This window comes from Dreissena polymorpha, chromosome 2 (genome assembly GCF_020536995.1).
Source record: "Dreissena polymorpha isolate Duluth1 chromosome 2, UMN_Dpol_1.0, whole genome shotgun sequence".
Classification (NCBI taxonomy): domain Eukaryota; kingdom Metazoa; phylum Mollusca; class Bivalvia; order Myida; family Dreissenidae; genus Dreissena; species Dreissena polymorpha.
This window is the reverse complement of record NC_068356.1, coordinates 74,809,186-74,881,274: the sequence shown is the minus strand read 5'-3', so window position 1 is coordinate 74,881,274 and position 72,089 is coordinate 74,809,186. Positions and strand designations below refer to the sequence as shown.

The window sequence follows — 72,089 nt, the reverse complement described above, 5'->3', positions numbered from 1 at the left end:
ACATAAAGTATATTAAGTATTTAACGTCATGCTAATCATACATTTTCTTGGCATAGTGTAACCATTATTTGTGTAAAATACTCAGTTTTTGAAAATTACGATAAACATGCTATGTTCGAGCCTCTCCGCCTTCCACTAAGACTTAAATTTGTCATGCTAAATCCATGTAACGACTCCCATAGACCAGGACTGTCAACCTCAATTTAGTATATTTTAAGTGAAGGCTGACACTCTGTTGATATATACGTCCGGACAGCTTCTTTATTGCTGCTGTCACAGGGCTCTATGACACACCTATCAATTTTACACACAACCGGATGATCGAGTGTAAGCAGCGTGGTTAACAGGCTGCGAAGCAATGTGGAAGTGCAACAGGCTGCGAAGCAATGTGGAAGTGCATTTGACATTGGTAAGTTTTATGTTTTTTATCGCAATACGATCTCGAAGTGCGTCAGAAGTTTTCGTGGAGAATATATTCTTCAATGGGAACCGGATCAGAATTACCGATGGGTCAGAACTGGATAAATCTGTAAATTTTAAAATGCTATGATTCAATTTACAAATCAAAATAAAAAGGTCAATTGCAATATAAAACGCAATACGCTTTTACCACATTATTTATTAAACTGGAGTAGGTTTTACCTAAGTTAAGTGTGCTAACAGAAAATTTATCTCATCGAAGAATTCAAGTTACTACGCAACGGTATTAAATTAGTTCACTGACAAATTGGTATGGTGATTGACATTTTTTATGACCCCTTCTTCTGGGCTGTAAACTTATTGCGACTGAACATAATTGAAAATGTGTAATTTCTAAAGTAAACTAATTACTTTGGTTTCCTCTGGCTTCTAGACTTCTTGCAATAACACGCACATGTTGATACTTAAATCAATGTAAACAACCGCCCTAAGTTGATCCTATTCTTTGTCTTAATTAGAATCAATTTAACCCTTACCATTCATCAAAATAAAGTCAGATGTGAGTTACTATTACGTTTAATGAAAACAACACTTAGAACAAAAACTTGTGTTTTTTCCGAAATACTTTTTAATACCATCTTCAATCCCGCCGTATAAAATAATATCACTGTATACAAGATCTTAAGTGCACTTCATATATTTCAGACAGTTCTTTCTGGTCAGTTTAAATATAAATAACTTGGATAAATACCAAATATTTTAACGTATTATTATATTCACAGCTTGAACAAAAACTATTAAGATAAATTATTGAGTATTCAAGATTACAATTTTGAAGTATGTATTAGGTTTCAGTGGCACATCATGTTCCAAAACCACCTTCTGCAACACAGGTTTTGCACCATAATCAATGTATAGCAAACATACTATTTTAAGACTGAAATATACAATGTAAATATCTGAATACGACTTGTTTAAGGTAGCGCACCTCTAATGGGCACATATCCAAATATAATCTGATTAATTATTTTCTTAATCAGCATCATTTCACTGAACTACATGCACATTTGTAGGTAGGCTTTCCATGCTTTTTAAAACAATATACCGTTTTTTTTCAAAACCACCCCAGGCTCAGCTTTTGTCCAGTTTATTTTCACCCCTGGGGTACATAAAAGTTCCATAATTCATTCAAATTTCCAAATATGGGCGGCATGCTGTTGGTGTGTACAGATGCAGTAAAGGTGTTTAAAGTTTAAACAAGATGAAATAAGTATTCTTTTACAGACTTTTATTTTTTACAAATTTTTATCTATGGAAGAGCGCCATGAAATGTCAGTGATTTCAGCCAAGTAAAAATTGGGTCGGTTAAAAACAAAGTGTCATAAAATTCAAAATAGTATCATTGAAGTTATATTTTAAACATAGTTTTTATAGAAACACTATATACATAAAAAATACCAAGAAATAGACAGATTTACCGTTTACTTTTTGAAATAAAAATAAAAATGCAACATGCATCATTCGTATTTTCAGCAGTAAATCACCCAATTTAGCCATAACGTTGTTTTAATTTTAAAAATTGAAGGATGTGCATACAAATTTCAACATATTAAACAAACAACATAGCATATATGCTACCTTAAATCAAATTACGTTAGAAAAGAAATAAAACGTGTCGCAAAAAGTATGCAATGTCGGCAGGATTCGAACCTGCGAGGGAAGATCCCAAAAGATTTGTAGTCCATCGCCTTAACCACCAGGCCACGACTACTTCACATTTGTGCAAGCTTAAATTAGATATCCATAAGTAAAAAGGTAAAAAAGGCGCGTCGATCTTTGAAGAAATCGCGAAATCGTATTTTTTCAGATGATATTTTGACCAAAGTCAATATTTATTGTGAAAATAATGTATTCTAAAGGAATTACGTAAACATATAACAAAATTCGAAGTTTGGAAAAAATTTAATGCATCTCTCGGAAATAACCGATCATTGAAGATCGGCAATGATCGTAAAATAAATCGCGGGAAATCATTAGAGGTGCGCTACCTTAAGAGAACACATTGAATTCTAATAATAATTATAATGTCTATATACTAGCAGCACATATCAAATCGGACTCAGAATTATGACAGAATGAGTTGATAAACGGTGCGATAACATGTATTAGTAGGTTTAATGTAGATTAGAAAATCGAAGTAATAAAGTGCACTTAAGTATTGAGTTTTATATCACTATATGGTTTATGCCATAATGAAAATATTGTATTATGCAATTTCAGTGTTAATATAGTATACAACTTTTAAAATTAAATAAAGACACATAAAAGAGCGACGGATAGACATAATTGAATGACTTCTTATTAAGTGGTCAACGAAAAACTCCGTTCATATAAAACATTTATATTGTTAAATTAAACGGATGCTTTGCTGTGACCAGTGCACATGCAAATAATATTTTTAAATAATACCAACTTTTATGTTTACCTATTATCCTTATGCAATCGCCACCGAGATGCAAAGTTTCTAGCTTGTGGCATGTCGACAGGTCAAACTCAATGGAGGTTGCACTTTTGTCGCTGGCACTGGTTTTATGGTTACATATCGGTATATCTATAACTAAGGACTGCACGCTTTCCTTGTTTATTTTCCAGAGGGCGTGCGAATCAGCAATATTGTCGACATTGATGTTGTAATGACTGAGTTTCAAATGTATTCCAGTTTGGTTATTTGATACAGCTTCCAAATAACCCTTCATAATGATTTCCTCGAATTCTGTGTGACTCTTTCCTCGGGCAATGTCCACCTTATTCATCACGTTAGAAAGTGTATTTGCTACCTATACGTCGAGTCCGCAAATGAAAATAAAAAATAAATACATTTGATATGTCCAAGTACGCATTGCCATGGCTGTAAAGATACCCATTTATGACTTCATCAACAATTTCTGAGTTGTTGACGATATGAAGCAGCCAGCAATTATTGAACACTTTTATTGCTTAGTTGATGCATTTGTTGACTGACCACTCCAGCCTAGTGCTAGTTTTGTGGCAAAAGTTGTTTTTCCGGTTCCAGCTTCACCTTGGATATAAGTACGCTGGTTTTCCTTGGCAAATGTCAAAAATAAATCTTTGTATTTTGTCACTTGAGTACCGGTTTTATTAAATATTCCTTTGCCCTTTTTTAACAACTGTATATAAGGTGGTACATATATGTTTAACATGCTTTTGTCGGCATTGTCATTCAAAGGTGAAGTTCTTATGTAACTCAGAGTGTCAACGCAATGTTTCTTTATCTCGCGGATCATTCCTGGAATACAGAATACAGTATAATTTACAAAAACGCAAACAACAACAACAAAAACTTGCATACCTAAGATTTATCTATACTAGCTAAAAGTACAGTCGATTAATTTTGACCCCTCACGACAGAAAATGATTACATTTGTGTAATAAGTCATGTTGATGTTTTTGGAAACTAAAACAAAAAGATCACGCATATGCGTAATCCATAATGTCGGCAAACAACACAACACCTGATACAGTTTGATTTCACGAACAGCTGTTGAGTAAACAACAACGACAAATGAATAGAAAGGCCTAACTGCATATATGCTTGTTATGAAAGTTATTAGCAAAACAAAATACTACCTGACATTTCCCGAAAAATCTGATCATTGAGTTAATTAATCTTGTTGCATATACATTTCTCATGACAATTATAACACACCTACGGCAGTAAAGTCGTCTTTGATCATAACACATAGGATGTGAGTTTTACTAAGTTAAATTATAATTATGTGTGTGCATTTCCTCATACATCTTCACGCACGTTTTTATTATAAGGTTTTTAAATTGCACATGCTAAGTAGTAGTACTTAAGTAGAAGTCCTCTGCAAGTTTAAATGTGTATGAATAAACTCTCTCTTTTACCGAATGTAATTTATAACAAACAATGACTTGAGCTGCTAATTATTTACAATCAGCAATAATGTTTATCCTTTTCAAACATTCTCATGTACGCATGGTAAAACAATGTGCACCTCATTATCTACTTTTGAATAGTAAAGCGGTATGGGTATTGTCAAATCGAAAATTATTGCATTTTGTTGGCGGATCAAAGCTAAGAACAAATCACATTTGTAAAATAATAACGTTAGATTCACAAAAGATATGTGCTTGTAAAATCAATTTGACTGTGACTTAAAAATAAATATGTCACTATTCTTATTATGAAAAAGGAAAATATTTTAATGTTATTTGTAATCAGGACATTTTGCAAATATTTGATACGTTTGACAGGATAATAATTCATATAACAGTAAGGCATATATGCCACATTGACCTTGGTTAATTACATCAAGTTAAACTTGACAAATTTAAATGCAGGAATTCTGACCAATTAAGTGTATTGCTGTTTTGTTGCTGTCATGTTCATATAAAAACTTGAGATCTGATTTTAAAGATCGACTGGTTATCTCCAATGTCATTGGCTTACATGTGGACATTTCAATAATGTTTGATCTATAAAATTTGAGCTTTGGTTTTGAAATTGACACATGTGCGCGACCTTGATTATCTTGTAGTATTTAAACGTAATATTCCATCCTAACAGATTTCAGGTTACTAATGTTTGATATTACGCATTCAACACGCTGACTCAAAATATAGTACACCCGCACATTCACTCTTAAAACTTCACCAATCAATTTATTTAATAATAATCCTTCCTAGGAAATAATACTAACTTTACAACTTTTCATCAATTCAAAACTTGATTTATTTAACGAAATTAATCAAATTAACTGGTGAATTCCGAATAACGCCTATGTACGCGAACCGTTTTTTTAGATGTTTAAAAATGCTGCTACTGCATTTGAAGAAATAAATCACAATCAACCACCAATTTTATTCTATGTATTATTTTAGTCGAATGTGCATTTTCTAAAGGTCTTAGTTACTGCACGTGATATGTCGACTCAACAAATAATAATAACGAAGTCTAAGTAAGTTTGTTTGTAGTTATGGCTGCGATTAAAACGAAAATGGCGACTAAAATTATATATTACAAAACATTGTCTATTTTTATTCGTCATTTACTGATTAATTAGCTATTTGACAATCCAACATTGACAAAGTGTCGCAGAACATTGTCCACGGTGAATTTGGCAGAATCTTTAACTTACTATCACGATCTCGGACGCAGTCTTCCTTCTTCATTTGTGAACAACTCTCTTGGAGTGCCTTCTTTTCTGCTTCGCAATGGGATCGAAAGGATTTTAATTCATTCTCTTTAGCGTTTTCTATCTCGTTTATCCCCTTGTCTACAGTCTCGCCAATTTCATAAATACAATCTTCAGTTGCCGTCGTTATGGAGTGCATTAATTCAATTGAAACGTCTTCAAGGTCCTGTTTTCGCTTGACTGTAGTGAAGGGTATCTCTTTCAAACCATCTTCAGCTGCTGACAACATACTACAATGTGCTTGGATTACGTTGTCCTCAAATTCTTGATTCTTATGTGTTTCATGTTCACCACCTATGGCTGAATATGTACCTTCTGTAAAATCACCAATGCTCATCTCTGGACTTTCATCGTTGATGTTGAAACGTGCTGTTTTACTTTGAATTGCCCCCATGTTTATTAACTCTCAGTACGTTTAAGTCTTTTGTATAACAACATGCATCAGAAAACTGTATTTTTTTGAAAATACCAATGTTTCTGTAATAAATGTCAATAAATAAATAAAGGTAAATAACATTTCGACAAAATATACACATTTGAGTTTAACAAATATACAGTTTACATTAGTATTAGTTTGTATAATATGTGAAAGAGTTTACAATCACAAGCAATAAAAACATGGGATAACCGTTGAAAAGTTATTTTTTTTTATAAATATATATAAATGAATAAACACGGAGATTTCTTAACATACACTATCTTCCGACACATATTTTCGCTATATAATCTTTAATTAAAACCTGTAAACCATTATGTTATTGAAGGACACTTGTTTGTTTGTAAACCACGTACGTTGCTTTACTAACCGCTGACTGCAATCTGATAAACACAATTTTGATAGTATGAATCATGAATATATTTGTTTCAAATATAAAAGTACATATCCCCTTTCAATTTGCGAGACTAGTATAATGCCTTATCGTTCTAAAGTTGGTTTATGTGAGAGATTTTCAAACACTGCGCTTGTTTTGTTTAAATGATCGCTGATCGCAATTGCATTGAGAGAGTATTGTTTTTTTGTACCAAACAATTGCTATTAATATTGCTCATAAATACAACGTACTCGCCATAAAGTAAATATATGAAATGTATTATCAGCCTTTTAAATGTCCAAACTAGCGACATCATTGTGTCCCGAATGCATTAGTAAGACATACAGGTCATAGCTTTCACCATTATTCTAATCAGAGGCAAGCACATTAGTTTAGTGCGTCAACTGTTACATACAAACATCCAAGTAGAAGAATAAGGATGAGTAAAAGCACAGTAGAAGTATCTGAGACTCGAGCAGACGTAGCAAATATTAGTTTTTACAGCAGTAATGGCAAAGTAAGTCATATTACTACAAAAATTGATAATAAAATGTTATGTTGTGTTGTTCCTTAAGTACAAGTTGTGATTTTCGTAGGCTATTCTTGAAAAATAAAACATCCCAAAATGACCTTGAATGATTCTTTATACATTTCCATTCTACTTTTTTGGTGTTTACAAGCGTCATCGTTTTTTGTCTCCTCAATCTGTATTTATTATCAGTGGTCATAGTCAGAATGAAAAGTTCGGAGAAGCTGTTTGTGGACAAAACATGGTCGCTGACGCTCTGGTAATTGCTACTCCATGTACAGCCACTCCTCGAGGTATACCACTTATAAACTAGGTATGTGTAGAAGTTAAGTGTATCGCGCATGGCTAACTATCATTATATAGCTAAAATAAGTTTTCAAGACCATGTCTTCCAATTCCAAATGGTGGCATAATATGTGATTTCTTAATCTAAATATTTAATGCTAGTTTCAGACAATGGCTGCGTTATAAAATTTCATTCACGTTTAATGACAAAATGTATAGATTTGTTTAATGACACAATGTATAGATTTAAACATAACGTTTTTGTAAATTAAACAATTTACGGTGTCCGTTATATTACGTTTTGCTATACTATGTTTATTAAACTTCGAGTACGTACATAGTATGAGTTTCGCATGCTTAGCAAACAAATGTCATGTTCATTAGTATATGATGTATTATCCTTCAAGGTGTACCAGTACATAAACTGTACTTAACATGTACATGTACTTACGGAAGTCCTTTAAAAGTAGCTCATGGTAGTTGATAAAAATACGTCCATCAAACACGAATTACCACTCCGTGAATTATAACATGTGTTTCAAACAATTTTGATTAAGTATGACGTTTAACTCAATCTTGATTTTTAGTCGTTAAATTGTATTGTAAGATTAAGCTCTCATGATAACTAACACTATTTTTCATACCTGGAATTTGCTGGCTGACAGTCGCCTTGCAACGAGGCCAATGTCTGATTTATCTAACCGATAGTATGGGTGTAAATAATAACCAATACACGTGCTTTTTCCACCAACTTTTATTGGTTTATAACACATTGCCTTATTTGGCTTACAGGATGTAAAGCATTGCTTAAAGTTTACATCGTACCGTTTTTAACTTGTTTACTCGATGTGCATTTATAAATTAAAGATTGCCATTCACTGTACTGACTGACTTTTTTCGTAGTCGCCTACATTCATATTGTTACGCGCATAACGTTACCCTTGTAAATAAGTAAGATGCAACAACATTTTATTAATTCGAATATAAGGCTTTCCGGGTAATGATTATGATATAATTATGAGAAAACGACCAGATCGCGGACCCCCGCCAATGTATCGATATAGCTTCATGCTAATCTTTAAAAGATCAAGGTCAAGGTCACTCACGTTTGTTTTGCGCTCATTATTAGTGTTAGTGCATGATGAATTTCAATATTTGTTTATAAAAACTAAACAACAAAAACTACATTAACAATCCTAAAAACAGTAACAAATAGAATATCGCGAACAATGGCCATATTACTTGATATTTCAAGGCAATGATCACAATTAAATATCAAATGAACTTTTGTTATGCTCTGTTATATTGTATTGCCTTTGGGGATGTTAATATGACAACGCCTTATTAGTCCGCCTATAAATTGGTCCGCATCTCAGTAATAAGTGGTAGGTGCAGGACAAATCAAGGTCATGAATTCATGTGGGTTTTTTAACTTTAAATGAGACATTTTTTAAATGTTATTCCAATTAAGATTGTATGATATTTCATTTATACTGGGTTTGATATTTGGCGACAGTTTAAGTTTATAATTAAGACCACAGTATTGGTACATGTATATGCTACATGTTTTTATCAAACGTTTAAGTTTACGTTTTGACATGTAAATTGTTTAATGAATGTCATCCCCTATCGATAAAGATACACTACTGTGGCACATGTCACATCATGGGACAAGCGGTATTTGTTATTTAATTTCCTTACATGTAAAGTTTATCATTAAATATCTACAGGTAGCGACTAGACTCTTGATTTGCTTGGTCGATATTTAGTAAACGCTGATGCCATGTCACATGAATTGTATCGAATAAATATCAACTATAACAATGTGTTTTTGCAATTTCTCATTTTTGTAATAAGACTTAAATAACTGCGGTAAACGTAATCTATTTCGTTTAAACTACAGTGGTACTCTTATTGATTTGATTCGTTGAAAATACTGGAATGTACATTTGCGGATAAACTATAAATTAAGAATGATGCTTAATGCATATTTAAAGTCAGATTGTGATTGAATTGGAATAAAATTTATCCATCAACGAATCGTTCAATACATATGCGTAGTTAATTTAGTAATCCGAATAACAAATTAAACTTTTAACAAATAACTCATCCGAAACAAACACTAAACTGATTGGCGGCTAGAGATGTATTTCGTTTGTAAATTCATAGGTTCTTATATTTCATTTGGGTTTGTTTTCGCTGATCAAATAAGTGTTCGATATTTAATGTGCTATTCAAAGTTTGTTTACCAATGCGCGATTTATACTAGCCTTCAATTTATTGTAATCATACACCGAAAGCATTCAGTGCATTTCAATAACAAGAGCTTTAAGAAGAAGTTCAACAAAAATTATTTGATTGTTAAAATTTGTTGTGTTAGTTTTATAACTTGAAAATGCATAGACAATTTTTTATATTTATAACATCGCATGCAATATCCTCATGTGTGGAAGCTACAGTGTACAGTTCATGTTTCAGTAATTATGTAGTTATTGGCTCGGTGGCACTTTCTTCATTTTTCGTGGTGAAATTTGTTGTAAACATTGCTGTTAACTAAACATTTTCGCTATTAAAAGTTAGTATTAAATTTAATATATAATATAATCATTTGTTCGTCTAATGGGGAACCTATTTTAATTAACGGCTTCTTGTCAAAATCATAGACTTTGTGTTTCTGTCTAATGTTATCATGAAGGTTTATGTTAATTAGTGTTTTTTAAATACAGTACACTAAACAATTTATCACCTGTGTTCGTTTTCTATAAATCTATTGTAGCCATTGTAGAATATTTTAAACCCATCTACTGTGCTGCAATATTTTTCAAATACAAATGCTCTTATCCTATACTGAATTGGCAGTCTATAAATCATCTGAATTCTACAATTTCATGAAGTTCATTGAGTTCGGTAAACTATGTCTGGCTAGTTCGTCTTCTTTCAATAAGAATAGTTAAGACAGACAGAAGTTTGTTTGTCGGGACTGTAATTGCAGTTGCTTTATTTCAATTGTATCCCTATCTTAAAAGTTAAGTTTTCAGTCTTTTCATATACTGAAAAAAAGATATATCATTACGTTGCTTGAAAATTCACTTCTCATTGTACTGCTCAATTTAAATTGTTTAGAGTAAAAAAAGTAAATTTTATATGGGTTCTTGAGATGTGACATTTAGTATATATATATCCTTTGTATTGAACACGCAGTATGATTTGTATCTGTGCACAAACTCTGGCATGCATTTTTAGTCACAATGACCCCATTTTTAAGTCGTTTTGGTTGATACAAACGCACAAAAATATCCTTAACTGGCCCTTAGGTTTAGTTGCCGAATCCCAATGTTGGTGTATAAACATAAAAAGATGATTGCGACTAACATGTTACTATATATTATTATTAATATGTAATGTATATTGCTGCTGGCAAATAAGCTGACACCTTCTTAACCAAACCATATCAAAGGCTACATGCATGTAGTGATGAGGTATGTATGAGCATATATGCATGAACTTTTATACAAATATTTTGTTAAAACTAAATTGGTTATCATTCACAAAGTCCACAAACGCAATATAATGTTTCACACATTTTATTGAGCTGAACTTCTTTAAACTTTACTTCTAAAGGAACGCAAAAGCGTAATCGTTGTTTACCAGTTCCCTCCGTGCTAAATGATCCAACTTATGATTCAAATTCTCCTGTATCATTTTGTCTCATTGAATAAGTCATATAAATTTTCAAATAATATCAATTTGTTTAAAACAGTATATTTTCTATTAGTGTCCTATTTAAAATAAAACAATGCGTTCAAAAGATAGAACTGGCCATGTGTCAGGTGTCATGCAACGATATAGAAGATAACAGATAACAGTTACAAGCACCGGTGAATTTAACATTTGACCTGATAAAATCAACATCGATTTGCTTTTTACGTATCCCGCAAGTAACCTCCGTACTAATTTTGCATGACCGTAGGTCAGCGTTCTTAGTAAATCGTGTGGATACGAATCTCATACTACACGACACGGAGGCCTTAATCTTTGACATGACATCGTCCAAATCAACCGGAGTCCTAGCTTTCTTTCCACTACCCTTAGTACCAATTTGCAAGATTATGAATCATAGTACATCGTTACGAAACTAATTTGATGTTTCAAGCCCATGTTAACGTGAACTTTGACCCATAGACCTCACACACGATAGGCGCCTTATCTATTATTTAATAATCATACCTATGTGTATAATAAATAAAAGCGTTTTCTAGATATTGTTTGGACAGAAATTGTATGTAGCAAGCTCATTTGACCTTAAGCTTTGACTTATTTACCCCATATAACGACAGCCTTTTTTCCACATCTAATGCCCATACCAAATAGCCTGATAGAAAGTCAATCATTCGAAAGATATCGTGAAGAAACGAAATCGACTACCGACCGATAAACCGACCATTCCGCCCAACATCTCACTGACCGACCCAACGACGAAGTGAAAATCAACATACTCTTTCTTTTTTTTAAAGATGTAATAATAAAAGTATTTAAAATAATGTTTCTACTATAATATTATTTTATACAAGAAGTAAAAATGTTGAACAAGAAGAAGATGAAGAAGAAACTATTTTAATTAAAAATAGTATTATCATTAGTATCGTCGTCATCGTTAGCATTATGATAACCTAAATCAATATTAATTTGAAACTTAAAATAGTTTCATGGTTTCTCTATTTGGCAATAAACCAACTGAAAGTACATGTGGGTAGTTACAATATGGACTACTTGGCTTCACGCCAACCGAAACTACGTTGCTCTGTGTATTATCCTTTATGCCATGCTATATTGAAATTGTTTAAACCGTACCTTCATGCGCGGTAATATTGCATGTCAATATATTTAAACGAGGTTCTGTTTTATATCTTACAAGTTTATAAATAACCCCAAACGAAACTACGTGTCTTTATGTACATTCCATAATACCATGCTTTATTGAAATTCGTTTAACCATATATATTTACGCGCGGTATATCGCATGTAAATATATTTAAACGAAGTGCATTTTTATATCTTTGTGTATGTGTATGAATAAATCGTTTTTTGTTGGTTGAAAAGCGTGTGCCTACAAAACTCAACCCGCTTACATCAATTGTTGTCAAGTTGAACGAATGAAAACAGATTTTTTTTTCATATATATGTACGTAAGATTTAGATTAAAAGGGCCTTTTCATAGATTTAGGCATATATTGAAATTTGTCATTAAATGCTTTATATTGATAAATGTAAACATTGGATCGAAAAAGCTCCAGTAAAAAAACAAGAATAAAATTTAAAAAAAGTTACCGTCAACAGGGCTCGAACCACTGCCCCTGGAGTCCTGGAGTAAAAGCCTACCACATGGACCACTCGGCCATCCGTGCTCGTACAATCATAGATGTATTATACTTTATATAAGCAATCCTCGTAGTTTCACAAAATATTACGACAACAAAAGAACTCTCCAAATTATTCATCGTTTCGCCTTGCAACGCTTTATATTTTTTTGGTTTTTAAATCGTCAAAAGATTCATATAATGGCTATTTTAGAGCTGGGTAAATGTTCAGTATTACCGTTTTTTCACAAACAGGAGGGGGTGGGGGCATGCGTATACGGGACCTTACCGGGTATAAGTGAGGTTAGTTGGAACTAAACTTCCAACATGGCGTCGTTTTCGTGTTTTTCGTGACGGATAAGCGGATATTTTCACCCGGTAAGCCAATTTATATTTATATTTCTTATAAATGAATAAGCCCTTTCGGCTGTACGGTGTTTGTGCTCCCCTCGATTGTTTTGTTTCAACACCGTAGACGTCGGAATAAAAAAGTTATTGAGGCAAAACAGTCGACAAGTTTGTTGTTTAATTTCTTGACCTTCGAGATGTTGGATGTTCGAATATCATTTTCTTTCATAATAAAAGTATTTGTGAATGTTTACAGTAAAATATAACATCAATGACGATTATTTTATTATCTCTGCGCGTTTTTATGTCTATATATTCATGTAATGCCGAATTATAACGGTTTAACCCCCTTTTGGGAACTAAATATCTTTGAGGCACAAATTGGGGCCTGACTTCCAATGACAAACAGCTTTTTTGTATGTGAAAGAGACTTGAAATACTTACCCATCTATAATAAAGCTTATATGTGTACTTCAATATTCTAGTTTTATAGCATTTTATCTGGTGCAATATCTGTATTCTTAATCATTTTACTGTAGAATTATAAAAATGCTGTACAAAAAACTTTCCGACCAAATGAATCAATACAACTATTTTAAAGAAGATGGGTTGTGGGTACGAGATAAAAGATTGTTTATCAGCCCTATCAGAGATATTTTAATTAATTAAACGTATTTTATGACGTGTCGACCTCATTCTGATATGAAAATTCTGATTTCTTTAACCATTCTTTTACTGTCTTTTCAGATGGTGAAGGTTAAAGGGTGATAATAAGTGCATCTTTCGTTGCAGTATATATGTAATGAGAATTTGAAATTAGCGGAGGACTGGGATACCATGCCCCATCCATGGACCACATGAGTTTAAATGTAGAATATGCAAGACAAAGTTCTTCAACAGAGCCAACTAAAACAGTAAATAAAACAAACGAACCATAAAAAATGTACAACTGATGTATTTAGTGTTTTTGTATGTTTTTTTTTATTTTATTATTTCTACATAGACAAGTCTGACATATAATTGCTATGAGTCTACTTAATTACACGTTTTTTTCCTTATATGTCATGATGCTAGTTTCTCACTTTTTTATGAAAATAAACCATTCTCTGTGTTACGTCATTTCTTCGTACGATGGCTCTGCATACATTTTCAATTGTATTCAGCACTTACATACATGATAAAATAAATGATTTGGGTCGGAATGAATTATCTGTTTTCTTAATCATTTTACTGTAGAATTATAAAAATACTGTACAAAAAACTTTCCGACCAAATGAATCAATTCACCTATTTTAAAGAAGATGGGTTGTGGGTACGAGATAAAATATTGTTTATCAGCCCTATCAGAGATATTTTAATTAATTAAATGTATTTTATGACGTGTCGACTTCATTCTGATATGAAAATTCTGATTTCTTTAACCATTCTTTTACTGTCTTTTCAGATGGTGAAGGTTAAAGGGTGATAATAAGTGCATCTTTCGTTGCAGTATATATGTAATGAGAATTTAAAATTAGCGGAGGACTGGGATACCATGCCCCATCCATGGACCACATGAGTTTAAATATAGAATATGCAAGACAAAGTTCTTCAACAGAGCCAACTAAAACAGCAAATAAAACAAACGAACCATAAAAAATGTACAACTGATGTATTTAGTGTTTTTGTATGTTTTTTTTATTTTATTATTTCTACATAGACAAGTCTGACATATAATTGCTATGAGTCTACTTAATTACACGTTTTTTTCCTTATATTTCATGATGCTAGTTTCTCACTTTTTTATGAAAATAAACCATTCTCTGTGTTACGTCATTTCTTCGTACGATGTCTCTGCATACATTTTCAATTGTATTCAGCACTTACATACATGATAAAATAAATGATTTGGGTCGGAATGAATTCGTTATGCGTTTGATATATTGACATTACTTAAGATTAGAAGGCAATGTAAGAACAGACGAAAAAATCTTTCTAAGTGAACCAATACTTAATTCCCTCAATACAACAGAAAAGTTGATTTTTCGTTATAATATGATAATCTATCATTCAAAATGATGTTTTCACTAATTAATATCATAGCCACACGCTAACCACCTGTGACTTAAACCCGGTAAGCTCTCGTATACGCATGCCCCCTGACAAATATCATAACTAACGAAAATTTGCGAATCTGAAACAACTCTTGTGAATGTTGTCAATTAACCAAAGCGCAAAAGGCCCCTTTAATGTCTTATGTAAGCTTACATCTCTTTACATCTTGACATTAACAATAGCAACAGCTACCAATTATAAAAACCCATATTGACCTGTCATGAAAATCATGAACAGTGATTTTATCTTAACGGTAACCTGATAGATCACGTAACCGGACACACAGTATGCTCGTTCAGATCAATATGTAAACGGCTCACATTATTCAGGAAACATTATGAACTACATAAATTGGGTCATGCGGTGAACACGTATTTATAAGTTCAAAAACAGGATGAATAGTAAGTTGTCTACTGACTATGGTGAGGTCACTGGTGAAGCGTTTAAATGGTGCTCAGTACAAGTTACCGTTCTTGTAGAGATAAGTTGAATTGTAAATATAACACGACCTATATAACAGACTAAATTGCGTACATTTGCACGTCCAATAACACGTCTAGATACATATATTTAAAATTAAACATTGTTCATCAATGGAATCCAGATCAAGCTAAAAAGAAGAGCGAACACCTATATATATATATATACGCACACAAGGTTTTTATTATGGCCACTAAAGTAAATAATAATATTTTTGCTCATTACTTAGAAACGCGGAAATTAAAGGACGTCGTTGTAATATTCCAGGTTCAATTGAATTAGAACGGTGGACGCTGAGATGTTTGCGGCGACAATTACGCCGATGAAGTAAAAGAATACGAAGATCGCACGGAGAAAATATGTGACCTGACCGATAACTAGAAGTTACGCCAAAGGCGCCAATATTGCAGTCACTGTCAAGTGAACAGCCAATCATTATGGATCTTGTGAGTTTAGGTGAGTGTACGCTAATGTTTCTTTGATGATCTAAGGTTCAGAGTCTTACCCCAAACTCGTTAAACTCCTCTCGGAGATGATTTCCATGTATGTCTTAAAATTAATCACAGCCATAACAAGCGAAATTCTTCACCTGCAAATCATTGCAATGTTATACTTAAGTGTATGTTTTTAAGTTATGCGGGTAAAAATGAAGAGAGAAAAGAATAGTTCAAACCCTTGTAGATAAAACTGGATCATAAAATCGATTATCACCACTTGGTCTTTTAGACGTAATTTAACAGATAAATATATGTTACACTCGAAACCAATTCAGCACGAGGTTGACAAACAAAGTCGAAACCTCTCATCAAGGCTAAACGTGTCAAGATTGGCAGCAAAATATATTATTTATGTTGATAAATTATATGTTGTAAAAGGTCATAACTTAAACAAGTTGAGCATTTTTTAAAGTAGCATGTGATAACAAAGATTGCAAATTAACAACCTCATAATTATGTAGAGAGAGAGAAATGCATTTGAATGATGAACGTTATAAAAGTCTAGGTCCTAGTTATTAATTATCAATTAAGAGGCTAAGATTGTAACAAAAACTTTCGGATGATCACAAAATTTACCGTCCTGATAATTTCGCTTGAGTTTCAGTTTTTCGGTAATGTACTAGCCTGTGTCGTTTTTCCTTATAGTCTGTGTAAGTATATTATACTTTATACTGAGACGGATTGCGTTATTTCAAAGTTCGCAATAAGGTTAATGTTGCTAAATGGGAATAGCGATAGTATTTGTTTTTATATTCTCTTTAACACATGATGTACGAGAAAATGATATATTTATTGCATGTTTAAGAAAACAAACATATGCAAATCAAGTTTTCGATACTCGATTTAAGAGGGGCGAAAACTCACGATCGACAAAGCGAAAGATTTGTGATGTTTTCTTGTACAAGCCAGCTCAGTTAGCAGATCGCTGGACAACACAACCGAGAATCGCGGTTATGGCCACATACCATGTGTTTGGAAATGTCCCCCCCCCCTACCGTTCGTCGAAGTAGGGAAGTTGTCAGTTACACATATAAGCATGGGCACTTGGACATGGTAGCCCAGCTGATTCAGGAAAAACGTGAGTTTTAAACCGACCTATGATATCACTGAAATAGGAGTAAGATCATCTAATATTGTCCTACTAACACTCACTTCGTCATTGTAGGCTCAAGTACTACGGATACCTCGGCCAGTCTTAAGTATACTACAATATTACCGGGGTACGGATGATATACTAAAATGTACCCTTATGTATGGCCGGGTGCCTTTGAGCCTATTTTCCGAGTCCGGGGTACGTTGCAGTAAACCCGAGGTACTTTTATATAGTACCTGAGCCGACATCGACCAAATAAGACAACCACGATTGTCCATTGTAATGTCAGCTGCAACTTAAAATAAGATCGGGTATACTAAAAAGAGACCCAGAGTATGGCCGTATGCCTTTTAGCGTTTTGTCCGTACTTTGGTACCCGGGTTTTTATTAAGCAGTTAATGAGCCGACAACGACCAATTTAGCCCTACTTATTTGTGTCTAGATAATCTACAAACAAAAATAACAAAATGACAAAAATAAAGCTAAACACCATTGAAATACACGAATTATAAATAAATAATAATCACAAAGTGAACATTTCAGTTGTGAAATTTTGAGCGTATTTTTTGCATCTCCAGACCAAAAGCCTTACCGAATTCACGCACGATAGTGACGCAAGAGTTTGTCGGTCAATACCTTTTCACGAGCGATAACGGAAACATCCGATACGACCTCGTAGACAATCAGATCATCAGAAGCAGATAATTCTAATATAAACTGAATCAGGTATACCTGAAGCTTGCAATTGACAAGATAGTCGGTTATGCTTGCATACTAACCAGGAAGATGATGTTACTAGCTGAATAAATGCATACAAAAACAGTCATTGTTTTGGAAGCTAGCCATATCATGATGACAAACTCAGACATCGCAGTATGATTGATGGCTTAAATAACATACAACGTTATTATATAGATCATTTATCGTTAAGACACGATTTTTGTTCACTTCTTTACATGTATAATACAAAACCTTTTCGCAACATCTCACAAAATACAAGTGGGTTGGTCCTTGGTTTGTGTTATTTTACTGAAATCTGATACATAAAATAGTAAATGTGAGTAGCAAACACATGCATTAATTTGTTTAAAAAATAATATTGTTCCCAATCATTATATATTGGTCACATGTGTTTGAGTTAAGACCCATAGAGACGTTCGCATGAGGCTCTTAAACACGATATGCACTTGACTCCATACGTTTCAAAACTAGATGCGATTAAAGATTTGAATAATGATAATGTGGTGTGGAACGTAAGACGGTGATTTACACCAAAGTGAAGCAGTAGTGAACGGTATGTTTTGTAAAATATATTTTCTTTCAAAGCCCAGACTTGTAATGTCGTTTCAGCATGATGTTAATATTTGTCGAGGTTTTAGTGTTTATATATATCACAGATTTGAGGAATTAAAAAAGGCAAATTTAAAGACATAACATTAATCACTGGTAGACAATATCAACCTCCTAAGACAAAAGTATAACAACACGTCCATGACCAGACTTAAGAGAAGAACGCAATTCAAACAAATTGTATAGTTACAAATGTACTTGTAATCCAACTTAAAGTAAAAATGAAACATAAACTGGATAAACATTATTAAATATATAAATATATATAAAATATTTATATAAATACAATTCAGATCGTTATTATTTTAATCTTCGAACTCGTTTCGATGACAATGGGAAATCATTGTACTCAGTATAATTTTTATAAAAGCAGATTAACCTCCCCTTCGTCTTATTTTTTGGTATCATTTATGTTTACAATAACATTACTTACATAGTGCAACTGTTGTGATACATGCATATATTAAACTTGCAGCAATATATCAACATTGTAAAGTTTCACAGTTTGTGTGGGACATTTCTCCAAACAACAAAACCAAAAAGCAAAATAAAAATAAATAAATACTATTTATTTCAGCAAAAATAATCTCATAATCTTTCAAAACATTCGGTCTCTAACGGCTTCCGTTACCTAATTTAAGTTTGCAAATAAGTTTGTTTGTCTATTAATTTTTCAAAATATTGTTTCTCTTTTAAAGTGAAATTCGCTGCGAGGCAGCACATATTAATGTCACTTCACATATAGACATTTTTAAATACTTTAAATTATTAAAAAAGTGTGATTTAAAAATCGTTTGAATATGTACACAATATGTACATGTATTTCAAAAACAAGAGAACATGCAAGTTACGAAAGTTAAATGTTTTAGTTAAAAATCGTAGACAATGCTACATTCAAATTTAAGTATATAGTACAAGCGGAGTGAGATTTCGGGTAATGCATCTTTTGCAGTTGACGCAACACCACGCAGTCACATCGGGTTGATGGTGATGTGGTGATCGTCGTCGATACTTCGTCGCATTTGTAACAGCTGCAGAGGTCGGAATCGCAATAGGCGGGGAGAGTCTGCACAGATATTTGCAGGTTTGATCGGATGAAGGTATCGTAAGTTTGGAGCGATATAAATCGGAGCAGGCGCACATTCCAATAGGCAAGCTTCCGATACCTGACAGATGACCTTGAACAGGGCGTCTTGGTCGAAGTGGATGTGCAGGAAGCTCCAATGAAATTCGAAGTGTCGATGTCGCCCTTCAGGTATCTCATCGTGGTTGTCGGAAACAACGGAGTTTTCGTCGGCTTCAATGTTGTATGTTTCTTGGTGGTTGTTGGGATCTGAGTGATTTTGTAGGCTTTTTGGTGGTCATCGGCATTATGGTTTTCGCTTTTGTCTAAGAAGGCGATCGGGGCCGTACCGGAACTAGTTATTTCAACGTCCGCGCAGTGTCAGATATTGTTTTGGGGACCCTTGCCTAAACCACATGCACCGTTTGCGTCGCAACCCGAGCTGTTATCTAGAAAAGAACATAACAAATTTAAAGACAGTTTTGTCCAACCAACCAAAACCTGTGATGTTACTGCGTCACCATTACCAGCGCCAAAGTTTTTATCAATAGATTATCATAATAAACTGAAAATGGGAAACATTCCTATTGGAAAGAATGGGTAAAACAGATCCCATGGGATTTTTTAAACATGATTCAATGCATTAAAATCACGTATAAAGTTCATCATTTGATAAAGCATACATCGTTTATGGAAGTTACATGCTGGGATTTGTTTTTCGATTTAAAAAATTGTATTTTTATCACTCAAAGTTATACGCTTTTCCCCGCATAAAACAAGTTTACGGTCCTTAAATATCGTTTAAATACTAAATACGCGTAGAAAACACATTTTTACGAATTCCAATATTCCCATTTTTTTTTCATACGAAAATTATTTGGAAACAAAGTCCATGTGAAAAATATGTTCTAAAAATCTCATGAGAAAACCAACTTTGCTAATAAATAGCATAGTGAAAAAAACAAACACTTTTATGCAAAAATAATCAATAATGAATGAAAACTAAACCTTTTATCGCATACTTCATCACAAATAAGCGAATCTTTAAGAAAAAGGGTCATTGCGCTTGCGAAATTTCGGTTTCGCAAAGTTTTCCGGTGGCCGTTTTATGTTAACTCATGATTTAAGACATTACATATTGTAAAACTTACTTAAATTATTGTATATTGAATAAAACATGGTATTTTACTGTCTCTAGAAAGTTGGTAATCGTTTTTACAGAGAAACTCATTGAAATTTACATGCGCGCTATTACTTCTAATAAATGTCGCAAAAACATAGTCGGGTAATATTCATATAAGTAAAGAAAAACGTCAGATTATCTGCATAATCTAGATTAGTTCTCCGTTTCACCTATAGTAAGACGAACTACTGGTAGTACTTCCGAGGATTAAAAGGGCTGTCTGAACTACAAACATGTTATCACATTCATCTAGTATCTTATTATCTGTTTGTTTTTATCGCATGCACTAGTATCACATCAATAGTTTGATATCAGGTTATTTAGCAAGGGGAAACGTTTTGAACGTTTAGCTTGTTTGTTCCTTTGAACCTCCAGCATTGCTTATTTCTCATTTTTGTGTAGCTCACCAATACAAACATCGAACTGAATTTATATATGAATATATAAAAGTACCGCACTGGCAGCGATTTCAATCTATTAAAGCGTATTGTGTTCCATTTACTTAACTGCGGGTGCCAGGTGTTTCCGAGCTTAAGAAAACATTTAACAAGACAACATGCATTTTTATCCAGAGATATTTTAAATCCAAGTCACACAAAACAACAACATAAGTACAAACCAATTAGTTATTCTTTTTTATATATGCGACCAGCTTTTCGTAATTCACAATAATACATGTAATATGGGTAATACAACAAATCCATTCCCGCTGAAAGTGCAGATACGTAACGATAATATGTTATTTGTTTTTAATCGGAGGACGCCATGATAGTCGGAAAAACAGATTAATTTTATGTAAGAAATAATCAGGATCGACACCACTCAAATAACGGCTCGTCAAGCCTGTCAATCTGTTCATCGAATTCTCACCATGGAATTATAACAACATACGATATTGGAAGGTTATTTATAACATGTGGAGGTTGCTACGCATTTAATAAAGCCTTATGAAATACGCGTTGCTTGTTATCCCTACAGCTTCTTGCTGTCAACATCTCCTTTAGCGTTCCATGCCATTTACTTTAAACATTATTCAAGTTAAAAAACACACCGGTTGAATAGCGTCCGCTAATTGAACACTACACTAACAAAAGCATTTTAGAACCTAGTATCTCGGTCAAGAGAATCATAAGAATCAACCCAACAATAATAATTAACATGGAAAACGCCTTCTTACTCGATGCTGAAAATAAAATTGTGATTATTTTCATTGGAAGTTTTAATTGCAATGTGGTAATTGAACGTTTTGTTTGTCTTTTAAACATATGTATAAGCTACTGACACAAATCTCTTGCTGTTGTTGTGAAATATGCAAAGAAATAAAAATATAAATATGACCATATTCACTCGTCAATAACTAAGACCAAATATAATGAGTAGATAAACTATGTCTTCAAGATTACGAGCACAATATATATGGCATATCGTGTGTTAATAATGTATTGTTATCCCCCGCAGTAAGCAAAAGTAAATTGCATAAAGTGCTTCATTCTTTTAAAGTTATAGTTTTGCTTAAATTTCTTTTGCAGAAATAATTGGAAATTCTTCCTTTCAAGATCGGATACGAATCAAACGGTTTTCTTATATTTTAAGAGACAATAATCAAGTGAAAGATAATTTTTACACATTAATCGCATATTATCTACACAAAAACCTCATCATCGACTATAAGTTATTAACTCCATGTATCTATCTGTATTTTAGTGGAATATAATGTTGCTTGAAATGCTTCTCATCAACGCCTGAGGTCTTCTTTCCAATGACGTTGACAAACATAAACGGATACTTCAAATAGCTCAATAGAAATATCACAGGCAGTTAAAGTAACAATACTACTCAAAATCAACGAGAATTTCGTACAATATTTCGTAAAATAAAGCTAAACAGTTAAAATTCATTGTTCCTTATGGCAATTGCCGAAATTTCAACGCCAGATGTGGTCTGGTAAAATAGATGTTTGTAGATACAAAATGCTCGTTTTTATGATTGTTTTGTATTGGTACCATTTTAGTGTTCGTGTGTCGTATGAATAGATATATTCGCGGGAAATTAAAATGGAATTAATTGTGTCACAAATAAATAAAAGCGAGCATTATGTATCTACAAAAATCGATGTAATCATACCACATCCAGCGTTAATATTGTGGCTCTAGCTATAAAGAACACGGATTATTTGGGTGTTAACTTTATTTTACGAAATTCTTTAAGAAATTTTCGTTGATTTTGAGCGTTATACAGACTTAAAGCGAGAAAGATGAAGCCGATATCCAGAATAAAAAGCTTGTTGTATTCTTGAAAGCAATCGGTTCTCTTGTACGATGCTGAATTAATCAATGGAAAGATGTTTGTATAAATCAAGAAATCATTGAAGTTTACGAAATACAATACAGTCCTTGAGTATCTACATTTACGATCCGACAGTAAATGCTAATAAACAGATTTGTCGAATGTGAGCTACGCTTAAACAATGTCAGTTCTTTCTTTGTGTTCAATGTACGCATTTGATAGCGAATTTGTAATAATGTATCGTAAATTAAAGCATGAACCAATTGACTACACGACGATTTGAATACGTTCAAATATAGCAATAGATTCCATGAGCATTGCTAATATTTACCGAAAATGTCGAGCGGGACCCACAATCGCTTTGCGTGCGCGATGACAATTATACTAGACGTGTCTTTGGCTGCTAAACTTTCCCAAAGATATAAATAAATGGCGATGATGTGTCTTAAAACGTGTCAAACAAACTATGTGTGAGAAAGATCTTAAATAGGTTTCATCACATAACATAATAGATTTACTGCTTAGGCCCTCTCACTACTGAAATTTGACAAAATTGAAGACCAACCATTCTTTAATAGTCTAAACTGACTCCTAAACCGCAAACTAATTTGCTTTCATAATATTTTATTTGATAAAAAAGAGCTTTTGGGGAACAGAATGAGTTACTTTTAATCTATTTCAACTGTTATAAAATAATTATGTATAAAAAATAAGTCACTAATACATTGTAAATGCTTTCTGTTAAATACTTATTTCTATTTACACAAATTTATGCTCTTGATATCACAGACGAGTTGGAAAATAATTATTGTGTTGTAGAAACATGGCATTTTTTAGCGAAACCCAATTCACACCCTTTTTGGCGCTTTTTGGTTTAATCATCATGCAATTTGGTCAGAAAATGTGTTCATAACGGTATCTCGGCTGCGTTCAAATATGGATCCGGGCCGTGTAAACAAAATGGCCGACAGAGGTCATGGCTCTTTTTTCTTCTTTTGAAATGAATATAATTTCTTATACTTCTAATAAAAGTATTTTTCCTGAAAATCGTATATGGAAAAATCCAACGAGAACTGTTTACCTTTAATCTTATTTGAACTTCAATCCTATATACATGTCATGTCTGGAATTCAGTTCAATATCTTAAACTGACCTAATGATCTACATATTAGCATGCCTAAAGGTCTAAAGCAGAGAATCTTAACAGTGACCGTAGAATATCTCCCCTTATAAAGCCCTCAGGGACCTCATATGTTCTAAATGAGTGTTTATTAGAATGAAAATAATTGCAGTAGTTTATAACAACACCTCCATGATCAGACGTAAGAGAAGAACGCAATTTAAATGGATTGTTTAGTTACAAATGTACTTTTATTCTTATTTTGAGTTCAAATGAAACATAAACTGGAGAAAAATTAGCAAATACAATTCAGATCGTTATCTTATGTATCTTCGAACTTGAAATGACAAGGGTTGATCATTGTACGCAGTGTATTTTTTAAATAGCAGATTAATCTTCCCTTCGTCTCATTTACAGAAGTTACATAATGCAACTGATGTCATACAGTCATATCTTAAACTTGCAGCAATTCAATAACAATTTAAAGTTTCACAGTTCGTGTGGAACATTTCTCCAAATAACAAAACCAAAAAGCAAAATAAAAATAACTAAATACTATTTATAACAACAACTAATTATGTCATTGTCATTCAAAACATTGTCTTTATTGGCTTCCGTTAACTAACGTACGTTTGTAAAACAGTTTGTCTGTCTATAAATATGTGAGATTCACTGCGAGGCAGCATATATTAATGTCACGTCACGTATAGACATGTTGAAAAACTTTATATTAAAAATAAATTTGTGATTTAAAAATCTGTTTTATATGTACAAAATATGAAGCAAGAAAGATGCAGGTTAAGAAACTTAAATGTTTTAGTTAAAAATCGTACACAATGCTACATACATTTAAGTATATAGTACAAGCGGAGTGAGATTTCGGGCAATTACCTTTTTTGCAGCTAACGCAACACCACACAGTCACATCCGGTTGACGGCGGTGTCGTCGTCGTTGTTACTTCGTCGGTTTTGTAACAGCTGCAAAGGTCTGACTCGCTATTGGTGGGGAAGATTCTGTACAGATCTTTGCAGGTCTGGTCGGATGAAATTTCAGGGAGTTTGGAGCGTCATAACTCGTAGCAAACGTACATTGCCAGTATGCAAGTTCCGGTACCTGACAGATGGTCTTGCAAAGGGCGTCTCGGTCGAATTGTAAGTGCCGGAAGCTCCCATTAATTTCGAAGTGTAGATGTCGTCCTTAAAGGATGTCCTCGTAGTTGTCGGTAACAACGGAATTTTCGTCGACTTCATGGTTGTCTGTTTCTTGATGGTTATTGGGATCTAAGTGTTTTTGTCGTCCTTTTGTGGTTGCGGCATTTTGATAGTCGCTTTGGTCGTATAAAGCGTTCGGAACTATTTCCACGTCCGCGCAGTTTCAGATGTTCACGGATCTTCACGGAGTAAAGGGCATCTTCCTTACAATGTTCATGTACCTCGATACCATAATTCAACAAAACGTATGAAAAAAAACATTATTGCCGTTCTTGTCGTTACATTATGCATCAAGACTAACTGTCCAGCGCCGTTTGAAACCTTTGTTTACATACATTTTAACTAACTGACATTTTAAACATACGAGTGATTTCATTGGTCCAATGCGGAGGTGTGTCTTTACACCTGGAGATTTCATTCATAAAGACTGCATGATCATTGTCAACTGGGTCATACGAGTTGTGTATCGTGTTATTTCTTAAAAGTTGACCCAGCATTTGTAAAAATATTGCAAGACATATACATATCCAGAAAGGAAATTCATTTCTGCGTTGAATAAGACCAAGATCGTGAAAATCGCTGCACAATTGATGAAGATATGGCTGTTCAAAGCGATGCACCCCTTTTTGGGGTGATTTGAGTTGCATACCTTGTTATATATATATTTGATAGTGATTTTTTTTCAGAAAAGTTAATTTTTTGTTATAATATGATTATTTATCATTCAAAATGATGCCTTCACTAATTAATATCATAGCAACACGTTAACCACCTGTGAAACAGATCGTTTATGGAAGTTACATGGTGTGATTTTTTTTTTAAATTGGATGTTCAATCACTTAAAAATATTAGCTTTTCCCGCATAATAAACAAATGCCAATAAGCCCATGGGACTTTTTTCCATCCGAAAATTATTGAAAAAAAATCTATGTGAAAATATTTCATTGGAAAACAAACATCCCATTGGGAAATGTAAAAATCCCACAGGAAGACCAACTTTGCTTATAAATGTTATAGTTAAAAAAACAACATATTTTCAAGCTCAAAATTATAAATAAATCATCAAAAATCAAACTTACATCGCATACTTTATCGCCAATAAGCGAAATTTCGGTTTCGCAAAGTTTTTCCGGCGGCCGTGTTATGTAAACTCATGACTTAAGACATAACATATTGTATAGCTTACTTTAATGATCGTATATCAAACAAACCATGGTAGTGTACTGCCTCTTGAAAGTTTGTTATTATATTGTTTTCAAAGAGAAACTCACCGATACACTTAATTGCGCGCTATTAATTTCAAATAAATGCCGCATAAGCATTGTCGGGTAATATTCACGTTAGTAAAGAAAATCGCCAGATTATCTACATAATCTACATTAGTTCTCTGTTCATGTCAGACGAACTACTGGTAGTACTTCCGAGGATGAAAAAGGCTCTCTGATCTACAAAAATGTTATCACATTAATCGCGTATGTTTCTTGTTTGTTTTGATCGCATGTACTTGTATCATATTAATAGTTTGATATCGAGGATTTTTTTCCTCGAAAATCATATTGGAACAATTAAACGATAACTGTTTACCTTGAATCGTATTTGAACTTCAATCCTGTATACATTGCATGTCAGGAATTCAGTCCAATTTCTTACACTGACCTTATTATCTACAGATTAGCATGTCTGAATGTCTCAAGTAGATAATGTTACCAGTGACCGTAGAATTTCGTCCCTAATAAAGCCCTCAAGGGCATCACATTTTCTAAATGGGTGTTTGTAAGAATCAAAATTATGGAAATAGTTTATGTAAGCAAGCAAAACAAAACAATTAGTTCTACTTTGTAGGGAATTATTCAACACATGTCGGTAAGGTATTCACGTTAAACATGTATTTGAATTAAATAGTTGTGTGGCAAATAAATGCATTAATTAAGCATAGATTTGTATTTATTATACGACTGGTGTACCATTTCATAAAAGATTTATTATGAAATAAACGTCTTTCCTATGAATAATTTGTATTTATTATTAAAATCGTATAGTTTTACACTTAACACTGTTGTTGTTTTGTGTTTTGTTTTTTTTTGGGGGGGGGGGGGGGGCGTTCTGTAATATTGTGAACTCTTCCTTTTAGAATGTATGGTTCATTCATTTATCAGGTTCACAACATCATTGACTGACCCTCAAAGATTCCAGAAAGGTTGCCAATTTACAGTCATTTTACGTTTTTATTAATATTGTACTTCAGTTTTGTTATAAAAACTTAGTGTTTCGGTTTTATAGTATCTCTTCATTAGTTCATACATAAACAGAGTGCAGGATAACGTGACTTTGTGTGGTTCCCAATTAAACTTTATTGGATGTAAACACATCTGTAAGTGGTGCTGTATTTCAAATAACGTTTTAAAACAGTTCTTTTTAAAAATTTCGACTAGACATGGAGCTGTTTATACATTTAAATTATGAAAGCTATGATTTTGTATTCGATGATAATGATGTCGATTGACGAATAAGATGATGATAATGCTAATGACAATCAGAAGGTGAGGTAATAATGATGAGGATTAAGCGGTGTTGAAAACTAACCCTCAATTCTACTGCTACATCAAAACTTGTATTCAAAATTCCCAATACTTCACATAAAACATTATTTTTTTCCAGAAATCTAATTGGGGACACCAAGGAAACGAGATATTTTTTAATTTGAATCTCATTTGAACTTTAATCCGGAATACAAGAAATGTCTGAAATTCAGTCCAGCCTCTGTCAATGACCTAATTATCAACATATTAACATGTCTGAATGCTTAAAGTAGAGAATCTCACCAGTTACCGCAGAGTGACTCACCTAATGAACGTCCCATGGGCTTTACACGTTCGTAATGGGTGTTTATTCGAGTCAAAATAATGGCATTATTTATGTATACCAGCATAAAATACACAATTATTGGTACTGTGTAGCTTATTATGCAATCATTTAAGTCAAATATTCACGTTTAACATGTATTTGTATTTACGTTTGCGGCAAATAAACACTTCAACTTCTTCTATTTAATTAATAATGCATTCTTCGTAATATGGTGTCGTTCAATGGAAGGATAGTTTAAATAGTGAAATAAGAAATATAAGTTGTCAATGAAATTGACGCTAGCTTACAGGAGCATTTCGAACACTAAGCTAAAATAACGAGCGGGGTCACAATGTCTTTGCGGGTTTTGGGAAAATGATACTTGTCATGTCTCTGTCTTTCCTTAAACCTTTCCTAAAGATATAATTCTACGAAGTTTGCGCTTTGTTTAAAAAATCGCCAAATACACTTGGTGTAAGAAAGAATATAAATATGTTGCATCTTCATAACAACGAATAGTTATACTGCTCTTAAGACTTAAATATGACAACATTGAACATATAAAACATTGTTAACTCTTTTAATCTGAATAATAGCTGACAAATCCTTAATTGCACATTAATTGGCTTCCAAAATATAATATTTGATAAATTGGAAACAGATGCTCGGAGCTGTTGACATACGCTTCAATATTAAGTTCTCTTCAATAATATTTAAAGAACTATTTACATAGAAGAAGGCCGATATATAAATAATTATTTCATTTAATTTGTGTTGTAATTACTTTTTTTAAACGTATTTCAAACCACTTCTCCTTATACTGCCTCATGCAAGTCCACTATATTTTATATTTTTATAAGAAAATATAAATGATTACACTTTGTTTTGAAGTTATATATCAAGAGACGCCTATCTATTAGGGCTGCACCGAATATCCGAAATATCCGAGATTTGCGGATCCAAACGAGGATTCGCGGATCTAACAGTGATTGGTAAAATCAGTTTCGAATCCGGATCTTATTTGAGTTTAACCTTTCGTTTGCGTTAATTGTTTCTTTCATCCTAATACGTTTCGTTAAATTATTTCTTTCTGTTTGAAAGGCTGACTGGTATGTAGTTTGTCACAATTATCGCTACTTTTTCGACAAAAACATGGTACTACACAGTCTACTTTCGTTTTCGATGGTGCAAAATGGCGCAGAAGAAAAATCGCGATGCACACAAACAATTAAAATCCTCGGTGTGGAAGCATTTCGGGTTTTATCAGCATACTAATTCTGGCTTACGAAGTATTTTATTGATACTTATTGCAGATTGCGTGTGATGCGTTTTTTGATTGTTAAAATACAGCGTTATTCATATTATATTTGACTGACATAGATGTGTTTAATATGAGCCATTATTATTAATGTTTGTCGCAAAAATGCTAACACTATTTCGTTGATGTGCGATTTTGAGAAATTTGCGGAATCTGGACCCGGGTATAATTTTTTTTTCGAACAACGTAAGTCAATTTTGTCATCTACTTAGTATTTGTTTTTGTTTTTGATGTCGTTATTTCTGCTTCCACTACTGCTGTTGCGGCTGCAGCTGCATCTACCAATGCTGCTAAAGTAGTATAAATATTAGTTGAGGTAAAGTTTATAATAATAATAAAAGTTAATTACTTTTCTCATAAGACATATATGCGTTCTGGTGTTTCAAAACATAATTTTGGCTATAACAATATAAATTATAATTTATTTTGCGTATTTTAACTTTCAAATTAGGATTCGAACTGATATTCGATATCCGAGCCTTTGGATTCGAATTCGGATCCGATTGAAATTTTGGATTCGGTGCAGCACTACTATCTATGTACCAGTGAACTGACCTTGTGAGCAACGTGTTAGTGCAGAAATGCTTTAGGTTATTGATGTATACAAGTTTGTTTCTAGCTGTAAAAGTGACACAACCATTTAATAATGGAAAAGCAACACATGTATTTACGTAAATGGACCCATCGCAATTTTTAACTGCAGTCATCAATATTTGTCAAACATTTAAGCTAAATATATTACATTTGATTACATCAGCGCCATTTTGATAGTCCCTTTGAAAGTGTTCTTGAAAAATAAACATCAGAACCGGGTAACATTATTTCATTACAGTTTTATGGGATATTGACATCATTTATTAGAATCAACTACATACACCAATGGAATCACGATTCAGAAATGCAATGTCACCAACCTGGAATACAACATACTGTAACTGTCCCATGTTTTGTATGACGACACGCAGGCCTACAGAAACAGCTAATTCGTTAATCAATTAGGATATCATATCAAAATTGTTCTCTGGTTATCAACTGTCTCTTAAGGAAGAACATTAACAACAATCCACTATTCAAAATTGTTAAGTGTTAGTGTTTATGTTTGATTTATTAAACCTCTCTTATAAAATAAGAACTATCATGGATCCATCTTAAAATAGAGATGGACCCAACGTCTAAACATCGTCAGTTAACGTGGACCCTCTGAAGACTCTAGAGGCCTTATTTTATTATCCAATCTTCATGAAACATGGTCAGAACGTGTATTCAAATAATTACTCGGCTGATACGTTAACTGCATCTTGTGAGTTCAAACACTAGGTCACTAGGTCAAATTAAATTATAATCTTGTTAATGTAATAGAAATCACATGCCTAGTAAAATCTTAAAAATATTTGGTAAGAATATTTGTTTTATTGATATCACTGCTGGTTTTGACAATAGTTCCTGTGTGGTATGAAATATGGCGGATTTCCTTATATGGCTATAGTGCAACCTTATTAACACTTCATAGGTCGAATTTTAATTCAAATCATCAAGCAATATGTTCAGAATAATTTTTCTAACAATATCGCGACCGAGTTTTACAATGGAAACCATATAATGGGAAACAAGGAAATGCGAACTGTTTAACTTAAATCTTATTTGAACTTCGATCTCGTATACATGTCATGTCCGGAATTAAGTCCCATCTTGATCACTGACCTTATTATCCACATATTAGCATGCCTGAATGAGTGTAGCAGAGACCTTACCAGTTGCCGCAGAGTATCTTCCCGCATAAACGCCCCAAGGGGCCTTACATGACCTTAATGGGTGTTTATTAGAGTCAACGTGATGGCATGTGCGTGTTTATCCAGATAAAACGCAATAATTTATTCTGATGAACGAAATTATGTAACATTAAAGACAAATAATCAAGTTAAAATTGCATTTAGTTTTGAGGCAAATAAACGCATTTATTATGTATGATTGTTTGTATTTTTTAAACAAATGGAAGGCGTGGAGCATTTATTTTTGAGTTAACGATTTACAGGTTTACGGCACCATTGAATGCCTATCATACGTTCCGGATTTCCGAATGATGCTGCCACTTTACATTCAATTAACATTTTTTTTTTAATTATGTACTTCTTCTGATTCATTATCAAAATTTAGCGTCTCGGTGTGATTTTATCTTTAATATTAGTAAAACGTAAACGATCGAATTTATGTAATCGCCTTTCAAATTCATGATCTTTCCATATGTTTTCTCCGCGTATACGTGGCGTTTTCACTTTGTTTATACATCGATGCCTCTACGTTCAAGCGGCGATCTCGGCGACGTCACTGCCTTCGCACGTCTTTGACGTTTCCCCCTTAGACTCTTAACTAATAGTATCTTCAGCTGTGCTCTATAAACGGAACCCACAGAGCAGAGCATTTTACAAGCAGTTGAAGCTATTAATGTTCAGGAGCAGAACAATAAAGCAAATAAATAAATAGGTACCATGCGTTCAAATAAGCTTTATTTGACATCTCCCCGATCGCTATTGTATTAAGATGACGAAGTAGATACATTAACGTTCTAAATATTTCCTTCCTTATTGTCTTTCGTTGTAATGGAAAACAGTTGTAGGAAGATAACGAATTCTTAAACCAGAATTAATACATGTATTATATCAGTCAATTCAAAGGACAGTTTCTTATTAAGCCTATCTTTATAGTGTCGCGAAATTAGGACTGTTCACGTTGCCGACATAATTATAGCCGACAAACTGGTCTGCAAAACGCCTTAAATGCTTGCAACTCCCCGACTAAGAGGGCCAGAATTTTGGAGTTGGAATATTGCTTCTATATATTGGTAGTCCGCCAGCTCAGAATATTAATGGGCCAGATAATTTGGTCTTAGTCTGCAACATTCATCTCGAAAGCGATTACCATTCAGTTTATAGTAAAATAGCTAAACAAAACATACCAATAAATAATATATTTATTATATTATATCTAACAAGTTGATTGTATTAATGATGACCATTTAAATGCGAATTATATGCGAGTTATTTGCCACTATAATAAAGGTACACAATGCCAGATAACTTCCAAATCTGTTTACGACATAGTTTGCATCAAATATAAAGTATTTTTACGAATATGATTGAATGGGGAAAAACCACGTAACCTGAACTTGAAAGTTTCAGTAGCGGAAACACGTATTGGTCGTACTGGTGGACTGAGACGTTTCTATGACATTTTTGGCCATCAGTTGCCATTCATAAAAGGTCAAAGATCAACATTTTCCATATTTAATTTCTTTTATTACCGTTAAGCATTGTATGAGCAATTAGTAGCAAATAAAATGAAAAATGCAAATCTATGCTGGAATTGTTTCCTTTTATAATGCCCGCTTTGCAAAAAGCATTGTTTTGACAGGACGCGCACATCGATTGCGTGAAAAAATAGTTATTCAAGGGACTTGTTCATAGATTAAGGTATTTTGTGTCAGTTCACACATGTTTTTGCTGGGGTTAAATGTATGAACGGTTAAGTTCCATTTAAATAACAAGAATATTATTGAAGAAATAAAAAGGTTCTCAATAAGGGCTAAAACCGGCGTTTACCTACTAGGCAGTCTGTACTGTTATGTTGACGCATGCTACATGTTTGTGACGCTTTATAATTTTATAAATTACAAATGATATGCATTCATAAATAAAACTGTATTTCCAGTATGCGTCTACGGCAGTATTATTATTTCATCGGCTGATTTATATCGGCTGTTCTTTTATTTTATTTGTTTGAAAATGTGACAAGAAGCTTGAACTTTGACTCAAAGATCCTTGAATGAAATACGATTTTACAAGTATCATTTCACTTTTAATTAACAATTTTTATTCTTAAAGACAACATTAAATATGAACGTTTGTTTTCTGTGTTCTTCGTGTTGTTGGTGAAGGAAAACGGCATTGAACAAGAAAATAAAAATGCAATATCTTTAACAAATATAAATATGTTTAATTAATATCTGGCGTAGCTCTGCGTTTTGGAAAAAAAACATTTACATTATAGCATCGTGTTTCAATATGACAGCACCATGTGTTACAGAAATAGTATTTTAATATCCAATATCCGTTAGCAAACTATCTAAAATTAGCACTTGTTAATTCGCTTATTTTCAGACTGTGAAACGTTCAAAAACGTGAATCTACATGTAACTAAGACAATATTAATGTCGCGTTATTTTATGTTTTAAATTTGTGTTTGTAAACAAATCTGAACATCAACATTTAACATAGTTTTGTACTAAGTAGTCCCTGTTGAAAATAATTCAAAGTAAACAAGTGTATTACATATTAGAAAAGTATACTATATTTAGAATTATCTAGAACTGTATATATATATATATATATATATATATATATATATATATATATATATATATATATATATATATATATATTTAGTTTAAAGTCTTAAATTTAATTAAGAGCAGATATAGATCTAGATAATTCTATATATATATATAATTCCTATAAGAAATTATTGTGCAACGCTTATAGCAGAATATTTGTAATATGGCTATGCAAGGGATTTCGAACTTATTCGCAATTAATTAGATATGTTGACGACCTGCCAAAAGCAGAGTTCATTTGTTTGTATTGGACTATTGGACAACGCAATCGAACAAACGCTAACAACTGATACACAAAATATAGTCAAACTTCATCAGCACAATACTAATACAATTGAATTAATAGACATAAATAGACATAAACTAAATAATAATAAATATTGGGGTGATGAATTGTATAATTATACTGATTCATGGTAAGACAAGTATGTGCGTCACTAGCATAATTTGTAGTGTCTTGTATTTTCCTCGCCAACATACTTCTGTCTTGATTTCTCAAGTTCGGCAAAATAAATCATGCAAATGGATGTTTACGCATTAGTAATCTTTATTCTCCCATGGTACAACTGACCGATCGACGCCTTCAATAATTACATTTGACATTGACTATTATTCTAATTCCATTGGTCATTATACGCACAGATCAGCCGAGCGAAGGATGTTAGAAGATTGCCTAATTTACCATATTGTTGTAAAGTGACGAATTCTGCTTAAGAAAGATATTTTCAATGCGTATAAAGATTTATTTATTCCTAAGGACGATGCTGTTGTTTTTTCTCAAGAAGATGTATATAATATTATATATACGAAGAATGAGTTAGAATAAGGTAGAATATTTAGATACTAATGTAATAAAAAATCAGATAAATAATCATCTTTTAAATGAAATGGTTATATGATCATATAGTGATGAGTTTGAGTCGCGTTTATTTATACCGCCTTTTTCACAGAAATCGCCTACAGAATCACTCTTGGATCGGAAATCATTTTTAACAAGCCGTAAATGTATTTTTTCCTTGCGATATACTGAAATTATTTTCTTCGGCAACATGTGAATGAGAGTCGAGGGCATCCCTCTACACACTGTACATATTTTACGAGAAATATATGCGTATTCAAATAAATAAAATGTACAATATTAATATTTTTTACAATTGTTTTCTTGAAATAATTCATTAGGCAAGATTTCTAAAAGGTCCATGTCACAACCACTTTAAAATATTCATTAATATTTCCAATTCTGTACTAGTATGCAAAACATTTAAAAAAAAACATTTCGTACAGGGCAGTGCAAGTACATGTACGATTTTGCTGCTTTAAGAGTTGTATGGTTTTTGTTTATTTTACAATGAATATTGACCATTTTGATCAAAACAAATATCTATTATGTAGGCCCATTTGTATTTACATGGCCACGTATAAAGGAATGTATATTTAGAAAAGAAAAAGATTCTATCCCTAAAACTTCTTTACTTTTCAATGCTTTATATGCTTACATTCCTAATATATATATGTTGCATACTAAGGCATTCTGTTTCACATATTATACATTGGCTTAAGTGGAATATCTTATTTTAAATAAGTAGAAGTTTGTACCTATTAGGCTATGTACAATTCTATATTAAGACGTAGAATTACAATTATTTACCATCCGATCAATTTTACAAGGCTAAATGATAATATGATATAAGGCATGTACACCTATATACTGTTTGATTCCAATAATGTCGCTTTAATGGAATTACCATTGTTATACATTTGATTCCTAATATTTAATCACCTAAACGTGTTTTATTAGAAGTTCAATTTTGCAGTACCGCCCCATTAATATTTTTACTTTGCATTACAGCCCCTAGATTTTGTTCACGTCATTGTGTCTTCGCTTGTCAATTACGTCATAACTCTTTCTCTGTTCCTGGGTACATTGATTTTTGTGACGTCATACGACCAACTTTCCCAGTTGTAATCTTCATGCATATGTCATTGGGTTTATAATTTTATTTTTATTTTCTCTGTGACAGGCGTTTCTTGTTTGTTTTATTTTTTAGCAATACATAAACAACCAAGCAATGTAATATGAAACTTTTACACCCATTATTGCTGCTTCTTCCTGTAATTGTGCGATGATGATCTGAAATATAAACTTTATGATGCTATATTTTTTAATCTTTTTCTATAAAGAAAGAATATAGTTGACACTTGTTCATAGTTTCATTCCATCGTTCCTCAAAAAGTTGTAACTCTGTTGCTCTGGTATCTTCAATATCATTGAGTAATAAAATGGTACGCGAATTGAATGCGTTTTAATTCCCTTTTATTATTGTTTAATTTGAGTTACAATCCTATGAGGTTAAATTTTATTTACACTTAAATGTATTATGAATATTGCTGGGCCAAGTGTGAGGTTGAGCGCTCCAAAACCGGTTTCAACCCCCAATGCTTTGCATTGACCGTTCCAAAGCGGTGACCACAGCTTTATTCTTGTTTGTGTTTTTGTTGTTTTGTATTGTGCTGTATTGTGCTGTTTTGTACTGTTTGGGCAATCGGTCACTTGAAGGACCTACTAATTGTTTTTAATAATAATTCAATACTACTCCAGCAGCTGGAGTTTCACTTCTTTATAATGTATCAATAGTAACCTAACATGAATCCAAAACACACCAACATCCCTTCAACAAATTGAACAATTTATCTTATTGTTTAACGTCAGTCGCCGTTGTGCTCGTCAATTGATCACTTATAATGAGAATGCACCTAATGCGTAACCATTGTCATAATTCATGGTATGCTTTTTAGCAAAACTTGTTGAATCTTTTGTACGTGTACACTTTGTTTGAAAACAACGAGTTAGCAATCAATTAAAGGGAGATTATACGAATATTTATGAATTTATATAACATGTTTAAAAAACTGATTATACATGTATTTCTATATAAATTAAAATAAAAGTTAAGAAGAACATGTGTCGAAAAATGCGAAATAAGCCAGATATTTAAGGGGTTTTGCGGCAATGTATTTAACCGAGGATATATTTATAGCAACACCGGTGATGCTATTATCACAACTCAAGATTTTTGTTATCAGTATCACCAGAAATGACCAAGTTGGTTCACAATACAATTGTCAGTGGTTCGATACCAGGTGGGGTTAACTTTGTGAACAAGTACATGTAAGCTTTAATGATTCAGGTCGAGTTTGATACTGTATGGTATTATGTTTGAGATTAAATATTCTTTTGTATTAATGTTTTTTAATAAGCTGGTGTGATCCCAGTTAAGATTGTAAACAATTTCTATTGGTTCTGCACATTTCTAACAATCTATGTACCGCTACTTGGGTTTTGCCTTTTTACTGTATTTTATGAATTTGACGTAGACAATAGGGATAGTTAAAACAAAAAATCTCTGTTAAAAGTGCGGTGACCCCATTTTTTTATTTGTGTTTAATAATGACAATACGTAGATGAACATATTTGAGCAGTTTCGCATAATTCTATTCGGCAGAACAATTTAAAATTATATTTATGTGGTTACAATAGTAAAAAAATGACGTTTTTTGGGGTGACATAAAAATTATAAAAAATAAATTTCTTAAAATTTAACTTGTGTACTCTATTTTATTGGTAGTGTGTGGTTTAAATAAATGGTATATGATGTATCTTAGCTTATATAATATCTACATGTTGCCAATTTCATATGTTATTAATTAATCAATTTACGCAATTAGAGATTTTTCAGTTTTATTGAAAAATTGCACGTTATATAATGGTGAATAAAATCAAAACAAGGCCGGTGACCCTATGTTTTTATTTCATTTTTCATATAGTATTTGTATATATATCTTAAATAAATAATTTGGACAAAATCTATTTGATGGAAAAAATCAGCAAATCTGCAGCAACACCCCTTAATTCTGAAATCGAAAATGTCTGTACAGTCGAATTCGCCAGCATGTATATCATGCATGTACGATGTGAATCTAAATTTAGTTTTAGTGCCGATGCGTTCATACCACACACAGACACCATTTTGTTTTACGGTAATTTTAATTTCCTGCAACGATATCTATTCATACGATACACGAAAACTTACGCCGATCCTAATAAAAAGACGAATGCTTCGGTTATTGTAGGAATATATGTACGAAATATCTTCGTTAGAATCGGCTCGGGGCGCTAATTTGTCTTTGCTTTATTTCATGAAATTCGCCTTCAATGTATAATTTTTTTTGCCTATTGTGTGTTATTGTAACATATATTTATCAATATATTACAATTTAACACATAAAAAAATCGTATACTCTACCTTTAAATGATGTATATGTATTGCGTATTATTATACTAAGTAAGTTACAGTATTTTGTTCTGCTGAACTCTATTGTAGGATCCATAAGCTACTTATTTGATAGCTCTGATCGATATAATTACTCTTCTGAGCTTGATTGATGTGTATTGCTTTTCTTTAAGAACACTATGATAATTGTACAAGTCAAATTGTATTCATGTGTATGGTTATAGCATGTAAAGAGTCGTATTTCGTTGTTTTTATTTCAAAAGAGGGACAGAATACTTTGTAAGCATTAATATCCGTGTTTTTGTCCTTTCATTTAAGTCACATGGTGACATACATGACTCATTTTTATCTTTAAATAGTGTGACGTTAAAATTACAATTTAAGCTTCGGTCTGTTTGCTTCTTTGTTGCTTAGGAACAGTATAATACTTTTGTTAAATATTTAGTCCTCCGATCATAATTGTTGTTCTTGCGCGTGCAGTCGATTATGGTTTAACCTTGCTTTTTGTAAGTCGTTATAGTTGATTGTCCGTATTGTTGGTTGTTTTGTCATGATACTAATGTAGTTGTTTTTGAGTGTTTTGAGCTTTTATGATTGCATACGAACTGCTCAAAGTTTTTCTTGTAAATGTTACAATAATGTAACATTAGGCTATATTTTCGTGATTCATTCATTAAACAAACCATTAATACATCAATTTATTTGTGCTTTTGTGTGAACAACGTAGAAGCACAAAGAAACTTATCAAACTAGTCATTCAGAATGGATGTTTTGAAAATGACTAAATAAACAAGCGGTAAGAAAAGGTTACACCACACCAATTTGCTTCGCCTTCATGCAACAACTGGCAGGTAGAGCAGTGCATAACTGTTATAGACATACGGCGGTAAGAATAAGTGCTAATGTTTCACACTTGAACATTATATATATATATATATATATAAATATATAGAGATTTTTTGTAGAATAACCAAATTGATGTTTGTTAGTTGGAGCTTTTAGCACAAAACCGGACTACACAAAATCACTAGAATGTGGAAGTGCATTGGTCTCTTTGGAGCTGATTGCAGTGCTGAGGGATATAGGTTACTTGTCATACATTTTATTTTACTACAGTAGACTCTGCCAATACCGGACTCTTTAAATACCGGAAGTCTCCCGATTCCGGACGGTCGGGCCAGTCCCGTATTTTCTCCTTCTATTTCTTTGTTAAAAAATGTTGAATAAACCGAACTCTCTGAAAACCGGAAACCGGACGGGTATCTCCGTAAATTTGGTCATTTTCAACGTAAAATACATTGAGTATACCGGACGGTCTAAATTCTCAAGATGCCCGAGGCGTGAAAATAACAATACCTAGTCAGCACAGCGAGTGCGGTGTCACACATTTTGCTCGCGCAATTAGCGATAATCGGATTAAATATACCATTAAGGTGTCAAGTCGTTACCGCGCTATGGGAGTCCGATTAAGTAATGTAAAACAAACTGTGAATGTCTATAATAGACGTGCGGTAACACCAAACAGTGATTGACTCGATCGTTTTATTAATTATTTATTATCGCCTATGATAAACAATTTCATTAAAAAAATAATGCATGCCGTTGCGACGATCACTTTCTTGTGATCTTCTCGGGTATTTTACGTTAGAGGATAAGATAAACCTCATCACGGAATCAACTGCTCAACCAAAACCATCTCTGAAGGCACTCGGCTAGCGCTTCAAGATCGGGAAGTCAACGGTCGGCGACATATTGAAGAAAAAAAGAACGTCTACCAGGAGATTTTGAGATTATGAATATCTAAAAAAATAATTATGACGCTGTTTTTTGCTTGTGTGTATGTTTTATGAACTGTGGTACATGTATGTATTGAATAATAAATCGTGTATCTACAACAATATTATATGTGTCGTCACTCGCATATATGACAAATGCCACGTACGTACATGTATAAAGCACCACGCTTACTTTGGGATTAATCAAAACAAGTCGGTATGGATTTTTTTTTGCTTTTAATCGATTAAAAACACATTTTTTTAAAGAATGCAATTAACATCATCAGTACCTGCGTACAGTAATCACATGGTACATGTAAATGTATATAGTTTGTTTTATTTGTATGTGATTCTGTACACAATGCATAACATGTATATTTCGGCAATATGAAAACTCTTGGTAAACCGGAACTCTCTGAAAACCGGACGATCAGGCCGGTCCCGAGACCGTCCGGTTTACAGAGAGTCTACTGTATTCATTACTTGCAACTTACAACTTACTTACACTTTATCCTGACAAAAAAACTGAGATACGCACAACCACAAAAGTTGTTCATATTTTTATAAATGTTTCAATACTGATGCTCTGACAAAACATGTCCCAAGATATGTCAATAAGTTGAGGATCGAACACAAGACTCCCAGTTTTGAGAAATCAAAGCTCTGAGAGATTAAGATTGAAAGCCTTTATATATTCTAAGAATGCTGTATCATGATTGATTACAATTGCGCAAAGCTCTGATATGGTTCAGCTTTATACAATTTTAGTGGATGGCGTTCTCAGTGTGACTAAAATGTTCCACTATTTAAAAGCGATAATATTCGTTGTCAAAACGCCAATTATTTTTGAGTTTTTGTTTTCTTAAAAACAACCGTCAATCATCGCGGTTCGTGATCTTTTCATCTGGTTTCTCCGCGTATACGTGGCGTTCCCAAAATATATAATCGGTTTCACTTTGTTTATACATCGATGCATCTGCGTTCAAGCTGTGATTTTCGACGATGTAACATCCTCCGCACGTTGTTTTTGACGTTTCTCCTTCGACTATAAATTAATAATATGTTCAGGTGTGCTCTTAAAACGGAATCCACCAAGCATTTTTCAAGCAGTTGAAGCTATTTATGTCGGAGGAACAGAACAATAAAGCAAATAAATATATACGTTCCATGCATTCAAATAAGCTTTGCTTAACATCCCCGTTATTGCTATCGTGGTAAGATGACAAACTGCAAAAGTAACGATCTTCAATTTTCATTTCGCTGCATTTTTTGCTGTTATGTATCAACAGTTTAGGAAAGTGTCTGAATCGCGGAAACCAGTTTTAATAAATGCGCGCAATTTATTACAGCGCCACATCTCCACTTAATCATTGAGAGTTCTCGAATTTTACAGACTTTTCTATCTATGATATTTTTATGCCGTCACTTACCACTCATAAAACTTATAAGGGAATATTCTAATCAATAATGTTATCGAATCATTGTATAATATCCGCTTTGCATAAAAACATTCTGTTTACCGGACGCGCATGCTGATTGCCTAAAACAATACACTTCAAGGGACTTGTTTATAGTTTAAGCCAATTCAGACATTTTGTGTCGATAAACAAATTAATTGTATTGCTAGATTCAAACATATATACGTTTTAGTTTCATTGAACTAACAAGAATATGATAAGAAATAAAAAGGTTCTCCGTAAGGGTTCACCTGTGTTCTGTTCAATGCAATCAGTTAACAAACTAGGTTGCCTGTACTGTAATGTAGACGTATGTTTCATTTACTTTATATCAGTGTTCCGCGTGTGCTTTATCTGACTTTAAACAAAACAGCAGAAACATTCAAATAATTCAATCGTTAAGCGTGTGTTACGCTTTATAATTTCATCAATTTTAGATGCTATGCATTCATTAACTTACTGTATTTCAAGTATGTCGTTTACGGCATTATATTTATTTTGCTCACTGATTTAGATTTTTCTTTAATTTCATTTGTTTGAAAATGTTACAAGAATTTTTACATTTCGAACCTTTCTTGAGTCTTTAAAAAAAAATACAAGCATCATATCATTTGTATTTAAGCATTGATATGCTAACAGACAAAATAAAATAAACACGTCTGTTCTTTGTCGGAAAGTTTATATATGTCTACCCGTTTAAGTAGTTGACAGATTTATGTTGTTGTTGAAGGAGAACGACCTTGAACAAGAAAACAATATTCATTAGCGTTAACACATACAATTATATTTTTATCTATATCTTGCGTAACTTTGCTTTTCTGGAAACATTTATATAATAGCATCGTGATTAAATTTGCAAAGCAATAACAGGAAGTTATAATTCGATAACGGTAATACGTTTTTAATTACTCAATGGTTAAAAACATGGCAAAATAAATACATACGTAATATTACGCTAGTCAAATGTTCCAAGAGTTTGTATCACTCGAGTGGCTTGTGTGATGACGTTTCACACGAGAGGCGGAGCCTCGAGTGTGATGCAAATTAGCACAAGCCACAAGAGTGATACAAACTCTTGGAACAATTGACAAGCGTAATATTCTTTTCATTATATACAACAACTAACGAAAACAGTTCACAATTCTATTTTTTACTTTAACAAACTGACAAAACAATGACTTAAAGTTCGGTACGTCATAGTTTATTTAAGACGCGTATGAATACAGTTTATGTATGTTAACGTGTAAGCATTCGAACTGGGAAAACACAGGTTTCCGAAACGCTTACCTTGATGCCATCATTAATCCAATGTTTATGACAATTAAGTTGACAACTTTAAATTTTATTCCGATGTTTATAACACAAGCGTTGAAACGATATGCACTTCCTCTTCTATATTCCATGTCTTTATCGAAATTGAGTTTAAACCACACTATTTTATTGTATTCCTATCGAAATATACATTTATGCATTATAAACACACACTCCAAAATTCGTTCTATGTTTTACACAAATAGTTTCCTGTTAAAAACACCACAAGACTTTAGATAAAACTATTGTGTTTCGTCACAGAAATGACGTCACGCGATGTACTACGTAATATATTTCGTAATATAAAATATTTATATTTTCGGTGCGCGTAATGTGACGTCGTTATATGGGTTGAAGTAGTCCGGCTAGTATGGTAATACGGTATTGGAAACAGCGAGTAGCGTAATACGGGATTTTTTATTTCAACGATTGATACAACCTGTGTTTTGTAAAAAGAATTTAACAGGTATGTAATAAATCTTCTTATCGCACGGTGTAACAAAATCAGTCAACGTATACGCACAATCTTTTCTTGTTAGCAAGATTTCAGAAATCATCACCAAGAAGCACCTTTTTCAGACCATCGAAAGAAAGAAGAAATACTTTAGTATGTAAAAGCATGTAAATATTAAATAACTGTTTTGTGCGTTAAATATATTTGCTACTAAATAAAACAAGCAATACGTGTTCAGGATGTAAACAATCAGTGTTATATTATATTGATTTTTGTGAATTTGTGAAACGTATTTATTGTATTTAATACGTGTAGCAATATGTGTTTACTGAATCGCAATGTACTGCAAAACGGGTTCTGTCGTCTTGTTGCACTCAAAATCCCATTCATGTGAAATAATCGAGTTAACCAGATTTAATTGTATAAATGAAATATCCTATAGAAGTCATGGTAATGTATTCTTCTGTAAATGTATATGACACAAGCAGCTAATAGGATATGTCTACATAACGAATTTTAGAAGATTGTTTAAGTATATACAGTACATTAAAGTAATTTATTAATTTTCAGGCAAATTAAACAACATATTTAATTGATATTATCATACGATAAACGCAAGAATAAATGCACAACATCGTATAGCGTTTGCATCTTATATATATTATTTATAAATATTCCACAATATATTACACACAACATTCGTATTTAAACGTGTGAAATCATGCAAGGTGCATAAATAACATGAAGCATGTGAACAAATACATATGTAAACAAAAAACATCTGCTGCACCAGCTTTAGCATATGGTCCTTTATTTATAACATGAGCTTAGTTGCCGAACAGTGCGACACAGCAACAAATACACACAGAAACGCAACTAACACACAAACATAAATAAACGTCATGATCAACACATCTGTCACCACACACCGAAAGGTATCTTAGTAAATAAGTTAATAAAAGTGCAATTGTTTCACTCTCGCTTTTTACAAGAAATAAAGATTACACAGTGTATATACGGACATATTATAATTAAAATTTTCAGCTCCTGGCTTAAAGTATTATTTACATGAGGAGCATGCACCTTTTGTTGCCACGTCAAAGCCTAAAAATCAAATATTTTACATGTATTGTTAGTGAACCAACGCACCAACACTTGAAATTAGGCATACACATCACACAACTTTTGGTGTGCTTATTCTCTTTATTTTTCTTACATAACATTGCTTATTTGAAACCTGCAACCAGTTTTGTAAGCAAACGCCAACGATATATATATATATATATATATATATATATATATATATATATATATATATATATATATATATATATATATATATATATATATATATATATATATATATATATATATATATATATATATATATATATATATATATATAATATCAGTTTTTGAGTATCTCTGCCATGAGAGATGGGTTCGATCCCCACTGTGGGAGCGTTCTTAAGACCCTCCATAGTCTAGTGTACCATATATATATATATACATACACCTTATTTATTTATTTTCAATTTTATCGATTACTTCTAAGAAGAAGTATTGACCAAAATAGGTTAATATTACTATTTTCATAAACTTACAATATTTAGCCATATGATATAAAATAGCACTCAATGCAGATGTAAGAAACACTGTTAATTGCTTGGTGGTTCAAGACACTGAATTAGCGATAAAACGACTTTTATATGGCATTTTATGTAATTTAGGTATCAAGTAAAGTGATGGCAATTTCTTGTCAGTAATATAAACTATTACATTTAATTTTTTGCATTCGGCTATATGGTCGGACTTAAACTTTATTTTAACATCCTGATTTATTGCTACCTTGTAATATGCAACAGTAACGGTTCTAAGTTTAACCGTTATTGTAAGGTTGCATTTATTGAAACCTGAGAATTTGGGTAATTTTATTGACAGTCAATGTTCCCGAAGCATTACATTATCGCCTAAACAAATTTCACTTGAACATCCTATAAGTATGATATTGAGCTTACTCGTTTATTGATATCTTAGCACCATGTTTGGAAGAAATATTATTGCTAATATCCAATATCCGTTAACTTACTATCTCAAATTCGACCTTGTTAATTCACTGATAACAAGACTGTGATACTTTTAAAAACAAAATTCTACATTTAACTTTAAATTTATGTCGCGGAAGATTAATTAAATTTCTGTTTGTAAACGTATCTGATCGTCAAAATATAATATATTTTTGTACTAAGTTTAAGCGAAATAATGGGGAAAAAACAGGTTTATTACAAATTAGAAAAATATATTTATAATGACTTAGATAAATATCGGCTCTTAATTTTCTTTTATACTTAAAAAAAATTATAAATTAAAAAAATCCTATAAAAAGTAAGTGTTCAACACTTTTAGCTTTTAAACGTATTCAAAATGCAGTATATATATATATATATATATATATATATATATATATATATATATATATATATATATATATATATATATATATATATATATATATTGACGATATAAATTTAAAAAAAATATTTGAACATCGGAAAAACGGTATTAACCATTTACAACTGGTACACAAAATATAGTTTAAGTGCATCAGCACAATACGAATACAATAGTATTAAAAGACATATTAAACTAGAAAATACACAGCCAATATATGGACCTTTATATTTACAGGCATTATGTAAAAGAACTTACTATAACTTTTTCTCTATCGTCTGGTACTGAAGTTGTATTTCTTGACTGTAACACCTATTTCCTTTTAAGTGATGATTTTGATATTATTATTTTTCGTTTTTTGGATGGTAATTTCAAAGAGACTTTTCTAGAGCCTATATATTCTCCGTGTGTACTCTATTCAATGGTGTGTTGAAAAGTTAATGTTTTCAACAAACGTTACTTATCTTTAAGTCATAACTTATTTTAAAAAAAGAAAAGTTGTTTTAGAAACACGCAAAAATTATGCAAACAGTTGGTTACTTAAACGAACAAAGAAAACACCGCACATATTAGTCTGGTTATATATCGGGGGCTGTTAAGAAATAAGTGTTGGGATGAGGAATTGTATAATTATACAAATTCGTGGTAAAACAAATATGGACGTTACTAGTGTTATTTGTTGTTTATTGATTTTTTCTCGCCTACAGATTTTTGTCTTGATTTCTCACGTTCGGCAAAATAAAACATGCTAATGGATGTTTACGCATAGATACCGTTAATAATCCTCATACGCCCAGGGTACCACTGACCGCTCGACGCTTTCACTAAATACATTTTACATTGGCCATTATTTTAATTAAATTGGCCATTATGCGCACATTGGCCATTATGCGTACAGATCAGTATAGCGAATGAAGTTAGGGCATTTACATATGCCTAATGTACCATAGGATCTAAAGTAACGAATCCTGCCGTACCACGATATTTTCGTTGCGTATGAAAATTTATTTATTCCCAAGGAGATGTGGGTTTTTTTCTTAGGAAGATATTTATTATTAAGGAAGATTATTTTTACCATAGAAAGAACTTACATGTGATACTATTAAAACTTAATTGAATGAGAACTTTGATTTTCTGAAAAACATTTTAAATATGTTTAATATTAATATAATAAGCTTATAATATATAAACGAATATAAATACAAATTTATATATTGATAAATATGAGGTAGAATATTTGAATACGATTGTTAAAAGAAACATCAGATACACAATTATAATCTTAAAAAATGGTTATACTTATATAGGGATGGGTTTGTGTCGCTTTTAATCAAACCGCTTTTTTTCACAAAAGCGCTAACAGAACCACACCGTGCTCGGAAATGATGTTTTAACATGCCGCAAACATGTTTGCCCCTGCGATAGACTGTATTATTATCCTCGCCAATAGGTGTGCGAGGGTCGGGGGCATACCACTACACACTTAAGATCTTTAAAAGCAATATAAGCATATTCCAAAACAAGTCTTATATTTTACAATCTAAATCATTTGTATTACAATATTTTTCAAAGAAATAATTCACAAGGCAAGAGTTTTACAGGCCTATATCACAACTGCGGGAAAAGATGTTAAAATAGTTCCAATTTTATGATTTTATGAAAAACATAAAAATAGTAATTTTCGTTTAGTACATGCCCGTACAAGTACATGTACGATTTTGCAACTTTAAGGGTTGGTTAGTTTTGTTGTTTTTTAATACAACTAGAAATAAACATTTTGATCAAACTTTAAAGGAACGTGTGTATGTGCATGTCCGAGAAAATTCAAATAAAGATTACATCCATAAAAAACTATAATTATTCAAATTAAAATGATTGAAAATTCCCAAAATATATGTTGCGTACTTTAGCGTTCAGTGTCACTACAGGTAAAATTGACTTAAGTGGAATATCAAATTTCAAGTTAAAAGGAGTTTGTTCATATGATGCTGCGTACAATTCAATATAAAACGATATCACAATTGTTAAACATCCGATCAATTAACCAGACTAAAACAAATGTTTTGCATTAAAGTATGTTTCAACAGTAACCTACCATGAATCAAAAACATTAACATCCTTTCCACAATTTCGACAATTCATCATATTGTTTCCCTTTTGCTCGTCTATTTATCACATATCACGCGAATGCCCCTAATTCGCGACAGTAACGACCCAAATATCATAAATCATGCTACGCTTTTTAGCTGTACAAGTTAAATTTACACATGTTAACATTTGTTGGACAACAAAGAGTAACCAATTAATTCAAGAACATGGCGGTTTGCTTATTGATATAATTTGATAGCGAAAATGAGAGCTGCACGATGTATGTAACACAATGTTGTCATCCGCCAATTGCAAATTACCCGTGTTGTTTCAAATAATAATAAAAAGTTTTATAAATGCATATTTGCAGTTTAACGTAAATACACGTTTTATTTCAAAGTACTAATCTATGAATACTTAGTTTGTTTTTATCAAAAATGTATTCTTAGATTCATGTTAATATATTACATTATAAAACAGTGATACTCATCTTCTATATCATATGTATAACATATAGAACATTTTCATGCATACTTTGGGAGCAAACAAATATGTTTACCAGACTATTGTTTTTAACATAGGCATCATAGTCTTGCGTGTGATAAATTTGTGACTAAAAAATAATATTTGCAAAGTATCACATATTTAAAAATCATTTCCAATATTAATGAGCTGTATTTCTCCTAAAACCTGTTGATAATTACAGTTTTGATAATGGGGGGAAATATGTTTCGGACATATTTACACATTATAATTCTAAAGCAATATTACATTATAATACTTTAACTTTAATAATATTTTATTGCATTTTCTTACGTACATGCATTCATACAAATAAACACATGATGCATTGTGCATGGAGTAGATATGATACAAATTGATGTTGTCGAATGTATAGAAAAAAGCAAAAAGGTTGGGCCACAAGTTTTAACAACATTAGATGACGACCCTTTCCAGTATTTCAGATTCGGTAAATAGGGACATTCAATGTGCATAGAGTGAGTGTAATATTAACAATTCAGTAAGTAAATAAATAAACTTATGCTGACGACATAAACATTTGGGAAAATGTATTAACAAAGAGTAAGTGTCATTCACTGTTTTACACTCAAAATTGTTTAGAGAAAAAATGTAGACTTAGTTTAAAGAGAATGTTATAATATAACAATGTACTGAACTATATATATATATATATATATATATATATATATATATATATATATATATATATATATATATATATATATATATCCACACAAAATAAGTGAAAAAAACAAATTTCAAACTAATTAATTAATTAATTTATGCTCCACAACAAAGAATACAAAATAACAATAAATTGATCCACACAACCCGACTCTACGATCTACAATATAGCACATAAAACTGCAGCGAAAATTCTTGAACTCTGTTGAATAAGATGAACAAGCGGACAACATTGAAAATGTGTTTACAGTCAAATATTTAAATGAACCTGTTTGAAGTCTTAATATATCGTTGAACTTCCAAAAATAACACATTGTTTTGTTAATCAGTTAGTTCTGGGATACCGTATAATAGTATGTTTGCGTTAAGAGTGTGGTATTGACGAGTGTTGGTAAAAAGCACGATACGTTGCTCGGAGAAAAGAGTACATTTGAAGAAGAAAAGATCCACGTCTTCGACATGACTATTACAAGCGCATTTTGGATGGCCACGTAGGTGTTTTAAGTATAAATCGGAATTTAAGTCGCTACAGTGGTTTCTTAGCCGAGCATGTAGAATTTGTTGCTTACGTTCGCCAACAAGAAAATACGAAGGAACTATAGGAGGATTGTACTTCCGCTTTACTGCACTTTTAAAACTAGAACGCGTTGGTAAAGACCTTGTATCTAAGTCAACTTCGTTCCATAACTTAAGAGACGAAGGAATAGTTGAATTTGAGTAAATCGCAAGTCTACGAGCGATTGTTGCATAGTCGCCACGATTACGTAACATGTAAGGAATGTTATCTGTTGTGGCTGGGAAAATATCGTTTAAATATTGTGGTAAGGCACCTTTATTGTGTTTATAAACGAAAACAAGTTTTTGAATTTTCCGTCTGTCATCGAGAGAAACCCACCCAATTTCTTTTAAAAGTAGAGTAATTTTAGTTGATCTTGTTAGTCCTGTTACAATACGAGCTGCATCCAATTGAATTTTGTCTAACAGTTCTTTTTCGTATTTTGCGCAGTTGACCAAGACAATGGACGCATACTCTAACAAAGGTTTTAGATATGAGACGTATATTTGATTGAGTGTTTCACGTTTAAGTTTGTATTTTAGCATTCTCATGGATCCAAGTATTCGGGAAGCTGATTTTGTAATATTGTCAATATGTTTGTGCCACGAACCGTCTTCACTTTGCGTAATACCGAGATGTTTATGGTCTTTTACAAAGGTTAAATGGGTTTGGTCGAAAGTTAAATTTGGACGGTTTTGACTTTTCAAGAGACTGAAAAACATAACTTCCGTTTTCAAGGGATTAAACTCGACGAGCCATTTCATTTGAAGAAACAGACAGTGAAGAGCCGTCAGCAAAAAGGCGACTTATGCTAACAAGTGATTCAGAGATATCAGTAACATAAATTTAAAAAAAAAGAAGAGGCCCTAATACAGCGCCTCGTGGAACGCCTGCATTGATATTTAAATATCGGGAAAACGACGAGCCGATAAAAACTTTCTGAGATCTATTGGACAAGTAGCTGGATATCCACGCAATTATATTTCCTAAAAACCCAAGTTCTTTCAGTTTATGTACATGTATAAGACCTTTGTGCCAAATCCTGTCGAAGGCTTTACTTATATCGCAATAAACGATACAGGTTGTTTGTTTTTCATCAAACGATTTACAAAATTGGTTATGCATGTCAATTAGTTATTAAACAGTAGAATGACCTGGTAAAAAAACCTGACTGATTCTTGTATATAAGTTGATTTGTGTGCAGGTAGTTGAAGAGGTATTTGGAAACAACCCTTTCGAATACTTTTCCAACACAGCTTATAAGGGAAATAGGTCGATAATTCGAAGGAATGAACTTTTCAACTTTTTTAAATAGAGGCATAACGTTTGCTTCTTTCCAATAGGATGGAAATAAGTTTTCATGTATCGATCTGTTAAAAACTATTGATTGTGGCTTTCTAATTGATTTAGATGTTTCTTTTAATAGTTTATGACTAATACCATCAGGGCCATTAGCTTTTTTAATGTCTAAGTTGCATAGAACATCGATTAGGCCACAACAAATTGATTAGGTGTTCGATGGATTTCCCGCACCTAAAAATCTTAAAACGAAATAAACATATTTTTATTTTTATTTTGTGCCCGCAGCAACAATTTGTGCTCCTTACATATTCGTTCAATGATTTAGTTTAATTTAGCCTACGTATTTTACGATATAGACTGTTCTAACGCTTTCCGATATTGATTTGTTTTATGTTAAAAGAATGGCGGCGTCCGTCTGCTTCGTTGTGTCAGCGAAAGATGTTAATGGAAAAGTTATTTTTCCGCCAGATGCAATCAATCATCGCATTACTGATGATTTCCGTGCTTTGTTCCTCGCAGCAGCATCTGCACCGGGATGCGAAAATACCAGAATGCGTCAATGATGTAAAAATTTGTCGTAAACTTAGTGATAGTGGTCAAATAAAAATGTCGAACATCAACATGCAACTTAGTGTCGCTGTGGAATTGGACAAAAAAGTTGTCGAGTTTACTATAAACTCTGAGCGCCTTCCTAATCCTAGTATTAACAGAGCCAGATGCTTTCAAATATATGGTATATTGTATTTTGCTTGTCTGTCTGTCGTTGTATGTGTGTGTCTGTCCCAAAACTTTAACCTTGGTCATAACTTTTGCAATATTGAAGAGAGCAACTTGATATTTGGCATGCATGTGTATCTCATGGAGCTGCACATTTGAGTGGTAAAAGGTCAATGTCAAAGTCATCATTCAAGGTCAGAAGTCAAATATATGGCTTCAAAGCGGCAGAGTAGGGGGCATTGTGTTTCACAAACACAGCTCTTGTTCATCCTTGAAATACATGGCATGGCATTTCTCTCAGTACTGTCATCTTCCTGTAAGTAAGTTTCTAATAGCACTTGATTAAAGCTTCTCAAAGTTATGTGTGGAAAAAAATAGTGGAAATTAAAGTAGAGCATGTTTTCTGTTTAATGAATTTGACAAGCACATCAGGTCGTTAAAAATGGGAATTTTTGTAAGCTTTATAAAAGACACTCGATTTTTGCTGTTGAAATAGTGAGAATTATGATGACTGTCAATTTTGTGAAAAAGGTCCATAACATTTCTCATTCTTGCAGGAGGAATTATTGCAGAACATCAAGACATGCCAGTCGTATAACTGTGGAGATCAGTTAGTAGATGCACCCGGCCTGTATGTTCGGAGATGCATGACCTGCAACTCTGGGGTGGAAACAGCTTATTACTCAGCCAAGTGTCGGCATTACCTACCGCCAGTGTGCATACACTGTGGAACTCCTGACAGTTTGTTAGATGATAATGATGCATATGTTGCAAATTTGTATTCAAAATACTCCATAGTCAGACCAATGTGTGTGTCTTTTCGACATTCTAGAAAAGAGGCAAAAACTTGGGGCGCCAAGAACTTTGTTAAAAAGCAAAAAGTCAAGTGAACTCATTCAGATCTTCAACCATTCCTACTTTGTTTTGGTTCGAAAATGACACCAAAGCAAACTGATGTTCATATGATGTATTAGTGTTTACATGTTGTGATTGAACATGAAAAATCATGGATTGGATTAAACAGCAAATGCTTTAACTTTAAACATATAAGTGTTTAGTCTTTATCAGTTTACTTCTTTTTCTACAGATTTTATTAGTTTTGCCTTAAGATTTAAGCTGATTCTAGTCATTTGTGATTGCATGTTTCTAGGAAAAGTATGTTGTTTTTTATCCCCTACCATAGGCGGAGGGATATTGTTTTGGCGTTGTCCGTCCTTCCGTCCCGCACTTTTGTGTCCGGAGCCATATCTTGGAAGTGCTTTGACGGATTTCATTGAAACTTGATATGAGTATATATATGGATAAGAGGATGATGTACGTTGGCGTTGTCCATCCGTCCAGAAAACTTTTGTGTCCTGATGTATATTGGCGAGGGATATCAATTAAACAAATTTGCTTGTTTAAATTGATTTGATTAAAAAATTGTTCCCTCTTATTGTTGTACTACTATTGTATGTACTTGTCATTATACTATAATGTATACAAGTCTTTTTTGCACTCAAATTATACCAATATATGTGCTTTGTTAAAATATAGTATCAATTTATATAAACAACATTTTTTTTTTCGCTTTTCGCTCGCCTGCGATTTAAAAAAAAATGGAATAAAAATAAATTTATTTTTATTTCGCTCGCTCGCTCAATTTTTGTTTTGCTAAAATCCGTAGAACACATCATCAATTTGTTGTGGCCTACGTCTTGTTCAGAAATAAAAATGTCGTCAAACGTGTTATGTGTTTTTTGGTGTAATTGTGATACGTCATGATCACGTTCATCAATTGTAGATATGGATACAAAATAATTGTTTAATGTATTGGCTTTTTCAGTACATCATAATACCTACATCCTGTCGCAACAATAGTAGTGTACTACATAATATGCAATTTTAGAGTAATGTTTACCTGTATAAATATTTGTTAAACTTTTGTATAACGAGTTATAATATGTAACACGTACGCTATTGAACTCGAAGTAATCATTTTCACGCAGAATATTATTTTTTATTGTTTTACTTACTTCGTCAGTATACGTCAAAGCCCCAAGCGTCGTTTTCTTGACCAAGCCATTGATTCAGAATAATAGTAATGGTAACATGCATATGTTTTATTGCTTTATATCATTATTGATTTTCATGTATATTGTCGTATACAGAATTTTAATTTGCATACAAAAGGTCGGTCCCCCACGTGCGCATAAAAACCGGTGATAATTGAATGTATTGGCGATGTCTAGTGACTAATATTAATCATAGTTTTATATCTCATTGCATTTGTTACTCCCCATCGCAATTTTAGTATATACCCTTATGTGTTTCATTACTATTGTCTATAAGCTTCCTGTACATAATGCAGGTTCGTTCTTTCTGACAAAATTCGTACGAACAATTGATTGAACTTTAAAAATCTCTCGCTTATTCTGCTAACAAAAACAAAAAGTGCTCACATCATCATTGGCTTAAAAAATACAATAAATTAACACAATATGTAAGGTTACAAAAAGGTCTAATTATTACTAAAAATATGTTCAACATCCTTATTAAGCAATGATAATTATAGTGATATTATCTCAAGCACAATATTTAACATCCACATCTAAACCGCTTGAATTTACTTCTTATGTGGTTGCTTTCTGCTATTTCGTTCTGTCTAGTTTTCCTGTTAGCTGAAAAGCGCTATAATGCCAGCATGAACATAACGAGTATTATACCCGCCCGAACGACAAATATGGGCAGCACAACGATAATTTTAAAAGTCCGATACTTGTAATTACATGTTTGTAATAACGGGGGACTTCTGTCTGACTTAAGTGTGATACACTTGCGACTAAACTAGTGGGGATTAAAATAGTTGCTCGGCAAGCCCGTCGTTCTTTTATTAAAATGCTATTCTGATATACTACACAACACTAGGGGTGTAACTTGTTATTCTATGTATATCACGTAAGTAGAAAATTGATATATCAATCACGATTTGCAGGTAGGTTATGTTTTTTGGATTAATCTATAAAGTCATATTTTTTTCAAAAATAGAAAGCAGCGTCGTAGCGATTACAAAGTTGAAAAAAGTTGTTTCAGATTCGCAAATTTTCGGTTTAAATATTATATTTGTGAGGAAACAGTATTTCTAAACATTTGCCATGGTCTAATATAGCCATTATATGCATCTTTTGACGATTTAAAAACCTAAAAATTATAAAGCGTTGCAACGCGAAACGATTAAATAATTTGGAGAGTTCTGTTGTTGTCGTTTAATTTTGTGAAACTACGAAGATTGCTTATATAACCTATAAAATACGCGTCTTATATATGCTTGGCAGGATAGCTCAGTTGGCTAATGCCTTTTTGACTTCAGGTTTCCGGGGGTCATTGGTTCGAGCCCTGCTGCGGGCTACTTTTTTTTCCTTTTTTAAATTTTATATTTGATTTTTTACTTGAGCTTTTAAAATTTAATGTTTACATTTATCAATATAAAGCATCTAATGACAAACTTCAAAACATGCCAAAATCTGTGCCCCTTTAAAAGTAATAAGATATTATACAGCCGTTTTAATATAGGAATTTTAATAACACGACTTGGCTGCGAATGTCAAGTAGAATGACTGTGGCAGCATTGAAAATGGGATGTATTAGATTTGAACACATGATAGCAAAGGAACAATGCTCACAAACGTAATTGACAATACTGGTTTCCATCTATAGCAAACGAATAGTTCATCATAGTTTCACTTTCTTATCGAAATTATTATTGCAAGATTGTTAAACACTATTTCCCAGCATCCGCATATAGTACCCCCATTGGTTGCCAAGTGACTACTGGATCAACTAAGAACGAGAGGAATTGTTAATGCACTGTCTTCTGTTCAATACATAGGCTCACCTATAATCTCTCCGACCTGTCACCGCATTTCATTGTTAGCAAAATTTAGAATGGACTCGGTGGTATATAAGGCTTTGTTTTTTAAAATCATGAATGCGAATGTGCATGTATTCCTGTTTTTTAAGCATAACTAAAAACACAAGATTATTCAAATGACGTATTGTCAACAACTCTTTTTATCGCAATCTTCTTGCGATGACCGTAAGGTGTCTGTTTCACTCTTGCGACAAACGCAATTGATTCGCAAGGTGCCCGCAAAGGGGCCGCAATATTTGTTAATGCCATTTTTAGCTTGTTTTTCAAATGTCTGTGCGCAAAAGCTAAATTTACCTATTTAGAGTAATGGTTGAAACAGTGAAAACTGACAAGAATATTCAATAAGATCGTCATCCTAATCATCTTCCTCATCTCCATCCCTATTCTAATCTTCATTATCATTCTCATCTTCATCCTCACCCTCTTCGTCTCCTCCTCCTCTTCATCATCATCACCATCATCATCATCTTCTTCTTCTTCGTTTTCTACCTCATCATCATCATCGTCGTCGTCATCATTTTATCGTATGTCATCATCATCATCATCATCACCACTACCACCACGATCATTATCATAATCATAATCATTATTGAAACAACCTTTTTCTAACTGTGTGTGCGAGTATCATCATTTGACACGTATTGGTCTAAAATTTTCGTAATGATGTAGTTTTTTAGACGTTTTTAAAGATACTTGTTTGTATCTTAATCGTTTTATATTTAAAAAAAACTTAAACTAAAATCAGTTAAATGTATACCACAATTCAAATTGCATAATCATCATTTGCACGCACGGTCACAAATTACGATTTATTATAACAACACAATAACAATAAATATTAATTGATACACATGTACTTTGCAATCATCTCTCCTTTTTTTAATTCTACACAAATTGTATATGGTGTACTTTCCTTTAAAAAAAAGTTCAAATACTTATTGAATATTACACACGATTAAATAACGGAAGTTCAATTATGTTAAGTTTTCAAACAATTATATATTTTTATTTTCCAAATTATATTAAAATAAAACTTCACATTCTGAAAGCTGTCTGCGTTTTGACTGGGTTGTTTTACGGATATAAAATCTCATTGAAAATTAAGAATGTCTTATTTGCTTAGGAATGTCGAATTGAAAGGCTGGAATGATTTTAAGAACAACGCGAATATCACAGGAAGATTTCTAATATGGTCTGCATAATTCACTGTACGCGGCCAAAGGGTCATCAGTAATGAGTTATATATGGGAATGACATCGGTCTTCCTTATAAAGCCTTAATAGTTCCAAAGAAATAAATGCATCTTCATCATAAATAGATAGATAATCAATATTATTAATAGACCATTCTTTCATACATAAATCCTCGCGTGTTTACAGCTTTATAGTACACCATACATAAGATATGATTGGCATATACATTAAAAGGAGCGAGAGAAGTTAATGCATTGGCATTTGTCCATCGATCTCTGCAAATGAGCATCGTTGGAATTTAGCAAATATTACGATTCTCGTTGAGCTGCCGAGTATCATACAAATGCATTTAAGTATAGCAAGACATAATGCGACTTATACATAATCATAACGAGTAGTGGTATTTTTTATTTGACTAATCAAGCAGTTTAATGATGAATAATTCGTCAATTAGTGCTTCTGGAATACCTTCTGACTGGATATATATTTCACATCCCCACTGGGAAAACTATGAAGCAATGAACATTCAAATTTATCGGGGTATGGCCGGTGTTGGATTTACTTTATTTATTATGTCGTTCTTTGGGAATATAGCTGTTATGATACTATTCCAAAGGTTAGTAACCCATCGTGTATTTAAACATACTAAACAGGCGTTGAGCTTTCCTATTGTTTAGTTGTAACCTTGATTTAGTGTCTTCTTAATCAAATAATAGTTTTGCCGCTTCAGTTTCATCAAGAAAACGTTCTAACTGCGAAATCATTGGAAAAATAAGTTGTTCAATGATAGGTTTCGTTTTATCCTTACCACGCGCGGGCTTTGAACATAAAGCACGTCAAACAGAACTCACATAAAACTAAGCAGATGTGCCACTGTCATACTTAAAGTCTCTGTAACGCTCAAAATCAACGAAAATTTCGTTAAGTATTTCGTAAAATAAAGTTAACACCTTAACAATCAGTGTTCCTTATAGCAATAGCCAAAATTTCAACGCTAGATGTGGTATGATTACATAGATTTTTGTAGATACAAAATGCTCGTTTTTATTTATTTGTGGCCACAATTAATTCCCGCGAATATATCTATTCATACGACACACGAACAGTGTTCATGTGTCGTATGAATAGATATGCAAAACAATAATAAAAACGAGCATTTTGTATCTACAAACATCTATTTTACCAGACCACATCAGGCGTTGAAATTTCGGCAATTGCCATAAGGAACACTGATTTTATTTTTAATTGGTTAAGTTTATTTTACGAACAATTGTACGAAATGTTCGTTGATTTTGAGTAGTAATGTTACTTTAAGTAAATGAATGAATGCTAAATTTTTATTGATAAACATTAAACAAAATTAAAAACGTAATAGCTTATAGTTTACTGCTGATGATTTATTGATAAACGATACAAATACTTCACCAATGAAATAATGTATATCCGTCCTGTTTCTTAAATGCTAGATTAAAAATATTACGCGTAAATGTAATCTTTTTAAGTAGTATATTCTATGGGATTAAATAATAAAATGCTTTAAAGGCCCATATATATAATATCTTTTTTTTCAAAGACTTATTTCGGCTCTCGAAACTCAGGTAACGTGTTAACTAACATTCAAAATCAGCTGTCGAACATCTATTCTAGCGGTTATTACACCTGCTTTAATCACTTAAAGGCTGACGCTGTTTGAAAACTTGAGTTATATTAATAAGAAATTTTTGTGTATATACAATTGTGTAAAACAGCATAACAGTCATTTCTTTACTATACAATACACAGTAAAAATTTATAATTTATATCATGGCATTCAACCTAGTAGGCGACGGGTAATACACAAAATAACGTTAAGTAAACTCTGATTATCCATCGCAAAAAGAGGTCAGGATATTTAAATGGAGGTGTTCGTGTATGCTTCTGTCCACAAACTCATCCTTAATTTTGTATGCGTTTGTTCGTCAAACATTTATTTAAAAAAAGATTTCCAAGTGCTTACGCGCATATTTTGAAGGGCTCTCTAACAACTTATTTGTATGAGGTTATAGACCATTATTAAAAATAAATACGAAAGCGTCTGTCTGCAGCTCTTTCATTTTTGTGCGATTTTTGTCGAACGAGCACATTTGCAAGTGCTTAAGCGCAAATGCCAATCTTTAATATTGCATTTTCTGTTTTACAATTAGAATTACCTATTCAACCAGCTGTGCGTAACTCATCTTATATTGCGCATGTGATTGATGCAGTATTACAGCTTATTATTTAAATGGTTCACGGTTGCTTTACTTTTAATTATCTATTTGATTTAAATTATAAATGCCTAACCCGTGTAATTACAGTTTGTATTTTTTATTTAATTGTAAATTCTTACAGTGATCTTTCGACATCAATTTTTACCGTTGCAAGGGATTCACTGTCTGTAACAGATTTGTGTTGCAACTGTGAAAGTTTTGAAATGTATTGATTTTTTTTTTATTTATAGTGACTTGTTTCACGAGGTTAATTCTTTATTTAAAGAGAGATTATACGTGTTTTATATGTATTCAATTGTTATATTTGAAATATGTTACCATAACACAAAATAGGCAGGAAAAAGTATACATTGAAGACGAATTTCATAAAATGCAGCAAAGACAAATTAGCGCCCCGAGCCGATTGTGACGAAGATATTTCGTACATATTTTCTTACAATAATCGTACAATAACCGAAGCATTTTTTATTAGGATCAGAGTTAGTGTTCGTGTGTCCTATGAATATATATCGTTGCAGGAATTTAAAATGAACCGTTAAACTAAATTTAGATTCACATCGTACATGCAGGATATACATGCTGGCGAATTCGACTGTACAAACATTTTCGATTTCAGAATTAAATTTCGCATTTTTCGACACATGTTCTTTTTAACTTTTATTTTAATTTATATTGAAATAAATATATAATAAGTGTTTTACACATTTTATGTAAATTCATAAATATTTGACAAAATCGTACAATCTCGCTTTTAAAATAAACACGCTTAGCTGCAAGTGTGCTTCTTATCATAAAAGGCAATGTATGTTTACTTCTTTTATATTGGTAATGTCTCCTAACATTCGATTAAATGATTTAATTAGCAAGCTCATGCTGTTTTAATATCCATCTTTTATGTTATGTTGGTGACGATTCTATTTGCAATACTGTTTCGGCACATTCGAGCAGTTGCCAATATTTAACCGACAAACTGTCAAACTGATCTTTGCTGTGCGAAACACAAGGATCCCTACAGAATTAATAAAGTACGGCTTATATGGAACGGTGGTTTTAAAGATCCTGAAATGTCTGCTATTCCTTATATCGATCACTAAAACAACAAAAGCTGATGTGTTTCTATATAAATGGTTTTAATCTGACTTGTGCGTATACCTCTGCCAAATAACTGTTTCATGTCAGTTTCTACTGTTTGAACATTTTCTATCCTATTAGTATGAACTCAGACCATTACCGACAACATTTCATTTTCCACTGTCTTAATATGTTTTCTTACCTTTAAAAATAGACCCAGTCCAATAACTGCAACATTGCATTTGACATTGTCTACGGATGTAGTCTAACTGTCGTGTATGAATTATGCAAAGAACTGCCATATTTCATGTTTCACTATCTACAGGTTAACTTTATCCTAATTATATGAACTCAGTCCTATGACTGCATTATTTTATTGTTTACTGTATACAGCTGTTTTCTATCTTTTTAGTATGAACTCAGTATAATTACTGCTACCTTTCAGTTTCAATTGTCTGCAGATATACTCCAACATTCATGAATTATATTTGGCTAATAACTGATAAATATCATTTTCCTCTACCTGTAAAGATAAACTCAGTTCAATAACTTCTGTTTTTTGGTTCCACTGTCTACAGATATACCCAAACATGTGTGTATAAACTCAGTCACCCTAAATGCTACATCCATGTTCCAAAGTCTATTGGCGAAGTCTTACGTTTTGTCACCCTAACTGCTGCATTTCAACTTCAACCGTCTAACATACTTATCTGTTTACCTAGAAACTTACTATATTATTACAGGTTCCGCAGTCTACGGACGTATTCCAATCTGTTTGTTCTCAACCTGACCATAGCGGATTTCATCATGGCAGTAGGAAACATTCCAATGTTAGTCATATCCAGTTTCTGGGGACACTGGGTGTTCGGCATCGCAGGTATGCTATAAATGTTGTGTCTATTCGGCTCTGTTTCATTATGCGACAAACCGAAGAAAACGGAATGTACTGTGCGCCTAACGAATTTTCGACCACTTTTTTAATTTAGTAATTGTTTTAATATATGTCAACGTGTACGCTGATTTGGCATTAAGATAATACTTTTATATATACACGATACAGCGGTCGAGCTTGCGTTTTATTTGAATGGAATATGGTTTTCAATATTACATTTGTCGTATGACCTTTAATGTTTGCTGCTGAAACATGTACATGTCTCACGTGGATGCTAATCATTTATAGTTGTTTTGCTTTTTCCGTTGGTCTGTGTGCGAACCTGTAATACCTCAAAAGTATACGTATTAAAAATCGAACATCAGGGAAACTCACTTTTAAAATAAATGAGAACGTATTATGGTGCCCATTTAAATATCGTACGATATTACAATCTACAGTTATATACATTAATTATTAGAAAGTCGTTTGATCGAAGTTCAAAACTGTTTAACAAAATACACCGTAATGATGAGGTAACAATTAATGTTGGTGTCGATTGCGCAATTTTACACGTGTATAAACGCCGACATAAAATTCTAATCTGTAATCTTCACTTTTTGTAGTGATATGTCGAGCATCAGTCGAAATGATCATTTGTATTTCAGAACACAAAATAACATATATTATATCTGTTCAAAGACACTTCAAATTATACACAAAATTGCAGAATGACTGCTTTCGATTCGTCAATGATCGCAAATGGTGACACAATCACACAAATGTCTATAGTTTTTCGAAATTTGCATTTTCTTTAAAAAAAAAAAACACTGTATTTTATAGGTGGCTTTTACCAAACTGACAAAGGCACCTCCCTCCGTTGAACAGCCAATTTAGTGTAACAGATAAACCCAGTGTAACAGATAAACCCAGTGCAGTGCGATCATGCCCCATGGGAATTGTTTGTTGTCAGATCGTAAATTAGCCTATTGTTGCTGACGAGAACAGGTGTGAACCTGTAAGCTTATCTCTGACAGCTTATCATTAGTGGTTTTCATAAGGCACAACAACACTAGATTGAAATATCACTTAACAATATTGTTTTTAATCATCTACAACAGGTTAACATTCAATTAAACATATCAATAAAATACATAAAAGAGCACATAGCGACATGTAGAAATTCAAAAAAAGCGTAAGTTTTCACAGGTAAAAAATGCAATGCTTAATTAGATATGTTAATATTGGCGTTTTGAAAATCGGTATGCAAGGTACTAATATTCACCAAATCTTACATAACCCGCACCCGCGCCGCGAAAGAGCTCGAGGCGCGAAAGAGTATACTTTACATAATATTTTTCTAGAAATAGTCCAATGCGTGCCACGTTAAAATCGCACAGCTCTCCTTAAAGGTCAAAGGGGCAGGTCAGCCAAAAGATGCATTCGCGAAGACCTCACAGTAGTCTTAAAGACATGTGTAGTAGTTTAAACTACTTGTTTATAGATCAAATCTAATCGTTGATCCATCTTGCGCAGCTGCTTGTGAAAATGCGTGGCATTACTTTTTGGAATGTTTAAAATTTGCACACATAAGAGGGGTAACCATAAGCAAATTGAACCATAACCATAATCTTATTTTTTGCTTTGTGGTGAACCTAGCATGTCTTTTGATTATAATGAAATGATGTTCAGAAAGGTACAGGCATTCATAGCAGACTCAAAAAGGTTTTAAATTCTGTATGTAACTGTCATTACCATACATACAATAGAAGATAACTATTCTCAATAACTGAATAATTATTTACTTAACTACTTTCATGTTTATTATTCTGTGTATATGTCATACTAACCGATTGTGTTGTTGAAACATAGATAATGTATTAAGCAATTTATGTTATAGAATTATCTGGGAGAGGATCAAAATAATGTTGCAAAAACTTGTAATCCAATCTCATGCATATTTGATGTAATGAATACGTTTAAACTATCATTCTAAAAGATGTAAATTGTTTCTAAGATCATTTTCACCAAATTGTGACAAGTTTTAAGTGGAAAAAAAAAATGCGGCAAAAACCGTTTTAGCCAACGGGAACCCATCATTTAAGTATATCATATATATATTTTTAAACACATATTAGTACCTTTAGTGCAACCTTCCATACATAAGGATCACGATGGAATTGTAAAGGCTATTTTCCACTTTTGTAATAACGAAGACTATCTGAGGTTTACAATATTTTCTTTCTTGATAATATTCCTAGGGTTTTGTTTTACTATCGTATAAAGGTGGACGGGGAATGTTCAATAGCACTCTTGAATGCTGTAGACGACGCTTTCAAAGAAGTGCTATCATTGACAGCTGGGCAGACATTGTAATGTAATCTTGTATATATGAGTGAGGAATCCTCAATAACAAAGCAGAACGCTATTGATGGTTGTTGCAACGTTATACTATTATTAACCCATTTATGCCTAGCGGCTAGAAAAAAGGCCTTGGCAAACAGCGTCGACCCAGATGAGACGTCGCATAATGCGGCGTCTCATCAGGGTCTGCGCTGTTTGCTTAAAGAAAATTCTGTAAGGAAGATTCTAAATATAGAAATAAATAAACTAGGCATCCCTAATTTTGGCAATAAATTGATCCAATTTGAAAGGATGGGAGAGACCACTAGGTAAAAATGGGTTAATACAGGTGCATACGTTGTTGTCGGGTCTGGTCTGAATGCGTTAATGAATTGACCGAGCGCTAACGGACCATTTGTCAAATTATGAGCTTTGCTTATAACTCAGAGTAAAGCGATTTCCTAATTCCATTTATATCCTTGAAGAAATCACAAACATCCACTGCCGTGTCACGTCAGAGTGCAAAAGAGCTCGGTATTTATGACATTAACTGATTTAAAATAAACATGTACATTCCTATATACAATGTCACAACACAGCCTTACCTATGTCCATCAGCAACTATACCTCCAAAAGATGACATCATACTTTCAAGTCAGTGAAAACTTAACTGCTACAATTCAGTCTTAATGAGAACAAAACATATGTTTCAATAAACAATTGAATAGCATTTTTCTGCATTTCATTGGTGTATGAACTGTACGGAAAATGAAGCCTACTTCGCATCGGCGTTTAGGCATAAATTTTTCACGACAGTTCATACACCGATGAAATGCAGAAAAATGCTATTCAATTCTTACAATTACAACACAAAATCATCTTAAAGCTGAAAAACTATCGTGGTAAGGGTCATAAAAGTCATTTTTAATCTAGCGAATGAATCTATTTTCGGTTTCATCTCCGTCAAACGAGTATATCGTTGCAGTTTTCGCATACGAAGTGGGTTTATCGAAAAATAAAAAAACCGGTCACGTGAACAAAATATCCAATCAGAATGCAGCATTCATATAAATGTGACAGAAGTTGTAATTATCAATTTATGAAAACGGTAACAATTCAACCTAATTAACATAGTTTTCTGGCAATCGAATGCTTGTTTGGATCCCCAAAACTATAAACTATGCACTTTTTTGTAATTATAAGAAGGTACTTTGATCAAAGTATATAAGGCGTGACATGCTCGAGAAGTGGTTGTCAAAGCCTTCAAAATTACCAAAATCGTGAAGCTTCCTGGGTGGGGGCTTCGCCCGTCTCGACCACCTAAACGATAAACTATTGATTTTTTGGCATTATACGAAGGTACTTTGATGAAAGTTTATAAGGCGTGACATGCTCAAGAAGTGGTTGTCAAAGCATTCAAAATCATTAAAATCGTGGAGCTTCCGGGGGGCTTCGCCACCCTGGACCCCCAAAACTATAAACTATTCACTTTTTTAGCATTATGAGAAATAACTTAGATGAAAGTATATAAGGCGTGATATGCTCAAAAAGTGGTTGTCAAAGCCTTCAAAATCACTAAAATCGTGGAGCTTCCGGGGGGCTTCGCCCCCTGGACCCCCAAAACTATCAACTATGCTCTTTTTTGGCATTATAAGAAAGTATTTTGATGAAAGTATATAAGGCGTGACATGCTCGAGAAGTGGTTGTCAACGCCTTCAAAATCATTTAAATCGTGAAGCTTCCGGGGGGCGGCTTCGCCCCCTGGACCCCCTAAACGACAAACTATGCACTTGTTTGGCATTATAAGAAGGTACTTTGATGAAAGTATAAGGCGTGACATTCTCGAGAAGTGGTTGTCAAAGCCTTCGAAATCATTAAAATCGTGAATCTTACGGTGGGCGTCGCCCCCTGGACCCCGTAGCAGAGCTTTGCCCTGCACCCGCCAGGAGCCCTACCGGCCCCCTTGATTCCCAGCAAATCTTTCAATATCCCGCCCCCCCCCCCCTAACCAGATATCCTGGATCCGCCCCTGAAATATATACAGTGTGTTTTATCTTTGTGAACAATCGAGATGAATGGAATGTTGATATTATTTATGTAATGCGCACATGAATGCGTTACTTTCTCCATTGTATTTGCAGGTTGCAGAGCATATGCATTCATTGGCTCTACGGCAAGTTTTGTTTCCATCAACACGTTGGCGGTAATTTCAGTGGACAGGTGCCGTGTAATCGTATGGACAATACCGCGAAATAACAGAATGACTAGACGAACCTTCATACTTATCATCGTCTCGATATGGACGTATGCGATACTGTGGGCTTCGGGACCGCTTTTTGGATTCGGAAAGTACATTCTGGAAGGGACGAACAATTCGTGTACGTTTGATTTTTTGACACGCAGCGGCGCAGTCCGCGGCCATGTCGTTAGTATATTCACAGCACATTTTATCATTCCAATCGGCATTGTTGCCGTTTCTTTTTTCTTGATATTCCGAGCTATTTCGAAGTACAAACATGAATTGCGAGAAGCAACGAAGGTTTATGGAGAAATCGAGTTGCCACTGCATATGAGGAAAAACGACATCTGGAATTCTCATGAGGCAAAAATTTCTAAGGTTACATTAACCGTAATTTTAGTTTTCTGCGTGTCATGGATGCCTTACGCTATAGTTGCATTAATAGGAGAATTCGGCGACCAATCAAAATTAACGAGACTAGCAGCGGGAATCCCGTGTCTTCTTGCTAAATGTTCTACAATTGTGAACCCTATAGTCTACGTCTTACTCCATCCAAAGTTTAGGTCTAGGATAGTGAACTTCGGAGCCTGCGACAAATCACTAGAATTCAGGCGACAGGAACAATATAGACGAATGACTGTTTCCTCTCGGACACCGCAAAGAACGTCATCGGTCTGAGATCAAAATTTGTTCAATAAATGTAGATCCTGAAAAGAGAATTATGAAAAAATATAAAAGGTATAAGGTTATATTTTGTTCATCAGAAACACTAATGCATGTATTTTCAGCGATGATCATGAAAATTGTGTTGTTGATATAATTGATCGAAGTACATGTTTAGTTAAATGTAGTTGATGTATTTGATCGAAGTACATGTTGAGTTTAATGTTGTCAAAAACATCAAATTTACATAATAATGTATAAATACACATTATCATTATCAACTTCTGACACATTTATTATAAATAGTAAAGAGTTGTTTCATAATAATGGTACGGAATTTCTTAAAGACATTTTCGAAGTGACAGATGACAATTCCTACGAGATTTTACTATTTAGTTATAAGTGTATAAATAAATTACTCAGCTGTGTCATGCAAGTGATTTTCAATCATCAATAGGTATCCGAACAAGTATGCAGGCTTTTTTGTGGGTTATTTTTCGTTGAGCAATCGCCAATGGACAAAAAGCAATTTGAAAAATGCTATTTGCAATAAGAATATGCAATTTTCGAAACAATTGTTCATGTTGTCCAGGTGGCATTAAGTTAGTGACATATGGATTTTAGATATTGGTATTGAGACAAAGTCAACAAAGAAAATAATTATATCATCCATCAAATGTTTAATGCGCCACTCATACATGCCACTGACGGTGAGCCAATATAGACGTGCATAGCACTGAGCATATCGCCTGTAACGTGATCTATGAACACAAATGGCTCACGACACGAAACGCGATGTGTGGTGAAAAGAAATAATACTATGCTCTCACAATTTCATTGATGAAACAAGCAGCGACAATTTATACCCAATCAATGTTAATGTGTTTGATCTTATGTTCAGTTCCCACGACTTGTCGCGAGTAAACGATGAGCTACGATTATCATATAGTGGTGTTTCTCTGAGATTTACTATAATCCTGAAGAATACTAGTAAAGTCTTATGAATTGACCACTATGCATAAATTAGCTGTGTTTTAATGCTCCAAATCGTAGGCGCTCGATCTCAATGACAATGTTGTTTTCTTAATTTATTGATTTACACTTCAACACCGTTATTTCGAAGTCGTCGGGACCGTTAAAAAAACTTCGGATTAACGATAATTCGAAATAAACATTATACAGAATACTTCTTTGATTATGTTAAAGTAAAACGTTGTGGAATTCGCATTGTTCGGTTACACGCTCGCTTAAAAACGTAAACAAGTCAAGTTTATTTTTCTCTAATTTCAGAACATATAAAATATGACAGAACAGAACAGACAGTTTATTAAGACTTATACAAATGTACATCGTCTAAATACATGAAATATAATTCACAATATTGTCATGTGTCTATAACAACGTATGGGTTATAACAAAATGTAATCTTACAATTTGAAACAAAGTATAATTAAAGTATATAAAATATAACGAATAGCACAAATTATCAGACATACATACATATGAATACATTTTCGGAAATGAATAAACATTTTTTTTTAAATAATGCGCGATGTCTCTCTGAACACCAGCGTTCGCGCAGACGACAAAGATGTAATTATCGGCTTTTGACGCGCCACGACAAAGGTGTGAAATTACGATCAGTATTTTGCAGTTTTGACTTCGGATTAAAAATTGATAATTAGGTGCAAATTATATTGTTGGGACCGACAGAATCACTTCGAATAAACGATTTCCTCGGTTTAACGAAGTTCGGATTAACAATAAAATTTTACATTAAACAAAGAAGAACCAAAATCGGGACCCGAAAAATACTTCGAAATAACGGTGACTTCGGATTATCGGTGTTCGAAATAACGGTGTTGAAGTGTATTTATTTTTTAGTTACCCGTTGTTTATTATAATGCATACACATACTAAATTAATAAAAATCTTCCGACGAAACGTCTTCTTAAAAAAAGATAGTTCGAATATGTATGTATAGATATTGACAAGGTTAATCACTCGCCATATTCTAAAGCAACGGAAACAGCACGAGATGGTTGTATAGTTAAAATCTCTAAAATGCATGCGGTGTAGCTCACATGAATAGCAATTGCAAAAACCGAAGTGATAACAATCGCATCCTATAAAACAGCAGCTGCAACGGACGAATTGATAACAATCAGCTGGAGCTGAACCAATAGTAAGCATTGTTATCGACGGATTCGACGTATCATTTGGTTTAAACCTATTTATTTTAGCTTTTTGCATAGAAAGCTTTTGGCTCTGTAGAGTTTCCTGGAAAAATAACCAGTGCTTGGTGTCTATGGATGAGATCTAAAGAAAGCTCCCACAATTGGGATCGAACCCCAATCATGTGTCGTATCATTTGTTAATATTATTGCGCTGATAATAAGTCGATCAACTAGTTGCCGGGTAAAACAGCAATTGTAACGATATTATTGGTTCATAAAACCACTCTAGCCAAGTTATAAATGTGTTTAAATTTCCTTTCTATGCGCATGTTCGGACGTGTTGATAGCCTAAACGTGGGTATTATCTAAACATGAAACACCGGTACGCGTTTAAATTCAACGCATTTTCCTACGCGTTTTCATAACCACATATTTTGACCTCAATTTGTTTTAATTCTAAATATGTGTTGTATCAAAACACGTTAAGGAATGTTAAAATACAAATGCGTTTCGATTTCAAGTGAATTCCTAATCGAATATTGCTCTCAATTTTAGCACCTTATACCGTTCTTGTATTTAAAATGTCTAGAAAACATTAACATTATAAACGCACAAGACATTAACATGTTAAAGGAAACATGTTTAGCTTAGGAGGTTTCGGTCCTCCTTATAAAATTCGAAATGAACACAAGTATAAACCACGTGCATGATGGCTTGCTCTTTTTCACCACACTCAGAACTGTATCAGAAAATGTATCCGACAAGAGCTTCACATATTTGGCGGTCTTGGCAGGATCAGATATCCACGTGCAGTTTTCAATAAAATAATATTCGTTAGACAAATAATCTAAATAACACACATAATGAATGTATGCTTCTGGCAATTTATAATGTTTTATTCTGCAAAAACACAGATTGTTCTAAAACATGTATGCCCGAATCCTCAACCTTAAATGATCAGATAACGATTTATATCCTTAAAAATCATTTATTATCCGGAAATTAAAATCAACACATTTTAATTAAACTGGATGATCATTTTTATTTGTAAAAAAACATGCCAATACCATGACAAAAATATTTAATGGTTGAATGCACTTACTGTTGACGGAACACAATCATTTTACCCATAAAATGAATTTTTATGTAATAGTCTGTAACCAAAGTTAAAATAAATCCTCTGGTATAACGATAATAAATTATCAGGCCCATACGCAGGCCAGGGGCCCTAAGACCTCCCCCCCCCCCCACCACCACCACCTGGCTGTCGAGTTAGATTTTTTTTAGTAATGTGCCTATTTCATTTGTTTCTATCATGAAAGGGCCCACAGTACACTTTCACTCAATACAAAAGAGGAGATGTGTTTTATTGTCCCTGATAAACAATTAGAGGATAAGCACTAATTTACTCGCTATTAGAGATAAGCCTCTTGGCAATGTTTTCTTATCGCCTTGTACACATATTTCTTATCGGGAGGCGGAAAACTACAACGGGCGAGGCATGGTATGGTATTGCGCAAGGGGGGGTTAGAGGGTTAAGGTTAGGGTTTGGGTTAGTGTTAGGGGTCGGGTTAGGGTTTGGGTTAGCCTAAACCCAACCCGTACCCTAACCCGACCCCTAATCCTAACCCTTACCCTAACCCTTTTTTGGGGTTATCACCCCTGACCATGCCTCGCCCGTTGTAGTTTTCCGCCTCCCTTTCTTATCAGTCAATTGCCCCGTGTGATGCTTAATGCTTCATCTATCGATGGTTCATGTAACACGTCTTCTGATTGGCCAAGGAAAGAGAAACAGCGAATGGTAGCAAATGATACAGGAGGTCGAAGGTCTGAAAATTGCTGAGTTTAATAATTTGTTAAAAAAAAACAACAAGTTATGTTGGAAGCAATTAGTGATATGGTGATACGGATAATTGGCATTAATATGAACTGGAAAGTTCCTTAGTCTTAGTCAAAGGCCCAATATTTCGCCAATAATCAATTGACCGGAACGAAAGTCATGCTTCATCCGTAAGTCATGTAGGTAGACCCACACACCAAAATATAAGGCCAATATCTTCAAGCGTTTCGAAAAAAGGTTTCCAAAATAAAATGCCGGACGGACGGTGCGATATGCCATCTTTCCGTGGGCATAATAATCAGCTCAAATTCAGAAAGAGTTCGAAAAAAAACACGTCAGAATAAAAACGGTTTTTAAAGAGAAACATTTGAGTTCAAGGTCCATAGCTTCGCCAAATATCAGTGGTACGGAACGAATTTCACACTTTATCTGAGGGTCATGAAGGTAGACTCACATACCACAAATCAGCTCAATATATTTAATAGTTCCGTCAAAACTTACGGAAACAGTTATTCTAGAAACAATTTCAAGGTCCAATCTTATGTCGCAGTTGAAGACGATTTTGATTGATTATCTGTGTTGAGAAGAAGGATTGCGGTACTTGTACACATTGAAACTTCCACTCGCACTTGTCAATACAACCTTTCCGCGTTGGAAATGGTATAAACTCGATTCCTCTAACCTATCTTTCTGAATACTGACTGTGCGAGTAACATAAACCCTATTTACACCGTTTTACCATATTTCATTTCTGCTGTTGTTTTTTTTCAACCAAAATTAATGAAACTCCTTGAAAAAATAGAATTAGGCCTTCGGCTTGTCTGGAAAATGGCGGAAGGTCGTTAGCATCCGGCGCGCCCGATTAATCGATTGCTGATTAGTCGATGGATATTAAGTTGAGAATCTGATTGACAGTTGGCGATATGTCAATTCAATTCGGCGCGCGCCCAACGTAAGAAATACAAATACATATTCATATTAAAGCATACGAGTGTAGTTTCTTTGAAGAGTTCGGACGCGTTAAAAATACGTGTTTAGTAAAAGAACACGTCCATACGGAATACCATTAAGGCCATTGTGTTTACACATTAAAATTCAGAGGGCGACGATGCGATAGTACGATGGCGACAATGCGATAGTACGATGACGACAGTGCGACAATACGATAGCGACAGTCCGATAGTACGATGGCGACAACGCGATAATACGATGACGACAGTACGATAACGCGAAAGTACGATGGCGACAATGCGATAATACGATTACGACAGTGCGACAATACGATAGCGACAGTGCGATAGAACGATGGCGACAATGCAATAAAATGGCTGGTTTTCTTAAGGACTAATAACCAACTTTAATAAATTTATATTATTCTTTAAACACCACTTCCGGGAAAATGTAGTTTCATTAACGTTTAACTGAATTCTCAAATTAACACAGCGATATAATTTCCAAAAATTGTTATCGGAAATGCATTATTTTCCATCAATTCAGAAGTTAATTATATATGTATTTGTTAAAAGTGGATCAATGACCTTCTTCGCTGAAACTAGTTTTGGTGAACCCAATAGCAGGTGCAAATATGTGCGGTGTTTGCGTGTTGCAGACAATGAACCCTTTACCACTTAGATACGTATTTTCATGCATTTGTAGTCACTTAGGAAGTTATATTTAATTTAAGACCTTCCTTACTAGATTCAAGCTTTTAAGGCTTCATTTCCAAGCCTTAGATGCTGATGTGCAGCAAACAGCATAAAACCTGAATAGACTGTGAGCTACAGACTGTTCTGGTTTAATGATGTTTGCACAGTCATTTTTACTATGCTTCTGAGTGGGAAAGGGTTAAGTATACGCAGTATGAGACATGAACACACAACTTTATATGATGCAGAAATAACACATTTATATATAACGTAGATAGATTTGATTCAACGCCGATCTCCTCTTGATGCAACTGAAGTTTCACTTGATTTCCCCAAAGATGGTGATTTTAATAGTCATTA

General features: G+C 33.2%; 1 protein-coding gene across 1 annotated transcript; it reads left to right on the top strand.

The window, feature by feature from the left end:
• Positions 1-17,112: 17,112 nt before the first annotated feature.
• LOC127869827 (rhodopsin, GQ-coupled-like) lies at positions 17,113-66,450 on the top strand. The gene is made up of 5 exons (XM_052412486.1): positions 17,113-17,140; positions 19,679-19,812; positions 52,085-52,272; positions 60,694-60,827; positions 65,306-66,450. Exons 1-5 carry the CDS (start codon positions 17,113-17,115, stop codon positions 66,079-66,081), a joined length of 1,260 nt encoding a protein of 419 aa, XP_052268446.1. The 3' UTR covers positions 66,082-66,450.
• The last annotated feature ends 5,639 nt before the right edge of the window (positions 66,451-72,089 follow it).

Coding starts and splice junctions, on each gene's coding strand:
- LOC127869827 (XM_052412486.1), top strand. CDS start 17,113: ATGGTAGCCCAGCTGATTCAGGAAAAAC. Junction 17,141..19,678: donor CCAGCTGATTCAGGAAAAAC/GTGAGTTTTAAA, acceptor GATACCTGACAG/ATGACCTTGAACAGGGCGTC. Junction 60,828..65,305: donor CTGGGTGTTCGGCATCGCAG/GTATGCTATAAA, acceptor TTGTATTTGCAG/GTTGCAGAGCATATGCATTC.